Genomic DNA, 72,089 nt, shown 5'->3' on the forward strand with positions numbered 1-72,089 from the left:
AGTAGTGTTAAGCACTGTTTTGTGTAAATGGGTAACCACATTGGCCGCTGTATATTTATGCTTTTCCATAAGTGCCACCTGAAAGAATGAACTTGCATTTTCATTCAGCATGTCTGCCGTTTTTGTTCAGACCAATTATAACTTATGAAATCATTAGGCCAAAATTTGAGGTTTACCATTTAATACAATGTTTTGTTTTTGTCAAAGCTATTAACCTATTTGAACTGTAAAGCTGTTTTTATGGTCGTTTTACAGTTTAGAATGTTACCTAAACAAGACGTACTTCTATTCTAATAGGCCAATCAGAATTTTTCAAAAATATTTCAACTGCTGATTCCAATTATCCCCCACTATGCTTTAATCTGACATGAATTACTATTATATAAAAGCAGAGTGATGTCATAATGATGTCACAGTTTGTCTCTTCCCATTAAAGCACTCGTGACTTTCTTCTGTATTCTTCATTCTGACACTTCTAATCTAGCCTGAGAACTAACATGATTATATTAATACTCTTTACACTGATCATTCTGCATCTACAGCATACTTTAGGTAAAATATCTGTTCCTATATCATTGTTCTGGGTTTAATATTAAACATGAAATATTAAATAATATATTATTTAATGTTAAAATTAATTTTCAATCTTTTCAATTATTTTGCAGAAGCCAGTAGTGTTACACAGAGTCCAATATTATGGGCTCAACAGGGTGAATCTGCACAAATGAACTGCAGTCATACTATGGGTGCAGGCTTTATCTACATGTATTGGTTTAGACAAAAGCAGGGAGAGACAATGCAACTCATTGCATTCATAACGACAAACAACAAGCCAGAATTGGGTGACTTTTCTGATGAGAAATACTCAGCCAGTAAGACTGTAGCTGAAAGTGGAACTTTCACAGTAAAAAAGCTGAAACCTGACGACAGTGGTGTGTATTTCTGTGCAGTGAGTGAGCACAGTGACACAGACTCACTGTGCTGCTGTACAAAAACCTATAAAAATTAGATGACACATCATAACTTCTTTAACTTCATAACAGTCCATAATATGACTTTGCAGTGTATAAACCACAACATACTGTATTATGTATGTGACCAGCCTATACAAACAATGTGACATTTTAGGAAAATAAATATAAGTACATGCATAAATTTGCTTTTATCCAAATATATTTATAAATGAGGAACATCACAAGCAATTTCATAAACTAAGGCGCATCCTTAGTAAGGTCCAAACATTTAATCCCAATATCCCTACCCCTAAACTTAACTCTACCCATAAGTTATCCCTAAAATCAGAGGGAATTGATAGGTGAATAATGATGTAGAAGCACCTAACCCTGGTTCTAAGCCAAAACTTGACATAAACTGTAAACTTGTCCCTCAAATCTGATTGGTTGCTTGCTTGGAATGTTGTTGCTGGATCAACAAAGATGTCAATCCAGGAACATGTTGCACTGGTTCTGTGTCATAAAGCAAGTCAGTGAATTAATTTAAAAAAGAATGGAAATATGATTATAAAATGTAACTGAAAATCATTTGTATGAAGTAACTATTTAGTAATATGAACTAATTATGCATTAAAAAACATGCAAAGTCATTTGGCAGAGTCACTGCCTTTATACATTTGAGCTGCAATAAGACATGAATCCAGCTGATGGCAGTAACATATAACATTACCAATAGTATGGGTGTGGAAGTGGCTCACAGACCTCAAGTTGCTTTAATATCTCGGTCACTTAGAGGAAACATAGTGTCACATGATGTTTCGTAACCTTATGGAACCAGTTCTATCCAGTAACTGCCTTTTCAGGCCACTGATAAAATTAACACTAGCTTTGTGTTCTTTAACTATTTATTATTAGTATAATTAAACATTAATGCTTATTGCTTATATGCTGTTAAGACATCAACATGTATTTGTTGTTTAGTTGTTATAAAACATAGCATAAGTAACAGGAAGTCAGCGCCCATCTTACTAAGGCCAAGTTTTGCTGAGGAGTAGTAGGCGTAGTAGAGTATAGATGTTATGATATAGACACGGAGGCAGAGATAAAAGCAATCCAGGTGAGTTTATTGGAACAATATGTGGAACACAGAGTGGTAATGGCTGTTATCAGGTTCTTGAGAGATGAATATAAAGTAATACTGTCCTTGTGTGGTTTGTGGATCCAGGAGTTGAGCTGAGATGGAGGGAGACGTTGGAGACACTCACACACACAGATGGGTAAGCACACGAAGGGACCAGGAGACGAAGGAGATGAAGGAGATCGCTGGAGCAGGTAAGTATGTTGAAGGGGAGTCCTTAAGGTAAGCATATACATGGCGTAGTGCAAACGAGACCGGACAGTGAGTGTGTGTGAGAGTGGTGGCTTTGTAGTGCTGGTGATTGCAGAGTGAATGAGGTGCAGGTGGCGGTGATTAATAAGCTGGTGATTGGGTGCGTGGGTACTGTGGTGAGGTGGAGCCTGGCGTGTCTGTGACAGTACCCCCCCTCCCACGGCCCGCTCCTGAGGGCCGCGGACCCCGACGTCGTGGTGGTCTTCCCCTGGGTCGTGGGGCAGGTCTGTCTGGATGGTTGGTATGGAAGTTCTGTAACAGAAGAGGATCAAGGATATCGTTCCTGGGAATCCATGAGCGTTCCTCGGGACCATAGTCCTCCCAGTCCACGAGGTATTCGAGTTTACCACCACGGCGCCGGGAATCCAAGATCTCGTGGACCACGTAGGCTGTGCCGTCTTCTAGGAGAAGTGGAAGGGGGCTCGGCGGCTGCCACGTCAGGCTCTGTGGAGGGAACAACAGAAGGGTGGTGAGGTTTAAGTAGAGACACGTGAAATGTAGGATGGATTCTACTATACTGTGCCGGGAGTTGGAGACGATAGGTGACGGGGTTGATCTGCCGAAGGATGGTGAACGGGCCAATGAAGCGGGGACTCAGCTTTTTGCAGGGCAGACGCATCCTGATGTCCCGGGTGGACAGCCAGACCTTCTGCCCCGGCTGGTAGACAGGAGCCTCGGAGCGTCGAAGGTCGGCTGCCATCTTGCGTCTGCGCAGGGCCCTCTGCAGCTGGTGGTGAGCTGAGTCCCACACCCTCTCGCTCTCCCGGAACCAGTAGTCGACTGCCGGAACGTTGGAGGGTTCCCCGTCCCAGGGGAACATCGGGGGTTGGTAGCCGAGTACGCACTGGAAGGGTGTTAGTCCCGTTGAGGCTTGGCGGAGAGAGTTTTGTGCGTACTCGGCCCAACCCAGGTACTGGTTCCAGGAGTTCTGGTGGCCGTGACAGAAGGTACGCAGGAAGCGGCCGATCTCCTGGATCTTCCGTTCCGTCTGCCCGTTCGACTGAGGATGGTATCCAGACGATAGGCTGACGGTCACACCCAGGAGGGAGAAGAAGGCTTTCCAGACGTGTGAGACAAACTGGGGTCCTCTGTCGGAGACGATGTCTTCAGGTAATCCATAATAGCGAAAAACATGATTAAACATTAGTTCTGCGGTGGCCATGGCGGTAGGTAGACCCTCCAGGGGTATCAGACGGCAGGACTTTGAGAAGCGGTCCACCACCACCAGGATGCATGTGTGACCGTCAGACTCGGGGAGATCGGTGACGAAGTCCACTCCCAGGTGTGACCAGGGTCTCTCAGGAACGGGCAGAGGAAAGAGCTTGCCGGTGGGAAGATGGCGTGGGCTCTTGGAGATGGCACACTCCCTGCAGCCCTGCACGTACCTCCTGACGTCGTTGGCCATGTTGGGCCACCAGAAGCGTTGTTTGAGCAACGAGAGGGTCTCCTTGACCCCCGGGTGACCAGTGCCAAGTGAAGAGTGAACGTTGTGCAGGAGTGGAGTGCGACGTGTCCGTGTGATGTACTGCAAGCTCCGGTGGGCAACCCGGCGGAGTGCGTGTGGAGGCATTGGCGGAGGGAATGGTTTCTTCGGACCACTGGATGGGGCTCACGAAGATGGACTCCGGCAGAATAGTATCAGGTTTTTCGGGCTTTTCCTCAGGAGCATAGAGGCGAGATAAGGCGTCAGCCTTCGTATTCTTTGAACCAGGACGATAGGAGATGGAGAAGTTGAATCTAGAGAAGAACATAGCCCAGCGAGCTTGGCGAGGATTGAGTCTCTTTGCGGCCTTCAGATATTCGAGATTCTTGTGATCAGTGAGGACTTGAAATGGGTGAGTAGCTCCCTCCAACCAATGCCTCCACTCCTCAAGGGCAAGCTTGACGGCCAGGAGTTCGCGGTCACCGATGTCGTAGTTGACCTCCGCCGGGTTGAGCTTGCGGGAGAAGAAGGCGCATGGATGGAGTCTACTTGGTGTCCCCTGCTGCTGTGAAAGGACCGCTCCCACTCCGGTGGTAGATGCGTCCACCTCTACTATGAACGGGAGGTCCGGGTTAGGGTGGACGAGGAGGGGAGCGGTGGTGAAGGCCTTCTTCAGGGTCTCAAAGGCGTCGGTGGCTAATGGAGACCAGGACAGAGACTTGGGCTGGTGACGGAGGAGGTTGGTGAGTGGACTGACGATTGTGCTGTAGTTTTTGATGAACCGGCGATAGAAATTGGAGAAACCTAGGAATCTTTGGAGTTCTTTGATGGTGGTAGGAGTGGGCCAGGACTGTATGGCGGAGACCTTCCCCTCGTCCATCCGGATGCCACTGTGATCAATCACGTACCCCAGGAACTGGACGGAGGGTTGGTGGAATGAGCATTTTTCAGCCTTGAGGAAGAGATGGAACTGCCGTAAGCGCTGGAGGACCTCCGCAACGTGGTGGCGATGTTCGGCCAAGCTCCGGGAGTAGATGAGGATGTCATCTATATAAACCAGAACGGACTTATGGAGAAACTCCCGGAGCACCTCGTGGATGAAATCCTGGAATACGGAGGTGGCTTTGACCAGGCCATACGGCATCACGAGGTACTCGTAGTGTCCAGTGGGCGTGACGAAGGCGGTCTTCCACTCGTCCCCCTCACGTATCCGGATGAGGTTATACGCGCTGCGGAGGTCCAACTTGGTGAACACAGTGGCACCGCGGAGATGTTCCAGGGCCGCTGGGACGAGGGGAAGTGGGTATCGGAACTTGATGGTGATCTTGTTGAGTGCACGGTAATCGATGCATGGCCTCAAGCCTCCGTCCTTCTTTGCCACGAAGAAGAAGCTTGAAGCAGCAGGGGAAGTAGACGGGCGGATGTAACCTTGTTCGAGTGCCTCCTTGATGTATTCCTCCATGGCCTTCTCCTCCGGTATGGACAGGGGGTATATGCGTCCCCTGGGCACTGGTTCACCCGGCAGCAGATCGATGGCGCAGTCCCATGGCCGGTGTGGAGGAAGCTTGGAGGCGCGTTGCGGGCAGAAGACGTCGCTGAAGGGGGCGTAGTCAGGGGGAACATCCACCGAGCGCTTCTCAACAGGGCTCTCGATGGACGTGGCATTCACGAGAAGAGACTTGGAGAGTGGAGGTTTAGGAACAGGAAGCGCTGGGAAGCAGTCTGGGAAGCAGTGATCGCCCCACTTCAGGACTTCGCCCGTGCGCCAGGAGATGTTGGGGTTGTGTTGTTCCAGCCACGGGCGCCTAGAACCACGTCAGCGGTGGATTCCTCCAGAACCAGCAAATGGATGTGTTCAGTGTGCAGGATACCGATGCTGAGTTGTAGTGGACCCACGCAGTGACGGATGTGTCTGCGGCTTAGGGGTTTGCCCGTGATGGAGTGGATTTGATAGCTCGTCGGTGAAGGAGAGATCTTAAGGTTGAGTTGTCTACAGAGGGTGCCTGAGATGAAGTTTCCGGCTGACCCTGAATCAAGGAGCGCCACCACTGGAACAGAGATGTTAGCAGCAGTAAGAGTTACAGTTGTAGTGAGTGGTTTCATTTTCTGAATGGAGGGAAATATTGCACTCACCACGGGTCGAGGAGGACGGATTGGGCATGTGGAGAGATTATGCCCCATTGTTCCGCAATAGAGACAGAGATTCAGGGCCAGCCTTCTTTGTCTTTCGTTAGGGGTGAGACGAGAGTGATCAATTTGCATGGGTTCGTTGGCTGGTTCTGGGGAGCTGACGGGTTCGGACCGACGGAGGAGGTTAGTGGTGGATGACTGGCCCTGGTGTTCTTGAATGCACGACTGCATACGGGACCCCACGCGGATGGCGAGTTGGATGAAGCGTTCTAATCCCATGGAGTCCTCGTATGCAGCGAGATGCAGCCGCACGGAGGGTTCCAGCCCCTGACGGAACGTGGTGATGAGGGCTTGCTCGTTCCATCCGCTGGTGGCGGCTAGCGTTCGAAACTGCAAGGCATATTCGTTAACAGATAGGTTTCTTTGCTTTAGATTATAAAGTTTCTCACCAGTCGAGGAATCAGTCAGAGGTTTCCCGAATACTTCCCGGAAGTGGGAGACGAACGCCGAATAGGATTGGACGACTGGGCCTTTCTGGGTCCACAACGAATCTGCCCATTGCAGAGCCTTCCCTTGCAGTTGTGAAATAATGAACGCTATTTTAGCCGTGTCTGTGGTGTAGAGGTGCGGCTGCATCTCCAGGACCAGCTCACATTGGAGAAGAAATCCGCTGCATTCCTCCGCCGATCCAGAGTAGGGCGCCGGTTTGGTGTTCCTTGTAGCAAATTAGTCTAGTATTACAGTATAATATACAGCATAACTTCTTACAATTTCAAGCAGTGATACAAATAATATATTTGTGTACTTGAACTTTGTAATTTCTCCACATTTGTGAAACTGGATACAAAAAAAATAATAATAATAATAAATGGCATCATATTGTAATGTTTAATTAAACTGAATTTTAGAAACTAAATATTTAGACAATATTTAATTAGATGAGGTAAAAGTAGATGCATCAGAACATAGCTCATTGTTACAGTTGCTTATTACAGTACAGCTTATGTCAATAATTGTTTTGTAGTGTTCATTTATCTCTGAATTATTTACCTCATTGAATTAATAACCACATTTCTAAGTTTAGCAAAATGCTGATTTACTAATATTAAAATATTTAATATAGAGCTAATCACCACACATTTTAATATATAAGAATGCTCTGCTGTTATTTCTCAGTCCACATAAGATAAAAAAGTCACTCAAAGTGATAGTAAATTGATTTTCACGTTGTATAAAAAAGGTACATACAAAGTGACTTACAGTATAGTACACTTTATACATGAACATCCCCCTTGACCAACCTGAGGTTAAGTATCTTTCTCAAGTCAAGTATTTATAGTAGATGGATTTCCCCTAGACCAACCTAGATCTTTATCCACTAAACTACAGCACCCAACCCCACCTCTAGAGGCTCACCATGTTTATTTAAGCCTCGAGACTTTGCTAAGTTCAGCTATTCATGATGCATTTGCATTTTGCTATCTTTTTTGTGTCATTACAATGGCCTGCCACTATGTGTAAGCTGTTGATTTGCTCAAAAACAGCTTTAAAATGTTTTAACCCTTAAATCGCTCATTTCAATTCTTTTTACCTCAGGTCTTCAGGTAAACCAAAACCCATTGGAGCTTATTGTTCTACCTGGTGTGCCACTTGAAGTCAACTGCTCCATCACAGGCACTGATAACCCAAACCTGTACTGGTACCGCTGGACCCCAACAGATGGTCTCAAGCTGATGTTCAGTTCTTTAGGTAAAGGAATGGTGGATCCGGAAAGCATGGGAGATTTTTCATCTAAAAGACCAGAGGCTCTTCAGATACTGCTGGAGTCCAAGAGTGTAACTCATATTGGTTCTGCTGTTTGGTATTGTGCAGCCAGTCCCCACAGTATGGCAGACTGCAATGAAGCTGTACAAAAACTAGGCCCTGTTTACACCTGGTATTAAGATATGTTTTGGTCGATCGGATCACAGGTAGATAAGGGAGACACATTCCCTTTTTTACACCTGGTGTTTTAATCCATCTCTTTTGTCCACTTTCAATCACTTCTGTTCTGATTTCTTCGAGGGGAAGGTCTATGGGTGGTAATTGTATGGGTTTTTTTCAAATCTATTGATTAAATTTACGTCACACACAAATAAATGACCAGAAACGACAAAAAAATAATAATAATATGACAAAACACAGAACATGCTCCAATAGCTGCAAGACCACACTGAATACAGATAAGTGCTAGAAATGAGGAATGCTGAGAGAGCATTGTGCTTGGTATACATTTTTTGTCTTCAAACCAAATTTTGGTCTTCAACCAAAAAAGTTTAAATCCCGTCTGGCTAGCATGCTTCTCATAATGTTTACACATTAGGTCAGTAGGCGGGGAATAGATGGTCTTTTGTGGCTGTTCAAACACATTCGACCACGTGAGCATTTCCACTACAAAAACAATCGACTAGTGGTCGAAAGTGGACAAGTTCAAAATGTTTTAGACCATATTTACTTATAAATACAGGAGTATGTCGTCCACTTGTGATCCGATCGACCAAAATGCATCTTAATACCTGTTGTAAACAGGGCCTCAGGGACATTTTTTTTTTTCACCCCCCAAAAAATCATCTAAGAAGTTAACCCTTGTGTTGACATTGACTTTACTGTTTTTGATTTTGAGTCCCAGAGACCCCCATGATTTATGTGTAAAATAACAATCATAATTTACAAAAATAACATATTTTCTCTCCGAATTCTTTAAATATGTTCATCCAACCTAATCAAAACCCATTTGAATTATATCATTGAAGCATTAACCCTCATAAGGTAGCCATATACTTTTCAGAAATGTCATACATTATAGTATTGCTGCTTCAATTTGGGGTCTTTGACACTAAAATAATACAATAGGAAAATACACTAAATAAACACAAATATGCAACTGGCAGCTACTACATTGTGTACATCAATGAAAAAAATCTAGCATATATATATATATATATATATATATATATATATATATATATATATATATATATATATATATATATATATATATATATATATTAGTTAACACAAACTAACAATGAACAATACAGCATTTATTTATATTAGTTAATAGTCTCAGCCTTTATAATATCTTTGTAACATCAAAACATAAGATCAAAAGTTCATAAGATCAAAAGTTGTATGTTTACATTAGTTAATGCACTGTGGAATAACATGACAAAGGCCCTTTTAATCTTAGAAACATACATGGTACAGATTGGTACTTTTATCTCATTTTAATTTTATATTATGACACATATTTTACCTTAATGATTTTTTTTTTAAAAAGTCAATGAATTCCACGAATTATATATATATATATATATATATATATATATATATATATATATATATATATATATATATATATATATATATATAATTCATTCAAAAATAGTTCATTTTTATCATAATGATCAAATAAAAACTTTATTAAAAGACTTTCTAAATCACCAGTTTCTAAAAAACATTTCAATGTGTTGTTGTTTCAAATTACTCAGACCGAGCAACTGATTCATGATGCATGAGTTAAACATGTTCCAGAAAAACAATACAGATGTGGGGGTGTGTGGTGCAGACTGTTGAAACAATAACCTGCAAACATCTCCTCGAATGAATCAGCTCTGCACCAGTTTCCAACAGCTCTTTTCTGTTTTATTTGGTTTAGTCTATAGACGTGTATAAGCTTTGAGGCTTGTGTGCAGCAGCAGGTGTGTGAAAGATGCAGGATTGAGCATGAAAAGCTCTGACCACATCCTCCCCAACACTCTACACTGCTCGCAAAGACCTGACACCACATCCTGCTTTCAACTACAGCAGCCCGATGCTTAAACTCATCTATACATCCTTCAAACTAGAACAATTCATGTTGTATTCACATTCTTAAATGAGAGTAAAAAACACAAATATGGTCCACTTTGAGCACTTTACAACTTAGGCATTTTACAACTGCTGTAACTTTGCAACTACAAGTCAACTAACTCTAATTTGAGTATTAGTAGGCTGTTTGCTTCATATTTGCTAACACTTTATTTTGATGGTTCCCCAACAGACATTCTACTGACATTCTAAGTTTGCTACTGTCACTCTACTAACCCTTACCTAACAGTCTGCTGATACTCTATTGACAGTTAGTTGACATGTAGTTCTAAAGTACTTATTTTGAAGAAAGCATCAAAAGTGGTCCACTGAAATAAAGTGTATGCTGTTATTTTCAGTTGCAGTCATTGTTCTCAGTACTTTTGATATGCTTTGTTCCTGGAATTTTAGAAAAGCTTTAGAGCTCACATTATGAGAAATATAAAGATCACAAGTCATATAAAGTCTTATTTTTCTTATTGCAGTGGAAGATTCTTACATAACTGAGATAACAACCCACACTTTCCAAAAGTGCATATTTTCCACTGCACAAGACATATGCAAATATTCTGTTTCTTGTAATCAAAGGCCTCAAAATAAGAAATACAGGATGTTTTAGTCATAGCAGAAAGTAGACTCCAAAAATTATTTTATATTCTACCGAATTTGTTTCTCATTGCAAGTTGTTCATTCCTGATTAAAGTTTCAGGCTAACTAGTCACTTACATGCATTCAACTTTTTTGATACATGTGCTTAGCAAGCAAAAACGTGTTCAGCTTTTGGGAGGCATTTGTAAAATTTTATTATTCAAAAGGAGAAAATCATATTATGTATAATTTGAAGTCATACAAAACTACACAAATCTACTAAAATATGAAATACACAGAAATCGTACACATTTCGTAAATATATTTTTCAAAAAGACATTTCTGGCCTCTCAAGGAGAACATTTTTGGAAAAGATCATAGTCAGTCCTCGGGAAATGGTTTCATCTTCATTGAAAACTGCAGCGAAATAAATTCATATTAACTTATGTGATCACACTTATCTATCAACGTATGGGGCTGTTTACACGACACTGTTTTCAACTAAAAACTGAACACTTTTTATGTGTTTTGGTCGTTCATTTGCCATTTTGGTCATTTTGGGTGCCTGAAAATGCAAACTCTTGAAAACAGGTTTCAAAGTTTTTAAAAACAATACAATTATTGTCTCTGTAGAAACTACAAAAATGTGAACAGGCTTGGTTTTGACAACTTTTTTGCAAAGGAAAAAACACCATTGTCGTGTAAACGTACCCTAAATCATCTAGATATTCTGTATGCATATTTGATGTGTGATATGTGCATTATGGTTTTCAGGGATTACCTTGAGTTTCCACACAACACCAGACACAATCAGCGCATAGAGCAGGCTCTTGCTGAGGAACAGGATGTAGCCAAAGCCAAGCAGTTTCAATCCCTTTGGCTTCTCTAAAAGCACCAATATAAAAACATGGCTGATACATCACTTTAAAGTCATAAATACAATGACTGTCAAACAATTAAATATCAGCAATCTATGTTGTCTTGTATAGTCTAAACTTTGAATATACAGTGGCCTGAAAAAGCACTTAGGAAACACTATCAATCTCACTGCAATAGATAAAGATATCAAACAATCTGCAAAGGAATTATGCTAGATATTTCACAGAGCTTTCCTTTCCATTTTGCAATTATATCCAAGCATTACAGCCTAATAACCTGTTTACATAGATTTGTTGCATTTTCACAAACCTTTTTGACCCTTTATGGTGTTTGTGACATTGACATAATCTTCTCCGATGTAGAATCGAACGATACAGGTGAATTTATTGCTGGGGTCCAACCACTTTTCTTTAGAAACTTTCATTCTGCTGCTGATATGGTACAGTAATGTCGTATTGTCCTGTTGGGCTGTGGAGTCAGTTGATACACTGTCCGCTCTCTCTTTGCCATTCACATTCCAAGTCAAACTCACATGATCGGGATAAAATCCCGTCGCCACACACACTAAAGTTAGATTAGAATCTCTCTCTTTCTGGGAACATATTTCTCCTGGAGATGGTGGTAGGATCTTGACTTTAGGTAGAGTGATGTTTGTAGCTTGAGAAGGAAAGCACAGTGTTAGGAAGTTTGGTTACACTTTATTTTAAGGTGTCCGTGTTACAGTGTAATTATATATGTAAGTACTGAGTAGTAATTATTACATGTACTTACTATAGGGTTAGGATTAGGGTGTGGTTTAGAGTTAGTTGCATGTAATTGTGTACAGTTTAATTACTACACTCTAAAAAATGCTGGGTTGTTTCAACCCAAATTTGGGTCAAATATGGACAAACCCAACTGTTGGGTTAAAAAAAAATGCATTTAAAAAATTTAACCCAATGGTTGGGTTTGTCCATTTTGGACCCAAACTTGGGTTGAAACAACCCAGCATTTTTTAGAGTGTAGAGTAACTACATGTAACGTGTAACAAGGACACTGTAAAATAAAGCGTTATTGGAAGTTTATTATACAATAATTACTATGTTATTACTACTGTTATTTTTAACCGACTCAGTGAACTCAGTGATTTTCAATTGATCATTCATAGCATGGCCTGGTTACTTTTTTTTTTTTTTTACAGTGATTGCATTTGATTGTTGCCCAAAAGCAACATATGTGATACTGTAGACTCTAAAAAATGCTGGGTTAAAAACAACCCAAGTTGGGTTGAAAATAGACAAACCCAGCGATTGGGTTGTTTTATCCCAGCGTTTGGGTTAAATGTTTGCCCAACCTGCTGGGTAGTTTTATTTAAACCAACTATTATTTAAAAATTGCTATATGGCTAGCTTAAAATGAACCCAAAATAGTTGGGAAATTAAAAACCAGATGCAATTAGAGACAGCAATAATAGACAAAAGGTGAATGATTATTAATAAGCTTTAATATTTTATTAATATAAATTTAATAGTTTATTAATATAAATGTATCAATAAGCAATTTAATAAATGTTTATTGTTTAATAATTATTCATTGAACATTAATAAATGTTTATTTCCAACATAATTTTAATTAAGCAATACAGTAAACACAAACATTTAACCCTACCGCTGGGTTAAAACAACCCAATTGCTGGGTTTGTCCATTTTCAACCCAACTTGGGTTGTTTTTAACCCAGCATTTTTTAGAGTGTTATGTATTTTGTATCATTGTACTAAAGAGTGATTTATGCTAATTTTGTAAAATTAAAAGTAATCTTTCTGTACATTTTGTACAGAATGTGGATTAAATACTGTATCTATTCAAACAAATGCACATAGCAACTTGCGTGATCTTGCTGCTTTGTTTAAACTACATTTAAATGTTTAGATGGTTTTGTTTGTATGCGATTTTAAATAGTTTTTATGCTTTCAACACATATTTTAAATCATTGTTTTTACCTTTATGTATTATTGTAGCTGAAATTTTCACCAGTTTACTTATTGAAAATAGATAAGAAATTAATATATTATTGATAAAAACACTAACAATCCTTAATTATTAAATAAACATTTTAAATATATAAAATAAAATAATTTGTATACGTCTAAATTTTAGTGGCCAATTTGGTCCTTGCGTCTTTTGCCAATCCATTTTTCATTTGCATGCCATGTACAATATAACCCATTTTACTGTATTTCACAAATCAAATAAGTGAATTTATTGAATGATGTTTACTTAAGTATTTCAGAGTTTAAAAATTCAGACTTACCCAGAACCGTCAGTTTAGTCCCTTCTCCAAATTCTAGTTTTGCGTAGCTAGTACACGATGATTTATCTCATTACCTAAACCTCAACAACTAACAGCTAATAATGGGCAATGGTACACTGTTTTTGGGGCCCCTTTTCAGTTTGAGACCATGAAAGCCATAGTGGCCTCCCAGCTGTTACCCAGAGAGGCCTCTTATGAGCACACGGTATAGACTGAAATTTAGTTTGTTTATTGTGCAATTATGTTTTTTTTTTTTTTTAAGTAATTAAAATGAACAAAAAAGTATATACAGTGGCCCCAAGAACACTCAAAACACAGAAAAATGATGAATGTCACTGTATTGGATAAAATATCAAACCAAATACCTTCTGCAGGGAAATGATGCTAGAGATTTTATTAGAACTAACTTCACTGTTCATTGTTTTTGCAATTAATTTTACCAACTGGGCATCCAGTCTGGTGGATATGAAGTAATTTGTACTCAAGTTCACACAGATACACTATGTGTAGTTCATCATATTAACAATGAACATGTTCTATTTATGTTTGATAATCACAGAGTGTTCAAAAACATGGGATGAATAGGATGTACAGTTTGAGAAAAACCTTCATAAAGTGTTCAGGTACAAGTCTGTAGCATTCAGTAAACTGAAAATGTAGAATTTTTTACCCCATTTTTTAAATGGTGGTGGCGTAAACTGGAAATAAATATCGCAATAATACATGCTTAGAGGTTGTCTTCGTTTTCATTCAGATGATAGAAAAATTCACCTGCAACTAGTTACTTAAAGACTCTGGAACATGTTTCTGCAAGAAGAGACAAAGAGTGACCACTAAAAGTAATTTCTTGCTTATAACAATGTTTAGTGCTCAGTAACAGTGTATTCACTAGAGGGTCTCTCAGGGAACATAAAGACCACATACTGTAGGCTACAGGATATAACCAACCACTTACATCATTGTTACCATGTTATGACTTGATTCACAGTAGTTTGGAGATCAGTGTAGTAAGTCCTATAAAGGTTATTAACTACAGATGGACTATAAAAGGTAAACAATTTATTTGTGTTCCCTGGGAATCAAACCAATGACCTTGGCATTACTAGCGCCACATGCTCTACCAGTTTAGCTACAGCAAAAATAAAAGCTGTCAATTAGCTAATAGTCTTGAATTTGTGAACTATGTGCCTATAAAATAAACAAGATGGGATAATATCCATGCGTCATGTATTTTATTTGTGTTATTTATAATACAAAATAAAATAGAAACAAAATACAGTAAATCTCAATGTGTAAAATAATGAATTATATTAACTTCTGTTAAGTCTATTTATAGTAGTATACTATCATTATCAATTCTTACTAAATAGCAAGGAAACAAGAAAAGAAAAAAATAAAGCAGGGTAGTAAACTAGATTTTATGATTAATCTGACCTGAAGCATCACTTTCATTGGGATAAATATTCAGAAAAGAGCAATAAAAGAGAGAAATAAAAACTAGAGAGAATCTTCAGTCATACAGCATCTCTTCTCCTGGATAAAGTAAATGGAGAGAGTCTTCTTGGTAACTTCATCAATCCAGACATGTCCAGTTCATTCACTTTCCTGAACCCTGTAAAACAAATACATAAACATTTACACATTCCGAAAAAAAAAAAATCTATCTATCTACCTATCTATCTATCTATCTATCTATCTATCTATCTATCTATCTATCTATCTATCTATCTATCTATCTATCTATCTATCTATCTATCTATCTATCTATCTATCTATCTATCTATCTATCTATCTGCTGTATAACCACAATTTTAAAATTGTAGTAATATATATGTAACCAAACACAACAAGTTGCTTATGATGTTAATATCCCTCTATACTTATTTATTATTTAAACTAATTAGAAGTTAATCAGCCTTACCTTTCTCCATACATACACAAAGATGACCAGGCCATACAGTGCACTCTTAGCAATGAACACGCCGTATGACAGCTTTATCATCTGTGATGAATTTACATAGTCCTCTGCAGATTAAGAGAACAAATCATATTATTCAAAATAGCATTACTGATCAACCTTTGATTCTAATTCCTAACATTCATCTTTTGGAAAAAGACATTAAAAAAGAAAAGAGGAAATCCTTACCTCGGGTATAACCACTCCCTGCAATTAGATGATAATGAATTAGAAGACCCAAATATTAAAATATGAAAACACATTACATTCAAATTCAGCACTTTCTTTTTTATCTTTCATCTAACTTATCTGTAATGTATACCTGCAATTCCATAGACCGGATTTTCATTCGGAACCTCCAAACTGTGGGTTCCATTGTAGAACGTCAATGTACATTTGAATTCAGTTTTTGGGTTGTTCCATTCTTTTCTAGAGACTTTAAGTCTGCTGGATATGGTGAAAGGTTTTTTTGTTTCGTCTCGGATGGCATTAGGGTCTGTCGCCACACCATCGGTTCTTGGTTCGCCTCCAACCGTCCATTTTATGCTCACATGGTCTGGGTAGAAGTTCTTGGCCACACACACAAGAGTCACCGTCGGCTTACAGCTCTCCTTATCAGAGGGTTTTATAATTGTGACATTTATTTCATCTTGATTACTGACTTTATGATCTGTAAAATAATAGTATAAGCATATGACAGTAAGAAATACATAACTTAATCATATATACATGAACAATTTTGGAGACTGTTTCCTCCCTTGACATTTCAGTCTACTGAAACTTTTTTCAGTATTATGCATTTTAATGAAGTTAACGTTCTTCTTCTTCTTCTCATTATTATTATTATTATTATTATTATAAAAGACATAAAAGCCTGAATTCCAAAAACAAACTCAATTACTGAAAGCAGAGAAAGGCAAATCACAATTAAAAATTCGGTCATTACATTGTACTTACTTAAAAAAATAAATACTTATAGTGTTCATGTTGTATTGTAAAACACTTTTTCTGCTATTGAGGTGGGATATAAGTAAGGTTAGGGACAGGTTTGGTGGTATGGTTAGATTTAAGGGTGGATTAAAAGGTAAGGGAAGTGTCAACAGTGTAATTATACATGTAATTACAGAAATTAATTACAGATGTAATTACCTGCAGATTTTATAATAATTTAAGTACAACAAAAACATGTATGTACATATTAAGTGCATTGTATCAAATGATTAATTTAAATGTTAGTAGTACTTAAAGACACAATATAAAGTGGGACCCAAAATTCTTAAGAACAGTTTGGTCCCTCACTGAAATTGCAGGATATGTGCCAGTGCACAACAAACATTAAGAGTGAAAACACTGTTTATTAACAACTTTTTCTGGATAATGTTACCATATTAAACTAAATTCAGAGTATTTTACTACAAGGAATCTAGTGAATAATGAGGTTGCATTTCTACAGTTTATGTGCTCAATTGCTTCTTCAACAGGAAAACCACAAACAACTTTACATGAAACTGATGTATCTGCTCTCAGCTCACAGTTATATGCAGCTCATAGGAACAATCTTACTTGATAGAGCATACAGAATAGTATCATTATTACAGGCTTATAAATCACTGATTCATATAGTGCAAAACAACAAGAGTTTCCAATGAACTGCTTCAACACTCAGATCTAGAAAAACTACATGTATAACTACACCTATATATTCAACAATTGACATTAGCTATTCTGACCATGCAAAGTACTTCACAGTTATCCCAAACAAACTTAAAAAACAACATTATTTAATCTCTTACCTAGAACAGTGAGTTTGGTCCCCTGGCCAAAGTATGCAGGTCTGTTGTTCACACTGCTCAACAGCTGCAGTAAAACTCTTCCTATCACTTTAACCTGATTGTCTTCTACAACGTTTGAATTAACACTAAGCATATTTTAAACACCGCTGCAGACTAATTGTAGTGGGCCTGATTTTAAATACCATATACAATAAATTTATCAAAACTTTTCAGAAAAACAAAAAGCTTCCATATCGCCAAATTAAACATCATGGATGATTTGAGTGATAGTAAAGCAAATAGCTTGCCTAAAGGCAGTTATTCTGTTATTCTGGTACCTCAGACTCTAATGCCAGTTTTGATTTAGTTGTACTTATTAACTGCAGTATTAAAGAAATACTTTTTTACATTTATTCACAGAACATACCAACAAACTCATAAAATACTAAGAGACAAGCAAACAAAAATATATTTTCTTACCTAAAACTGTAAGTTTGGTGCCACTGCCAAAGTGTGCAGGACTGTTATTGTTCACACTGATTCTAAGCTGCAGTCAAAACCTCAGCTATAGAGATCATGTAACAATGCCACTTCTCCTACTATATATAACTCTGTTCTTTAAGACAAGTTCACTTCTCCAGTTCTAATTAACATTGTCATTTTAGATATACTAAATGAAGTTCTTAAAGATCAGAATGTTCTGTTTACTCACCTAGAACTGTAAGTTTAGTACCACTGCCAAAGTATGCAGGGTTGGCATTGTTCACACTGATTTTATGCTACTGTTAAAACCTCAGCTATGGTGTAGATTTTGTAAACATATCCCACTATTTATTTATTTATTCTTAAAGATGAGTTAACTAGTCCAATTCACCCTCATTTGAGATACCCTAATAAAAATCTTTTAAATAGCAGAATACTCAATTTACTCACCTAGAACTGTTAGTTTAGTGCCTTTGCCAAAGTATGCAGGGCTTTGATTGTTCACAATGATTCCAAGCTACAGTTAAAACCTCAGCTATACTGGAGATCATATGAACATTGACTAACTTATCCCACTATAACTAACTTCATTTTTATAGACTACACCTATTCCAGTTCTTCTGATGCATGCGTATACCAAAATTAGATATTCTATTGAAATATTTGTTTATAAATATCAGATATAATACTGAAATTACTCACCTAGAACTGTTAGTTTAGTGCCATTGCCAAAGTATGCAGGGTATTGATTGTTCACAATGATTCCAAGCTACAGTTAAAACCTCAGCTATACTTGAGATTATATGAACACTGACTAACTTGTCCCATCTAACTTCTATTTTAAAGACTACACCTATTTCAGTTCTTCTGATGCATGTGTATACCAAAATTAGATATTCTATTAAAATATTAGATTATAAATATCAGACATAATACTTAAGTTACTCACCTAGAACTGTTAGTTTAGTGCCTTTGCCAAAGTATGCAGGCTGCGATTGTTCACAATGATTCTAAGCTACAGTTAAAACTTCAAATACACTGCAGAGCATGTTCCTAGTATCATCTAACTACATTTTTAAAGACTATTCTAGTTCTTCTAATTCACGAGAATACCACAATCCTAGGTAACTTATGTGCCTGAATATTAAGCTTTAGAAATCACATATAATACTCAAATTACTCACCTAAAACTGTAAGTTTAGTGCCATCACCAAAGTGTGCAGCATATCCAGAGTTCACACTGATTCTATGCTACAGTTAAAACCTTAGCTACAGTTGGATTCATATAAACAATGCAACCTATCCCACTATATCTAACCTAATTTTAAAGACATAATTAGATTCTCAAGAACTCCCAGTTCACCCAATATCACATCATCAATTTTAGGTGACATATTGCAATTTTACTTTTGTTAATGACCTCCTCTAATGTAAAACAAATCACATTGTGCTTTAAGTCTAACATACAAATGTTATTAATGCCAATCAATTAAATAGCATAGAAGTGTTTGATGTTTCTTACCCAGTACAGTTAACTTTGTTCCAGTGCCGAAATAAGCCTGACCACCACCAGTGTCACAGCACACATGTGCACTAACAAATTTACTCAAGACACCAAATGCTAAAGCCTAGCTTCTGTTTTTGCTTGAATGTACTGTGAATATCATAACAATACCTACAGTACTATAGAACAAGTAATTTGCTATATAATATATACATCCAAGAGATATAAAACAATATAATCTTGAAAGTTCTCAAAAAAATAACATCTTTTCAGACCTGAACATCAAATAGGCAGTGTATGTTTCTAAATATCCTTGTAAGTTCATAAATATTAAGCAAATTACTCACCTAGGACTGTAAGTTTAGTACCTTCGCCAAAGTGTGCTTCACTACCCATGTTCACACTGATTCTATGCAACTGTTAATACCTCAGATAGTCAAAATCATGAACTATGCTACTCACCTCGACACATCTAACTTCATTTTAAAGAATGATTATCTCAAGATTACTGAGAAGTATTCCAATTCAATTAATTTCATTTGAATATTATTTTAGATATCACATAGCAACATGCAAATTATTAACTTCCATTTGCCATAAGTGCATTGTGCTTTACTGTTTAGCATAGACATGCCAATGGCAATCAATGAAGTAGAATGAAAATCTTTTGAATATTCTTACCCAGAACAGTTAGCTTTGTTCCACTGCCGAAGTAAGCTTGATAACCACCAGAGTCACAGCATTCATGTGCGCTAACAAATTCACTCAGTGTGGCAAATGCAAGTTCTGTTTTAACTTAAATGCCTCATGAATGCTGCTAGACTATATCCATCAAATTAACTTCAATTACTTATGGCCACTGTGCTCATTTAAGTCATTTCATAAGTATAAAATACAAACGACATAACTTAGAAGCTTCATTGCATATCAAAGTCGATAAATACCTAAACATCACACAGCTACATTTCTGTAATATCTTGATAAGGATTTATATATCATGCAGAATACTGAAATTACTCACCTAGGACTGTAAGTTTAGTGCCATCGCCAAAATATGCAGGATCGCCAGTGTTCACACTGATACTAAGCTACAGTTAAAACCTCAGCTATAGCCGAGATCATGCAGACTTGCTGCTCAAATTATCTGACATAATTTTAAAAAAAATATATATATATGATTTTTCTTACCTAATACAGTTAACTTTGTCCCACTGCCAAAGTATGCTGGATAACTACCAGTGTCACAGCACTCATGTGCGCTAGCAAATTCACTCAGAGCAGCAAACTGCAATTTCTTTTTTAACTTAAATGCCTCATGAATGCTGCTCAACTCCATCAACATCACCTAAACATCACACAGCTACATTTCTATAATATATTGATAAGGTTTTATATATCACACAGAATGCTGAAATTACTCACCTAGGACTGTAAGTTTAGTGCCTTTGCCAAAGTATGCAGGATCAGTGTTCACACTGATACTAAGCTACAATTAAAACCTCAGCTATAGTCAAGATCATGTAGACTTTGCCACTCAGATTATCTGACATAATTTAAAAAAAAAGGGGTTTTCTTACCTAATACAGTTAACTTTGTTCCGCTGCCAAAGTAAGCTGGATAAGTACCAGAGTCACAGCACTCATGTGTGCTAACAAATTCACTCAGGGTGGCAAATGCCATTTCTGTTTTAACTTAAATGCCTCAGAAATGCTGCTCAACTATATCAATCAAATTTACTTCAATTACTTATTGCCAGTGTGCTCATTGAAGTCATTTCATAAATATAATACAAAGACAGCATAACTTAGAAGATTCATTGCATATTAAAGTTAGTAAAAACCTAAACAATACATAGCTACATATATCGATAAGGTTTTATATATCACACAGAATACTGAAATTACTCACCTAGGACTGTAAGTTTAGTGCCTTTGCCAAAGTATGCAGGAGTGCCAGTGTTCACACTGATACTAAGCTACAGTTAAAACCTCAGCTATATAGTTGAGATCATGTAGACTTTGCCACTTATATTATCTGACATAATTATAAAAAATTGATTTTTCTTACCTAATACAGTTAACTTTGTTCCACTGCCAAAGTAAGCTTGCAAACCACCAGAGTCACAGTGCACATGTGCACTAACAAATTTACCCAAGATGCCAAAGCAAATGCTATGTCTATGTGATACACACAATATTTTTTGGAAGATTCTACATAGTCTACTCAATAAATAACATTTCTTTAGGCCTGAACATCAAGATACTTGATTTACTCATCTAGAACTGTAAGTTTAGTGTCGTTTCCCTGTATGCTTGGTTGAAATGATCATGTAGACTTTGCCACTCATATTATCTGACTTAATTGTAAAAACAGATTTTTCTTACCTAATACAGTTAACTTTGTTCCACTGCCAAAGTAAGCCTGAGAAGCACCAGTGTCACAGCACTCATGTGCACTAACAAATTTACCCAAGACGCCAAAGCAAATGCTATGTCTATGTCATACACACAGATTATTATTTTGAAGATTCTACATAGTCTACTCAATAAATAACATATCATTAGGCCTGAGCATCAAGATTTTTGACTTACTCACCTAGAACTGTAAGTTTAGTGCCGCTTCCAAAGTATGCTGGGTCGTACTGATCACACTGATTCTATGCTACAGATGAAACCTCCTCAAGCCATTTCTTATATATTGAACTTTAAGGTATTTCTAATATTTACAACATGTTTGTAAATGTCAGCTTATTAATAGAACTTTAGTTTTATGTCTTACCAAGAACTGTTAATTTTGTTCCATCGCCGAAGAAAGCTTGTCCACCTCCACCAGAGTCACAGCACACATGTGCACTAATAAAATTACTCAGACTCTGTGGACTTAAGTCATGTGATTTTTCTAAACATTGAGGCTTCAGAAATGTTACTTAGCCATTTTATCTAAAACAAGGAAGATGATTTTTACTAATTTGACTTATTTTTGCTACTGATAAAATTACACAATGTTTCTTGAAGCCTAATATCAAATAATATCAGTGAAGGAGTCATCAGAGACATTTTTTCTTAGTTTTCATGCAATGATGCAGCAAGTTATGAAAAGTTAAGGCAAAATATTTCTTACCTAGAACTGTGAGTTTGGTTCCAATACCAAAGTATGCAGGGTTGTAGTTGTTCACACTGATTCTACGCTACAGATAAAACCTCCTCTACTCTTAAAACTATCCATATGCCATCACTAATTCCACAATATAGAGTAATTTTTCAATGCAAATAAAACAAAGCGTTTTGGGTCAGAAAAAACTCAAAATGCATTAACTCTAATATAAAGTTTGACCAACATGTACACACACTAACTGTTATCAGAAATTTTGAATAGAACCCTTACTATTTGATTAAGCATTGCCATTTTAATAGTATGAAGTGTGTTTCTTACCAAGTACAGTTAACTTTGTTCCTTCACCAAAATGAGCCTGTCCAGTAGTAGACACAGCATATGAATGCACTAATAAAATGTCTATGATATGTGCCAGGTCTGGACACTAATCAACAGCTGGTTACAGACTTGTTTCCAAAAAAATTATCCACAAATTTCAGCACCTAATAATATCAATCCAACAAATTTAGTCAAAATGTCTCACCTGTTACTGTAAGTTTAGTTCCACTGCCAAAGTGTGCAGGACTGTACTGATTACACTGATGTCGATTGACGGTAAAAAACTCCACTAAAGATTTTCTACTAATTGACACTGGCTATAACAACTTCAATAAGGAACAACTTAAACAATAGAACATGATACAAAGACACTATCTAATAATACTTTGCAAATCTTTGATGTTTTAAAACCTAGTCACGAACAAACTCAATCATTAGACACAATGAAGATATTACTTTGGCAACTATTTTTGAAGTTTTGATACTTTTTGTGTCATTCCACTTAGTATTTCTAGAAGATTTAAAATTGTTTTTCTTACCTAAAACAGTAAGTTTGGTGCCGCTTCCAAAGTATGCTTGCGTGTTTGAGCACAGAGTATCAAGACCGTATCACTAACTTCTAGCTTACAAAAATGTACTCCACTATATTATGCAATTCCCATTGGTATTCCCATTATTTGAATTGTCTTTTACATTTACATTTTACTTACCTAGAACAGTCAATCTTGTCCCTTCACCAAAGAAAGCCTGGCTAGTTCCAAAGCACAGCATGCAGCTCACTGATAAAATGACTTCGACTGCATAACCCTTACATTTACTAAACTTGTATATGGTTCTTTTTATAGTGTTGGGATATCTTTTCCCTCATTGTTCTCCCAAAATACACATTTTATATTTTCAAACATGTTACGTTAAATTATCAACTCAAAAGACAAGAAAGTAAATGCGTAAAAGCTTCCAACTGAAGTTGAAGTAGTACTTACCAAGAACAGTTAATTTGGTGCCGCTACCAAAATAGGCCTCATAATTGGCACAGCATACAACAGTCATGTCAAAAAGGGTCTCAAATTGAATACTATATTTTACTTTAATGGACAATCATCAGCCACTTGAGGTCAACAAATATTTTTGTCGCATAGGCCTACATTTTAGCATAGTCAAAAGTGTTTCTTACCTACAACTGTTAATTTTGTTCCAGCTCCGAAGTATGCTTGATACGCATTGTCACAGTGAGATTGTATGCACAAATTTATGACACAAGTGTCAGATGTTACAAATAGTTAAAAGCTTTTTTTGAATGGGCCCCTTCCCTACTGCTTTCATAGTCGAGTCATAATAAATGGAAGGACAATATTCGAACACTACACAGTAAGAGCATTTAACCAATTAAATCAAGTAAACTTACCTAAAACTGTCAGTTTTGTTCCACTTCCAAAGTACGCTTGTGAGCCAGAGGCACATCGTTAATGAGTGCTCCGAAATTTGCATTAGAATCCTCTTTTTCCATGGTCATATAAAAGTCCATTCATTCCATAACAGTTTGTCTCCCAGGAGGTTGTTTGATGTAAAAGCATGTAAATGTGAAATATACATTTATTTGCCACAAGGAAAAAATATCCAATAATCCAATCAAGTCCGACTTCAAATACACATACTTGTATTTACCGCCAATAAAATGTGTTCAAATTCATTAAAATGTGGGAATTACTTAAAATATTATTGCTCCTTCTGTCCTAGATATCTGTTATATTTAATATTGAAATCCATGAGAAATCTTTGCAGTGTTATTATTTGTCGCCATCTAATAATTGACTGTACATTGAGGGAGGTTTTTGTACAGCGGCTCTATGGGATTGTATCACCGTGGCCCCCTGTCCCCACGGTGCTAAAACATTATACAAAAACAAAAAATTCTCTTGCTCTCTTTCCCCCCACTCTCCCCCCCAACCCCCATTTTATCTTTATTTTTCATCATTCTCTTGCACATGTTCTTTTTTTATGTCTATCTGTATAAACTCTATGTTGCTATTTCTGTGATTACTGAGAATTTGGGCAGGTGCAGATGTCTCCACCTAAAAATGTCTCTATGACAGTTTGCCGACCCCTCCCACATCCATATGTTACAATCATCAGAGGTACTGTATCTGCTCTATGTTTTAAGTCTGTAAAGCACTTCTGTAACACTTTACCACTTTAACACTTTATTGTAAGTGGTAACCTGCAAGTATTACCTTAAAGAGCTATTTTTAACTTGTTTCAACCGCCCAAAAATCTTTTTTTTTTAGCACATATTAATGCATTTTGGTTGATATTAAATACTATTTTTGACTTGAATAAAAACTGTTAATTTAGATGTTATTTTTTTTTCAGGGAAGGTTCCATTGGTTAACATAACTTAAATACATTTGTTAACAATGTTAATCTTATTAATCTTAATTAATGTTAATTTTAACATTTACTAATACATTACTAAAGTAAAAAATTGTATCTGTTAATAGTTTTTATTGGACCTGAATTAACAATGAACTGCTGTGTTTATACAATGTTAATATTAAAATATAAAATAATAATAAATATTAATTTAAAATACGGTTACAAATGTATTACTCATTGTTAGTAAATGCATTAATGAGACCTTATTCTTAAGTGTTACTGATTGTTGTTTTAGTAACACTTTTAGTGTTTGTTTGTTTGTTTGTTTGTTTGTTTGTTTTCTATGCATTACATGTACTTACTATAGTAATCATATGTAGTAATATATAGTAGTCATTATGGCCACTGCTATTGGGTTTGTGTTGGCTGAGCACATATGAGTCTGCTCCAGAGCCTGCTCCAGTCCTTTGAATATGCTCCAGAGCCTGCTTAAATCTATGAGTCCAGTCCAGTGTTTGGTCCAGTCCTAGAATCCAGCCTCGTGGTTGTCCCAGAGTTTCCTGTCCATCTTAACATGACCAAAAAGAACATTCCAGTCAGCGCCCTGGAGGGCTTTTCTGAGCTCCTGTCTAAGCAAATCTTCCAGAGTCTCACTTCATCAGATCTTCCAGAGCCTCATCTCATCATATCTTCCAGAGCTTCGTCTCGTCTCATCAGATCTTCCAGAGCTTCGTCTCGTCTCATCAGATCTTCCAGAGCCTCGTCTCGTCTCATCATATCTTCCAGAGCCTCGTCTCGTCTCATCATATCTTCCAGAGCCTCGTCTCATCTCATCATATCTTCCAGAGCCTCGTCTCATCTCATCATATCTTCCAGAGCCTCGTCTCGTCTCATCATATCTTCCAGAGCCTCGTCTCGTCTCATCAGATCTTCCAGAGCTTCGTCTCATCAGATCTTCCAGAGCCTTGTCTCATCTCATCATATCTTCCAGAGCCTTGTCTCGTCTCATCAGATCTTCCAGAGCCTCGTCTCGTCTCATCATATCTTCCAGAGCCTTGTCTCGTCTTATCATATCTTCCAGAGCCTCGTCTCGTCTCATCAGATCTTCCAGAGCCTCGTCTCGTCTCATCATATCTTCCAGAGCCTCGTTTCGTCTCATCAGATCTTCCAGAGCTTCGTCTCGTCTCATCATATCTTCCAGAGCCTCGTCTCGCCTCATCAGATCTTCCAGAGCTTCTTCTCGTCTCATCATATCTTCCAGAGCCTCGTCTCATCTCATCATATCTTCCAGAGCCTCGTCTCGTCTCATCAGATCTTCCAGAGCTTCTTCTCGTCTCATCATATCTTCCAGAGCCTCGTCTCGTCTCATCATATCTTCCAGAGCCTCGTCTCGTCTCGTCAGATCTTCCAGAGCCTCGTCTCGTCACGTCAGATCTTCCAGAGCCTCGTCTCGTCTCGTCAGATCTTCCAGAGCTTCGTCTCGTCTCATCATATCTTCCAGAGCCTAGTCTCGTCTCATCAGATCTTCCAGAGCCTCGTCTCGTCTCATCATATCTTCCAGAGCCTAGTCTCGTCTCATCAGATCTTCCAGAGCCTCGTCTCGTCTCATCAGATCTTCCAGAGCCTCGTCTCGTCTCATCATATCTTCCAGAGCCTAGTCTCGTCTCATCATATCTTCCAGAGCCTAGTCTCGTCTCATCAGATCTTCCAGAGCTTCGTCTCGTCTCATCATATCTTCCAGAGCCTCGTCTCGTCTCATCAGATCTTCCAGAGCTTCGTCTCGTCTCATCATATCTTCCAGAGCCTCGTCTCGTCTCATCAGATCTTCCAGAGCCTCGTCTCGTCTCATCATATCTTCCAGAGCCTCGTCTCGTCTCATCATATCTTCCAGAGCCTCGTCTCGTCTCATCATATCTTCCAGAGCCTCGTCTCGTCTCATCATATCTTCCAGAGCCTCGTCTCGTCTCATCAGATCTTCCAGAGCCTCGTCTCGTCTCATCATATCTTCCAGAGCCTCGTCTCGTCTCATCATATCTTCCAGAGCCTCGTCTCGTCTCATCATATCTTCCAGAGCCTCGTCTCGTCTCATCATATCTTCCAGAGCCTTGTCTCGTCTCTTCAGATCTCCCAGAGCCTCGTCTCATCTCATCATATCTTCCAGAGCCTCGTCTCATCTCATCATATCTTCCAGAGCCTCGTCTCGTCTCATCAGATCTTCCAGAGCCTCGTCTCATCTCATCATATCTTCCAGAGCCTCGTCTCGTCTCATCATATCTTCCAGAGCCTCGTCTCGCCTCATCATATCTTCCAGAGCCTCGTCTCGTCTCATCATATCTTCCAGAGCCTCGTCTCGTCTCATCATATCTTCCAGAGCCTCGTCTCGTCTCATCAGATCTTCCAGAGTTTCGTCTCGTCAGATCTTCCAGAGCCTTGTCTCATCTCATCATATCTTCCAGAGCCTCGTCTCGTCTCATCATATCTTCCAGAGCCTTGTCTCGTCTTATCATATCTTCCAGAGCCTTGTCTCGTCTTATCATATCTTCCAGAGCCTCGTCCCGTCTCATCAGATCTTCCAGAGCCTCGTCTCGTCTCATCATATCTTCCAGAGCCTCGTCTCGTCTCATCATATCTTCCAGAGCCTCGTCTCGTCTCATCAGATCTTCCAGAGCTTCGTCTCGTCTCATCATATCTTCCAGAGCCTCGTCTCGTCAGATCTTCCAGAGCTTCGTCTCGTCTCATCATATCTTTCAGAGCCTCGTCTCGTCTCATCATATCTTCCAGAGCCTCGTCTCGTCTCATCATATCTTCCAGAGCCTCGTCTTATCTCATCATATCTTTCAGAGCCTCGTCTCGTCTCATCAGATCTTCCAGAGCCTCGTCTCGTCTCATCATATCTTCCAGAGCCTCGTCTCGTCTCATCATATCTTTCAGAGCCTCGTCTCGTCTCATCAGATCTTCCAGAGCCTCATCTCGTCTCATCAGATCATCCAGAGCTTCGTCTCGTCTCATCAGATCTTCCAGAGCCTCGTCTCGTCTCATCATATCTTCCAGAGCCTCGTCTTGTCTCATCAGATCTTCCAGAGCCTCGTCTCGTCTCATCATATCTTCCAGAGCTTCGTCTCGTCTCATCAGATCTTCCAGAGCCTCGTCTCGTCTCATCAGATCTTCCAGAGCCTCATCTCGTCTCATCATATCTTCCAGAGCCTCGTCTCGTCTCATCAGATCTTCCAGAGCTTTGTCTCGTCTCATCAGATCTTCCAGAGCCTCGTCTCGTCTCATCAGATCTTCCAGAACTTCGTCCCGTCTCATCAGATCTTCCAGAGCCTCGTCTCGTCTCATCAGATCTTCCAGAGCCTCGTCTCGTCTCATCATATCTTCCAGAGCCTCGTCTCGTCTCATCATATCTTCCAGAGCTTCGTCTCGTCTCATCAGATCTTCCAGAGCCTCGTCTCGTCTCATCAGATCTTCCAGAGCCTCATCTCGTCTCATCATATCTTCCAGAGCCTCGTCTCGTCTCATCAGATCTTCCAGAGCTTTGTCTCGTCTCATCAGATCTTCCAGAGCCTCGTCTCGTCTCATCAGATCTTCCAGAACTTCGTCCCGTCTCATCAGATCTTCCAGAGCCTCGTCTCGTCTCATCAGATCTTCCAGAGCCTCGTCTCGTCTCATCATATCTTCCAGAGCCTCGTCTCGTCTCATCAGATCTTCCAGAGCTTCGTCTCGTCAGATCTTCCAGAGCCTCGTCTCATCTCATCATATCTTCCAGAGCCTTGTCTCATCTCATATCTTCCAGAGCCTCGTCTCGTCTCATCATATCTTCCAGAGCCTCGTCTCATCTCATCATATCTTCCAGAGCCTCGACTCATCTCATCAGATCTTCCAGAGCTTCGTCTCGTCTCATCATATCTTCCAGAGCCTCGTCTCATCTCATCATATCTTCCAGAGCCTCGTCTCATCTCATCATATCTTCCAGAGCCTCGACTCGTCTCATCAGATCTTCCAGAGCCTCGTCTCGTCTCATCATATCTTTCAGAGCCTCGTCTCGTCTCATCATATCTTCCAGAGCCTCGTCTCGTCTCATCAGATCTTCCAGAGCTTCGTCTCGTCAGATCTTCCAGAGCCTCGTCTCGTCTCATCAGATCTTCCAGAACTTAGTCTCGTCTCATCAGATCTTCCAGAGCCTCGTCACGTTTCAGCAGACCTTCCAGTAGTGATGGGATGGTTGATAACGAGGCTCCGATGCTCCGACGATGCTCCGAAAATAAGTCTAGCCACCAGATGTCGCTAATACGCACTGTGTTAAAAGTATCGAGTAATAAACCGTTTTTCGGCACAATTTGATGAAAGCCTCAAACGCTTCATAAAGCCTCGGTTTCCCATCACTACCTTCCAGAGCCCCGTCACGTCTCAGCATACCTTCCTGAGCCTCGTCTCGTCTCATCAGATCTTCCAGAGCCTCGTCTCGTCTCATCATATCTTCCAGAGCCTCGTCTCGTCTCATCAGATCTTCCAGAGCTTCGTCTCGTCTTATCATATCTTCCAGAGCCTCGTCTTGTCAGATCTTCCAGAGCTTCGTCTCGTCTCATCATATCTTCCAGAGCCTCGTCTCATCTCATCATATCTTCCAGAGCCTCGTCTCATCTCATCAGATCTTCCAGAGCCTCGTCTCGTCTAATCATATCTTCCAGAGCCTCGTCTCGTCTCATCAGATCTTCCAGAGCCTCGTCTCGTCTCGTCAGATCTCCCAGAGCCTCGTCTCGTCTCATCAGATCTTCCAGAGCCTCGTCTCGTCAGATCTTCCAGAGCTTCGTCTCATCTCATCATATCTTCCAGAGCCTCGTCTCATCTCATCAGATCTTCCAGAGCCTCGTCTCGTCTCATCAGATCTTCCAGAGCCTCGTCTCGTCTAATCATATCTTCCAGAGCCTCGTCTCGTCTCATCAGATCTTCCAGAGCCTTGTCTCGTCTCTTCAGATCTCCCAGAGCCTCGTCTCGTCTCATCAGATCTCCCAGAGCCTCGTCTCATCTCATCAGATCTTCCAGAGCTTCGTCTCGTCTCATCATATCTTCCAGAGCCTCGTCTCATCTCATCATATCTTCCAGAGCCTCGTCTCGTCTCATCAGATCTTCCAGAGCCTCGTCTCATCTAATCATATCTTCCAGAGCCTCGTCTCGTCTCATCAGATCTTCCAGAGCCTCGTCTCGTCTCATCAGATCTTCCAGAGCTTCGTCTCGTCAGATCTTCCAGAGCCTCGTCTCGTCTCATCATATCTTCCAGAGCCTCGTCTCATCTCATCATATCTTCCAGAGCCTCGTCTCATCTCATCATATCTTCCAGAGCCTCGACTCATCTCATCAGATCTTCCAGAGCAGTGTTAATTTCGTTGACGAATAATTTTCGTCATAATTTTCGTCAACGACATTTTTTCACGGACGAAAACGAGACGATGACTAAATAAAAATGCGTTTTGAATGACTAAAACTATGACTAAAATCTACTCTAATTTTCGTCAACGAATAAAAACGAGACGAAAATGAAAGAGAGGGACGATTTGGGAAGATATCCAGTCAGGACTGCTTTCCTGTGTGGAAGATGCGCACATTTGAACTGTAATGTGCTGATCTAACCGCGGGAAACGCGGCGCTGTTGCGCGCTCTACAGGCTCGTGCAGCAGCACATCTGACTGCTGCGCAATTAATGAATAGCGCACATTTATGCCATCCGATTGCTTATAAGCTAATGTTGATGAATTATGACAATGTTTACTACACGATGTTTATATGGTAGCATGTTTTAGACGGTTGAAAGAATGCATATTTATCTCCCTCATGAGCAGCCTGCTACAGTGCAGACTGCAGACATTTCAGAATAAGAGTCACGGTGTATTTCGGGATGGTTTATAATTATTATTTTTTTCCTGGTCATTATTGTTATTTTGTTTAAACAATAAACTGTATTTAATTTATTTTCTGTTTAATTCATAGTAAACTACTGTATCTTCTGTCACAGGAAGGAAAGACTAAGAACATTATTTGACACATTATTCAATATATTTTACAAGTATTATAGTTATTAAAGTAGTTATTATAGTTAACTAAACCTAAAACCAAAGAAATCTTCATTACTTTAAATAAACATTAACTGAAATAAAAGATAAATATATAAAAATGTAAACTTATAAAAATGTAAACTTAATAGTTTCTAAGCTTTAGCTTAACCTGAGGTATTAAAATAAACAAAAAATAAAAAGTTATAGACATTTAAAAGCAAAATCTAAAAGACATAAACAAAAAATTACTAAAACTTTTAACTAAAATTACAATGAAAGCAGGAAAAACTAAAAATCAAATCTAATTTTTTTTTAAAAATGAAATCTATAATAGTAGCCTACCTCAATGATAAGTGTGTCAATCCCTGAAAAGTACTGAATTTTGCTCTTTCACGTGTTTTGCACTTGAACGGTCAAAAACCGTCCGCTTTGGTGAGCAAAGTACAGTTGGGTGAACATAAACAGTTTGGGGAATATCAGATGTACCTATATCAGTGTATTGGATCTGTGGAAGCATTTTTATTGGAAATGCTTAATGCTTACAATTTAACTAAATTAGATTTTAGTCGACTAATTCTACTGTAGATTTAGTCGACTAAAATCTTATGATATTTAGTCGACTAAAACTAGACTAAAACTAAAACAATTTCCAATGACTAAAATATGACTAAAACTAAATGGCATTTTAGTCAAAAGACTATGACTAAAACTAAATCAAAATTTGCTGTCAAAATTAACACTGTTCCAGAGCTTCGTCTCGTCTCATCATATCTTCCAGAGCCTCGTCTCATCTCATCATATCTTCCAGAGCCTCGTCTCATCTCATCATATCTTCCAGAGCCTCGACTCGTCTCATCAGATCTTCCAGAGCCTCGTCTCGTCTCATCATATCTTTCAGAGCCTCGTCTCGTCTCATCATATCTTCCAGAGCCTCGTCTCGTCTCATCAGATCTTCCAGAGCTTCGTCTCGTCAGATCTTCCAGAGCCTCGTCTCGTCTCATCAGATCTTCCAGAACTTAGTCTCGTCTCATCAGATCTTCCAGAGCCCCGTCACGTTTCAGCAGACCTTCCAGTAGTGATGGGATGGTTGATACCGAGGCTCCGATGCTCCGACGATGCTCCGAAAATAAGTCTGGCCACCAGATGTCGCTAATACGCACTGTGTTAAAAGTATCGAGTAATAAACCGTTTTTCGGCACAATTTGATGAAAGCCTCAAACGCTTCATAAAGCCTCAGTTTCCCATCACTACCTTCCAGAGCCCCGTCACATCTCAGCATACCTTCCTGAGCCTCGTCTCGTCTCATCAGATCTTCCAGAGCCTCGTCTCGTCTCATCATATCTTCCAGAGCCTCGTCTCGTCTCATCAGATCTTCCAGAGCTTCGTCTCGTCTTATCATATCTTCCAGAGCCTCGTCTTGTCAGATCTTCCAGAGCTTCGTCTCGTCTCATCATATCTTCCAGAGCCTCGTCTCATCTCATCATATCTTCCAGAGCCTCGTCTCATCTCATCAGATCTTCCAGAGCCTCGTCTCGTCTAATCATATCTTCCAGAGCCACGTCTCGTCTCATCAGATCTTCCAGAGCCTCGTCTCGTCAGATCTCCCAGAGCCTCGTCTCGTCTCATCAGATCTTCCAGAGCCTCATCTCGTCAGATCTTCCAGAGCTTCGTCTCGTCTCATCATATCTTCCAGAGCCTCGTCTCATCTCATCATATCTTCCAGAGCCTCGTCTCGTCTCATCAGATCTTCCAGAGCCTCGTCTCGTCTAATCATATCTTCCAGAGCCTCGTCTCGTCTCATCAGATCTTCCAGAGCCTTGTCTCGTCTCTTCAGATCTCCCAGAGCCTCGTCTCGTCTCATCAGATCTCCCAGAGCCTCGTCTCATCTCATCAGATCTTCCAGAGCCTCGTCTCATCTAATCATATCTTCCAGAGCCTCGTCTCGTCTCATCAGATCTTCCAGAGCCTCGTCTCGTCTCATCATATCTTCCAGAGCCTCGTCTCGTCTCATCATATCTTCCAGAGCCTCGTCTCATCTCATCATATCTTCCAGAGCCTCGTCTCATCTCATCAGATCTTCCAGAGCCTCGTCTCATCTCATCATATCTTCCAGAGCCTCGTCTCATCTCATCAGATCTTCCAGAGCCTCGTCTCATCTCATCAGATCTTCCAGAGCCTCGTCTCATCTCATCAGATCTTCCAGAGCCTCGTCACGTCTCATCAGATCTTCCAGAGCCTCGTCTCATCTCATCAGATCTTCCAGAGCCTCGTCTCATCTCATCATATCTTCCAGAGCCTCGTCTCATCTCGTCAGATCTTCCAGAGCTTCGTCTCGTCTCATCATATCTTCCAGAGCCTCGTCTCATCTCATCATATCTTCCAGAGCCTCGTCTCGTCTCATCATATCTTCCAGAGCCTCGTCTCGTCTCATCATATCTTCCAGAGCCTCGTCTCATCTCATCATATCTTCCAGAGCCTCGTCTCATCTCATCAGATCTTCCAGAGCCTCGTCTCGTCTCATCAGATCTTCCAGAGCCTCGTCTCGTCTCATCATATCTTCCAGAGCCTCGTCTCATCTCATCATATCTTCCAGAGCCTCGTCTCATCTCATCATATCTTCCAGAGCCTCGTCTCGTCTCATCATATCTTCCAGAGCCTCGTCTCGTCTCATCATATCTTCCAGAGCCTCGTCTCATCTCATCATATCTTCCAGAGCCTCGTCTCGTCTCATCAGATCTTCCAGAGCCTCGTCTCATCTCATCATATCTTCCAGAGCCTCGTCTCATCTCATCATATCTTCCAGAGCCTCGTCTCGTCTCATCAGATCTTCCAGAGCCTCGTCTCGTCTCATCATATCTTCCAGAGCCTCGTCTCGTCTCATCAGATCTTCCAGAGCCTCGTCTCGTCTCATCATATCTTCCAGAGCCTCGTCTCGTCTCATCAGATCTTCCAGAGCCTCGTCTCGTCTCATCAGATCTTCCAGAGCCTCGTCTCGTCTCATCATATCTTCCAGAGCCTCGTCTCGTCTCATCATATCTTCCAGAGCTTCGTCTCGTCTCATCAGATCTTCCAGAGCCTCGTCTCGTCTCATCATATCTTCCAGAGCCTCGTCTCGTCTCATCATATCTTCCAGAGCCTCGTCTCATCTCATCAGATCTTCCAGAGCCTCGTCTCGTCTCATCATATCTTCCAGAGCCTCGTCTCGTCTCATCAGATCTTCCAGAGCTTCGTCTCGTCAGATCTTCCAGAGCCTTGTCTCATCTCATCAGATCTTCCAGAGCCTCGTCTCGTCCCATCATATCTTTCAGAGCCTCATCTCGTCTCATCATATCTTCCAGAGCCTCGTCTCGTCTCATCATATCTTCCAGAGCCCTCAGCCGAGATGGCTACCACGCCTGAGCCCTCAGAGAGTGCAGCTTATAAAGGGAACCTGATGGGAATCAGGTGTGAGTGTGATCAGTGCCTAGCTGGGGAATTGTGGGAAATATAGTCCAGAGTGTGCAATGAAAAAGTCTTAATGGTGAAACGAAGACCTCTGGTGGGGACTGGAAGGAAGCAGCAGTTGGCGGAAACATGACAGAATGAATGTTGCATTTATATAGCGCTTTCATATCGTTAATTATGCATAATTACATGCAACTAACCCTAAACCAAACCTAATCCTAACCCTAACCCTAGAGTAAGTATATGTTATAAATTAATACCTGAAAAAACATGAATCAAAATTGCTACAAGTACATAAATACACTTGTATTTTTATAAACATTTCCAAATAAATGAATGTCTGCACTTGCAAGTTTCTAAAAGCTGAAGAAATGCAGTACCGCAATTCCATTATATTATGAATTAGCAAAATATATTTTTGCAATATTGTGTAAATGTATGTAACATAAATATAACTCTAATTAACAAGATCTATTTAAATTAAAGACAAAAAAAAAAAAAAAAAATACAGAAATGCATGTGCTCTCTCTGTGATAAAACAACTGCCATATGTGACCCTGGACCACAAAACCAGTCAAAAGGGTCAATATTTTGAATAAATAAGCTTTCCATTGATGTTTGGTTTGTTAGGATAGGACAATATTTGGAAAATTGAAAAACTATTTGAAAATCTTGAATCTGAGGGTGCCAAAAAAAAAAAAAATCGAAATATTGAGAAAATCGCCTTTAAAGTTGTCCAAATGAAGAATGCATATCCACTCACAAAAATACATTGATACATTTATGGTAGGAAATTAAAAAAATATCTTCATAGACCATGATCTTTACTTAGATCCTAATGATTTTTGGCATAAAAGAAAAATTGAGCATTTTGACCCATGCAATGTATTGTTGGCTATTGCTAAAAATATACCCGTGTGACTTTGTTTTTGTGGTCCAGGGTCACATATGGTAACAATTGGTACCACAGAGGGATCAATAAAGCAGTTAATAGCTCTTTATTAACTGCTCTTTAATAATTAATTTCAGTCATAGCACAGTTTTAAAAAATCTCAATCTTTCTTAACATTACAGCATCCTTTAAAATTAAAATCCTGAAAATTGTGTTTTAGTGACTTTTACTTACAGTATTCTTATAGCATACTATATAATATGATAAAATAATGCTTACTTTATCCCATCTGGCAATAGAAAATGCTAAACAAATCAGAAACAAAGATAGAGCAACATTTAAACATTTTTATTGCTCATAATAATCAAAGATTACAGTGGAGAAGTGTGGAAATATATCAAGATATCATTTCATCTGCTGCTTTAAAATACAGTAAAGAAAGAGCACTAAAGTTACTCATATCATCCTGCAGAGGTCAGCATATGATCTTTAATCCAGAGGATGATTAATTCATATTAAACTGTACTGCTCTTCTGAAAGTTGTCTGTATTATTGTCATATACTGTATAAAGAGCACACTGATATAGATTAAAAAACAAGAACATTTAATAAATTATAATTATATGCATCTGTTTTATGTGGGTTATGAACACATGTCTGAGTGCAGATGTAGAGATAAGATTGCAAATGATTTCCAAAGCCAAGCTGTTAGTGTTGGGGGCTTTTGTGATCAAGAGTCCTCCTGTTTGACATTTTATCAATGGGTAATTTTTTTTTTTTTTTTATGAAAATATAATTCTTAATCTGAATAGATATTTGTGATTATATTAAGAATCTGAACAGCTTTCCGAGAGAACAGATATTTGGTCCACTTGGATAAGCACAGGGATTTTTTATTATTATTGTTTAGACTGTCTGAGGGCATCAAATGTCTGTCTTTTTTGAGGAACTCATTGAATTCACTTGGACATCAAAAACACAGACTCGTTCTGTTTACTGAAGCATTAAGCAACTAATGCAGTGCCATAATTTTATCTCATATGTCATATAGTTAGAAGAAAAAAGAGGAAAACAGAGAGATGGATTACAGCAGTCAGGAGATGTAATCAAGATTCAGTTTAATGCCAAATGTTATAAATGTACATTTCATTAGCAATAAAAATATTAAAATAATAACAGATTAAAGATAGGCCTACTCAAAATTAACAACCTTTACATAATTAGTCAATACATCACCAGTTCTTCTTCCGAAACGTGTTATTGTTTTATTCTGCTTCACTAAACCTATGCTAAGTGTTTATTTTAGAAAGGGCGGGACGGTTTTCGCGGGGATTATAGGCTACGTCACTCGCCCGTGCGTGTCTCGTCATATCTGTAAATAGAAAATAGATGCTCCGGCTACTTTGACACATAGGTTAGTAGTCACAACAACTAGTAGAAAGGTTGACATGGAGCAGCTATTATGAACCTCCGGGTAATCACCCGTTTTAAACAAACGCCGAGCAGAGGAGAGTCTGCGGGCAAAAACGAGAATCAACGTCGGCTTGGCTTTCCGGAGATGGCGAGAACTGAGGGATTTTATATGTTGTGAAAGCGACGCGGAGATGGAGTTTTAGCAGGTAAGTAAGCTTTTTTACTTACCTTACAGTTTATATATAATAAACTGCCATATGTATCTCTCTAACAGAGGTCATTGTAAAGCAATAGCATAACTATTGTGGAAGGTCTTGTCATTATGGTTGTTGTAGCGCTGTGCTGGCATTTATTTTCAAGTATCGTGTCTTCAGCTAGTCCGCTTGAGATCCTGAGATCCTTTCCATCTAACGTTAAACTGGTTATATCTCTTAAGCCTAGTAGTGAATGTATTATGAGAAGTAAAATCATCTTTCTTTCTTTCTTTCTTTCTTTCTTTCTTTCTTTCTTTCTTTCTTTCTTTCTTTCTTTCTTTCTTTCTTTCTTTCTTTCTTTCTTTCTTTCTTTCTTTCTTTCTTATTACTTTTGTTAATAACCACATTCATCCGCACAGTCATGCAGAGCCGAAGCACAACCAAAATAATGATCCTCCGCAAAATGCATGCATACAGTTTTGTTTTTAACCGCTAGAGGGCCAAAAGTTACATAGTGTATCTAAGGTAAATACCATAGACTGTAAAAGGTAAATACAGTGTTAACTGTTGATATTGCATATTAAGCAGTGCAACCGACATTTATAACTCAATTTAGTACTTTAAATTTAACTTAAATTCATAAGAAATATATTATATTAACACACATGCATTTAAATAAAAGTATGGTAATTTATATATTTATTTTCTGAAGTATATTATGTCATTATTCCTTAAAGTCCTCTATTTGAAAGAGCTAAGCATAAATTTCCAAATGAAGTGACATACAGATTTGTATGTGTTCCAAATGAGACAGTAAAAGTATATTTACCTTTATATATTTCGATTTATAATATGCATGAATACATTTAAGTGTAGATATTAAAATTTACAACTACTTTTCAGGATTTACAAATATATACTGTTTAACTAATATATTCATTATTTTCATGCATATATATTTTTAGATTTTATGTAATTATTTCCCTTTGTCTTATGACTGGAGAGATCAAAAATAGGATATACCACAACCACATTTATTATGTATTTTTTTCTTATCATTGTGGCTCAGATTGGGGTTATTGTTCAGGTGTTTGACTAAGTTAAGGTACTGTGTAATGCTAGAGGCACAGAAATAAATGCCTGAGTCTTCCTCTACTAGATCCTTGATCTCCATCGAAGATTCTTCAATCTTAGGTCGCTTCATTATGTGTTTGGTGTCTGTGAATGGGGCAACTGTTTCTACTGTATCTTTTCCCAAAGAAATAGCAACAAGGGTCATTTCACCTTGACTTCTCTGTCTGTACCAGTACATATAATAATAGCTGCTATCGTCATGGTTACATTTTAGAGTAACTGTTTCATCCCGTTGAGTGATCAGTTGAGTTTTACTAACTTGATCATTCTGAGTGATGATTATTCCATCTAATGTTCCTGTTGGGTAGAAAACAATTGATTATATCAACTTAAGATAAGATTTCTTCATAAATGTTTGACTTCAAAGAACAGTCTGGATAAACTTACTAATAACTAGCAGGAAAATAAACCCCAAACACAGCAGTCCCATGACATTAAAGAGGACAGTCAACACCTTTCTGTCTCTTACCCCTTCTAGATATATTTTGACTGCCCTATTTAGTGAGTCTCTGGAAGGAACAGGAAATGACATCTTAAATGACAGATTGAAGCCTTGTGGTACACATACAGTGAGCGACGCAGTGCAATTTGTAACTGATCTAAACTTTTTAATCATTTCCCTTTTTTCTAACCTAGAATGAAAACTATGTTTTGACTTGAATTATTTGAACTTTAACAAAAATACCAATTATTAATATTAAAAATATTAGATTTTATACCACCTTGCAAAATGGTAAAACAATTGTTTTTCATGTATCAACCTTTGAAAGTAATTACAATATTCACAATTCACATTATTATTCTAACTGATAATGATGAATGTCTACGTTTTCCATCCTCCTGTTCTCAGCACAGTGTTAGAGTTGTGGTTGTTGTTTAGCAGTGCAGCTGTAATATGATACTGTGTGCTTGTGGCACAATAATACAGAGCTGAGTCTTTAGTCTCTAGTTTCGTAATCTGCAGCGTGGACATCTTTATTTCTGTACGGGTTGCATTATATTTGGAATCAGGAGTATTAAATGGTGCTTCAATTTCCACCATATTTTGGCCAGCAGAAAATATCAGTAAAGTCAAACCAACATCCACCTTTGCTTGCTTGTACCAGAACAATCTGTAGTGATCGAGATTATCATGTTCACATGTTAATGTCACAGTAGAACTGCTTTTGGCAAAGATGACTGGCAGTTGATGAATTTCTCCATTGGATTTATCTGGAAAACAGGACAGTTGATAAAGATAAAGATAACTGCTATAATGTTGTTGGTAAACCAGTGCACATTATTGTACAGAATGATCTTAAAAGTATTTTTTTAAAATGTATTTCTAGATAATATCATATATATTAATGAATTTAAAAACCACTTAAATGTATTTAAAGAGAGTATACTTTAATGACTATATTTCCTAACACACTAAAGTAGTTTTGAAAAACACACTTTTTTTTAATAATCTGCTTTAAAGAAGTATACTTATTCTGATGTGACTATACTAGAGCCCTGCGTGTAAAATACTTGATTATGGTTTTAACTGTGGTTTGTTATTCAATATTCCGTTTAAAGTTAATATATTTAAGTGTACCAACTTTATCATTACACATGTAATTACAAATATATTAATTAAATATAAGGCATACAAGTTTCAATGGAAATTACATTCCAGTTTATTCTAATTTACCATAAAATACTTGTTAGTATTTTTTACATTATACTTTATATCAAAGACAATAAAAGTAAATATGAAATTACATACAGATATGTACTTTCATCCTACTTATGTATAAAAAAAAAAACACTCTAAAGTTCAGCTAATTGCATCTAATATAAATTTAAACTATAACACGCAATTAAATGTGTGGAAACATTAAATTATCTTCACAAAAATAAATTATTTTAAAGTATATTATTTCTGTAATTGCTCTTTTTAAAAGTATGCACCTTTTAAAAGGTGTACTTCTTTACAAGGAAATGTATAAATGTAATAAAAGTTTGAAGAAAAAAAAACAAAAAACAATCAAAATCCAGTAGCCTTACAGACAGTCAGCAGTAAAGTGAATATGAGCCGGCTGAGCTCCATTCTGTCCCATTAATGAATGAGGTGCTCTCAGCAATGCTGTGACTGACGTCCTATACAGTTATGGGTCTGCAGTATGGCAGATAGTGTCAACTTCCTGTGAAAAGAAAAGCACAAGCCCCAATAACACGCCTCTTTAGCACAGATGAGCTACTCAAGCTATTCATAATTTTGAGTAAAAAAACAATACAAAAAGGTACAATAAAGTTAAAGTACAATCACTCTATACCATTTTCAGAGAAGTACACTGCAAGTTACTAAAAAAAGTTTATAAATAATTAATTAATTGGCTAATCAATGAAGATCTCAGTGTGAGTATCCTATGATTGAATCTGGAAATAAACCAAAATTAAAAGAGAATTAGTCATCAGATGCCATGTCCATAATTTGTCCAATAAATTGGAATAGAGGATTTGGGCTCGAAGAGGAATGGTGGAAGAAGTATATGAGCTTGCTTATATGAGCTTGTGATTATGATTGACAGGACTGAATGATCAGCCTCCTTCCAAACTTATGTTTGGAACTTTATTATATGATGGACAACTCAAAGTAGCTTGTTACTCCAATGCAATTTTTGACTAAAAAATAATATCTACATTTTCCATCCTCCTGTTCTCGGCACAGTGTTAGAGTTGTGGTTGTTGTTTAGCAGTGCAGCTGTAATATGATACTGTGTGCTCGTGGCACAATAATACAGAGCCGAGTCTCCAGTCTCTAGTTTCGTAATCTGCAGTGTGGACTTTATTTCTGTACGGGTTGCATTATATTTGGAATCAGGAGTATTAAATGGTGCTTCAATTTCCACCATATTTTGGCCAGCAGAAAATATCAGTAAAGTCAAACCAACATCCACCTTTGCTTGCTTGTACCAGAACAATCTGTAGCGAGTATCATGGTCACATGTTAATGTCACAGTAGAACCACTTTTGGCAAAGATGACTGGCAGTTGACGAATTTCTCCATTGGATTTATCTGGAAAACAGGACAGTTGATAAAGATAAAGATAACTGCTATAATGTTGTTGGTAACCCAGTGCATCTTAAAAGTATATTTAAAAAATGTACTTCTAGATAATATCATATATATTATCTATAATATCATATATATTATCTATATTATCACCTTGTGAAGAAGGTGTACTTCTTCACAAGGAAATTCATAAATATATAAAAGTTTGAAGAAAAAAAAAACAAAAAAACAATCAAAATCCAGTAGCCTTACAGACAGTCAGCAGTAAAGTGAATATGAGCCGGCTGAGCTCCATTCTGTCCCATTAATGAATGAGGTGCTCTCAGCAATGCTGTGACTGACGTCCTATACAGTTATGGGTCTGCAGTATGGCAGATAGTGTCAACTTCCTGTGAAAAGAAAAGCACAAGCCCCAATAACACGCCTCTTTAGCACAGATGAGCTACTCAAGCTACTCATAATTTTGAGTAAAAAAAAACAAAAAGGTACAATAAAGTAAAAGTACAATCACCCTATAACATTTTCAGAGAAGTACACTGCAAGTTACTAAAAAAAGTGGCTACTTAATTGTAGCTATTAAGGGATAAAATCAATGAAGATCTCAGTGTGAGTACTGAACTGAGGTGGGTTTCCCAAAAGTATTGTTGGCCAATTCCGTCATTATTACCATAGCTCAGTGAGTCAGTGTTTTTACCGAAACCATAGTTCAAATGAACGTTCACAAACAGCATTGCGAAGTTGTGTGGTTGTATTGACAGCTCTCGACCTGTGGTTATTGTTTGTATGACGTGAACTTTATAAATCCTTATCTTAAGCAAAACAAGTAAGCTTACATTCATCTATATCTTTCATTTGGAATATATACACAAATGTCATTTACGTCTTTTAATTTGTCGAGAGATTTAAAGCACCATTTTTGAATGGTGTGCATGTACAGTACGAATGTGCTCTAGAATGTAAGAACGATCCTATGATTAAATCTGGAAATAAACCAAAATACTGAGAAGAAATGAATTAGTCCTCAGATGCCATGTCCATAATTTGTATCAAAAAATCTAGCATTAAATCGATCTCAAACAAATTAATTAAAAGAAGTTATTTCTCCACCATTACTGCATGACTTCATTAACCAATGTGGTTAAAAGACAAATTTGTGACAATGCGGTTTTTGGAAACGGTCATGACTAGTTGATTTCTTCAATGATGCATCATACTATGGTAGTTAAGCAGTGAGTTACTGTACGTCGTTGTACAGGAAACACACCCCTGAGCAGATATTTTTATACTAAATTCTAATTAATCTTGAGTTGAAAACATGATGAAAAGCTGCATTTAAGTAAATGTTCATCATCAAAAACAAAGATGCAGGGAATTTAAAATGATGTATTTACATGTATTTACCATTCACATGAATGAACTCACTAAAATGACTTTAATGAGTTCACTGCCCGTCCAGTTCAAAATAGAATTAAAGGTAAACAAATTTGACTCGTCATCCTTAGAAGGAAGTAGACTCAAGCTCAGAGCTGATCTGCAGACTATGGAATTTGATAAAATGATGTAAATTGGAATAGAGGATTTGGGCTTGAAGAGGAATGGTGGAAGAATTGTCACTGGATAGGTGGCTGCTTATATGAGCTTGTGATTATGATTGACAGGACTGAATGATCAGCCTCCTTCCAAATGTATGTTCTTATGTTTGGAACTTTATTATATGATGGACAACTCAAAGTAGCTTGTTACTCCAATGAAAATTTTGACTAAAAAATTGTGAGTGAAAAGGTTGTTAGCATTTCTTTTATTTAGTAGCACTGCAGCCAATGGATTACAGAATTGTCCATGTCTTGTAACCACAACAGCTTTTAACCAGGATATCCTTAGAGCAAAGTTTATCATAAACCAGGTGTCAGTTATATCAAGCTTCTTGTTAGAGTGTGCACAGTTCTGGCTTCACTGTGCCTTGCAGCACAGTAATATGTGCCACTGTCCTTCTGCACAGTGAGGTTTGAGAGAATCAGGCTGAACAAGTTGTCCTTTGTGTTTAGAATGGCTTCAAAGTTCTGTGTTGGTTTGTCATACTCTTTTATAATAAATTCTACAGGCTGTCCATAATGGACTTGCCTGTACCAAAACATAGTGTAACTACTCATGCTAACTCCTGCTGCCATGCTGCAGTCTAAAGTCACTTTATCTCCTGGTACTGCTGTCATGAAACGTGTCGACTGAAGCACGACATGAGCTGATGTCTGACCTACAGAAATAAAAATGTTAGATAATTAACACTGAACCAGTACTTTGAGGAATAAAATCATGCATTTTTGACTAGCATGTGATTGTCTTGAATAAGTTGTTTGTCTTCAATAAATAAAGAAGTGGTTCTAAATTTGACAAGCTTCTGTTGTTCATAATATGTAAACATCCATATTACAGATATGATACTCACTTTGACAGATAATAAGGACCCATTTGAGTAGAAGTATGGAGATGCAGTTCATCATCTCTCTGTAGATTGAGCCAAGTTCAAGTCAAAATGTAAGTAGCAAAAAGTAACAGACTCTAAGAGGAGGGGCTGTGCATTGCAGATGATGATTGGTGGCCATTGCTCAAACAAAACTGAATGGTTCTTTTAACCCTTAAAGATGGAGTGTGTAGATTTTCATTTCTTAAACAACCATGTAGGAAGACACATCATGGCCATATTCCAGGATGACAATGTCAAGATTCACCAGGGTTAAAATTGTAAAAGAATGGTTTAGAGAGCATGAAGAATCATTCTCACACATGAATTGGCACCTCTGAGTTCAAACCTTAATTTCATTAAAAGTCTTTGGAATGTGCTGGAGTAGACTTTACAGAGTACTCAACTCTTGCATTGTCAATACAAGATCTTGACCAAAAATTGATGCACCTCTTGATGGAAATAACATCACAAGATTTATTTCCATCGAGAGGTGCATGTATCGAGAGGTCTTTCTTTCTAACGTTGTTTCTTTTTTTTCTCCATTTTGTTAACTTATAAAATACAGAATATTCAAATTCTGTTTCTGTGTGCAACATTTAATGCATATTTCATCTAGACGTAATATAAATGACATAGCAAAATTCGGTAACACTTTACAATAAGGTTTCTTTAGTTAACATAAACAATTAACAATACTTCTACATTTATTAATCTTATTGTTAATTTCAACATCTACTAATACATTATTAAAATCAAATGTTGTATTTATGTTAGTTAATGTACCATGAAGTAACATGAACAAACAACTGTATTTTTATTAACTAACATTAACAAAGATTAATAAATATTGGGTAACACTTTACAGTAAGGTTCATTAGGTAACAATAGTTAACTGCATTAGTTAACATGAACTAATAATGAACTGCACTTATACAGCATTTATTAATCTTTGTTAATGTTAATTTCATCATTTACTAATACATTATTAAAATCTTGTTATTCCTCTGTGTTATGCTAACTGGATTTAATTCAGGAGAAGTGTGGGTCCCACTGGTGCCTTGCCTTTTAAATAAAGCCATACAAAGCTTAGCTACTGACAAATTTGCTCTTTAGTGTGTTGTTTAGTGTGAAGCCTGCCTCAATCACAAAGGGTTTCAAAGGACCTTAAAAAATGCATTTCAGAGATACAGAAAGTTGGCAGTGAAAGCATTGCTAAATACCTGAATGAATACATAGTAAGATACCCTGTCTACAAATGTAGAAAATCCTCTCTTTAGGAGTGGGCATCCTGCAAAGTTTACTCGAAAAAACACAACAGGCAAAGAGGTGAGAAAGAACCTCAAGGTCAACAGCAAAAGACCTCCAGAAAACTACAAACTGTGAAAGTCTTTGTTCCTGTGTCCATTACCAAAAAACAATGAATAAGAATAGTGTTGATGAAAGGACAACACATAACCACTGAAGCAACATTGAATTCAATAGTGTATTTTTACAGGATAACTGTCAGGACAGTAGTTCATGACTTCATGCTTTAGAGAGGTTGGGCAATTCAACAAGACAATGAACTAAACCAACCAACTAAAGAATGGTTGAAAAAAATATGTTTTCCTGACTTTAAGCCAACTGAGATGCTGTGGCATAACCTAAAGAGGACTGTGCTATCAAGACGATCCAGAAATTTTGATAAACTGAAACAAGTTTGTAGGGAGGGATGGTCCAAAATTGGTCAATAACACAGTGCAGTCATCTGCTGCATCCTCCACAATCTAGCACTCAGATCTGACTACAAGGTCAAAAACTGTGCCTTGCTAATTGTGGTTAGCACATATGGTTACATGATTTGTGTAATTTCTTCAATAAATCAGACACTAAAATGGAAGGCATATGCATGGGCAAATAAACAGCACTAACAGCAGATGCAATTCATTCTTAGTGAATTTTCCATCGCTTTTTGATTACTTCTCACCTGAAAGGAAGCTCATTTAGTACTGGCAGTTTGTGTATCATGGTTTGTGTAACACACCTGATAGTGGTTCACCACATGAGTTAGAATCAAATCTAAATCTTTTACAGTAACATGAAGCTGAGGGGAAAACTTATCTTAGAAGTAGAGGGTTTTTCTGTTAGAAAAAATTGATTTTGCAGCACCGTGTACTAGCAGCACAAAAATAAAGAGCCGAGTCTGACAGAGTGAGGTCTGAGATCGTTAGAGATCCTGTCATTGTGTTCTGTCTAGTTTGTGTAAATCGCTCTGTGAATCCAGGCTCAGGGTTTGGTGGAGATCCTGTGTAGCCATAGCCGATTAGATCTAGAGGCATGCCTGTTCTCTGTTGTCGATACCATAACATGACAACTAAGTTATTGTCATCATGCTTGCAGTTGATCTCTGCCTTGTCATTTTGATTGGCAATCAAATTTGGAAACTTTTCAAACTGTACACAATTTGCAGTCCCTGTGGAGAAAATATTATTCAAATATTAGAAAAGTATCCATCAAAATTCATTAAATAAATAGAATTATTTATATAACTTTGTTAGCTTACTTAAAAATATGATGAGAAAAATGCCCAGCCTAAAAGCAACCTGACACATCTCTGAAGTACAGCGCTATAAGGATTGAAACAGATGTTTAGAGTCATTAGAGAGAGGGATGCTTGTAATATCCTGTATTCTGTCACTTGCCAGTGCTTAAATACACAAGTTACATCTCCCCCTGTTGGTTCATTGTTCAAATGTTTCTGTTCTCCAATAATTTTCATGTTTCTTCTCAGCATTATTAAATATGTATATATTTTTCTGTACAAGTTTATTATGGCATAATATACTGTATGTTAGATAACCCCACCCCAGAGGAATAAAACAAATTGTGAATGATCACCTGTTATCATTAAAATGTAGTGCATGAATTAAAAGAGCCACTTTTGTAAATGTTGACAGCAGAATAACTTAGCTATAATCTGTGACTATAACATTAAAGTTGGACCACTGTAATCATCTGGACTATTTGTCACAGTGCTCTGAGACTTGGAGGTGAAATCCAATTGCAGCTTTTATTTAGGGATAACTGAAGAATAGTACAATGCCAGGCAAAGGGTAAAAATCCATGAAAAACAGTCCACAAGAAACCAAACCAGAGAAAGTGCTCAGACATACAGGTAACATTCACAAAAACTCAATGAAACTGACAGAAACAAACCAGGTTTAAATAGGCAGAAACTAATGACATAAGTGAAGACAGCTGTGTGCAATGATCAGTGATGAGTCCGGAACAAAGGGTTATGGGAGATGGAGTCCTAAGAGTGATACAATATTTTGGGGTGGAGTGCCCTCTAGTGGGTAACCAGGGCACTCCAAACTGGTGATCATGACACTATTTTATCGATGTCTTTAATACCTTTATGGACCTCGAAAGGTGCAATAACATTGCTGCCTATATGTGGTTCCGAAACCCTCGGATGTCATCAAAAATATCTTTATTTGTGTTCCGAAGATGAAAGGTTTTAGGACAACATGAGCGTGAGTACTTAATGACATAAATTTAATGTCATTACATTTATAAAAAGTGTAAACTAACCCTTTAAATGTTTGTCTAGTTTGAACTTGTTCAGACTAAAAGTTGCTTGATGGCAACTCACAGAAGATTTGCATTGAGCTACAAAAATGAATACTTTGTGTCCAATTATTTACTTATGTGGGAAGTAGCCATGTAATCAGTAGGACAATCAGCATCCAGCTGGATGTTATGGCAAAATAAACCCCTTCAGGGTGATACAAGATCTCTGATTACCCTGAAACGGTTTATTCTGCGATAATAACTGGCTGGATGTACATTATACCTTAATTCGATCACCAATGTTTTGGTTTCCTGTGTGCTTGAGTTTTAGTTGAGCAGTCATTTTAGCTTGTGGCACTGTGCATACTGACAGCACAGTAATAAACAGCAGAGTCTGATGAACTGAGATTGGAGATTTCTAGAGCTCCAATCAGTGTACTTGTTTTTATAAATGTAAAACGTTGGTCAAATCCATCCTCATTGGTGGGTTTACTTGTACCATAGCTGTAACTGATAAGAAGCATTGCTGCATTCTTCTGCTGATACCATAGCATGGTTAGCATGGTACTGTCATCATGACTACACTTCATCTCTGTTTTGTCATTTTTGTTGGCAAATAAGGACGTCACCTTCTGTTGAACATTTACACATCTCACCATCCCTATGAAAAAAAGTCAGGCTTTAACAAACATTCCACTTCAAATTAATCATATTACACTTAAAACATCTATTAAGCATTGATAAAAAATAATAATTGTTATTTCAAATGAATTTTTACCTATGTAAAAGACGAAAAATATGCACAGTCCATATGTAGCTGCAAACATCCTCCTGAACTAGGGTTACAAAAACTCTGGTAATGCACGCAGCAAAAATAATCTGACAAGACAGAGAGTGAGACTTTAGTGAAGATAGAAAGAAAGGAAAACCTCTATATTAAAATAAACAGTAACATCTCCCCCTACTGACTGTATTACATCAATGAGACCTTGGAGTGAACTGTGAAGGTGTTTTTGGTGGAAGGAGGAGTATAACGTCATTAATGAGAATGAGATCTGTATGTGTGAGTTCTCAGGTTCTACTGACTTAAAGATAAGGGTTCATTTATTTGTGGTTGAGTCAGGTGTGATTGCAGGTTTCCATCAAAAAAGATTTTGTCACATAGTTTATGGTCTTTTATTCACTGTGTAAAACTAGCAGCACACAGATACACAGCATCAATCCCCTCCTTAACATCCACAGTCAGGGTCCATTCCTTTGTTTCTGTACCTGACATTGTAAAGCCACTCTCAAAATCCTTCTCACTGGAAGGAGAGTTAAAATTGTAGCTTCCGATAAGCACTGGCCCTTCACCATTTATTTGCCTGTACCAGTATTTGTAGTTATAGTCTGTGTCATTCTGGTAACAGTGCATTTGAACTGGAGAGCCTGGGAGACTGGATATGTACTTCGGCCATTGAGTGATCAGAACACTGTCACAGAAATCTGCTGTAAATACAAATTTATACTATTAAAATCAGGAAATGTTATTCATTAGAAATCTACATTTTGTTAAAACCAAGGGAATCACTGCCAGCTCTTATCTAAATTAAAATAATACCTTTAAAGCAAAGCAATGTGAATAGGAGAAGAAAAGAGTCCATTTAGAGATGTTTTTCCTGAAATATTCTCTGATGTACAGTTAACTACACAAAGACAAAAAAGTGTTTTTTTATTTAAGACACACCCCTTTGTTGCTCAGTCATTGGTGGAAAAAAGGATGACACTTGTTCTGTTCCAAAAGCTCTTGCCTACATAGTCAGCTGTTTTCTGAACCAGCAACCAATGGAACTTTACAAGTGACTGATTTCTCTACAACTCAACGTCAACACCACCAAAATTAGTCCTCGATTCACATTGAACAACAGTGTAGTTTGACATTAGCATGTTTCAAATGTTATACTGTACTAAAATGAAATAATACATGTAGCAAACACAAATATGGAATCATTTCAGATTTAAAGGTTTGGAATCTTACAGTAAACCCCATTTAATCTCTGTGTAATTTAGCACATAGCACAAACTAATGTATTACAAATGTACAGTATTTTTTTCATTAATATATAAATAAAGCTAAGTTAGAAGTATTGTGAAAATATGTCATCACGGGTTCCTCCTGTTCCAAGAATTCTGACATGACATGGTGCAATTTTTAGTTTTTATAACTGGGAATTTTCCGTTACTGTCACTCTGTATGTCTTGTCGAAAGCCTGTCTTTCTAATTTTTTAATGACTCTTTGTGCAAGTTGTTGATATGTGAGTAGTAACGTCAAGTGTCTGTCATTGAGTGAGTCAAGTGAGTCATTGAATCATTCAAATCATTGTGTTAATGAGTGAATTACTGAATCATTCAATCAACTGTTTCTTTGGGGGTTTTTTTTAATTCAGGGACACTAACACTTTGTGTTGCTCACAATGGAATGTTTAACTGTTGCTTTGTTTGTAACTACTTTTTGGCAGAGCAAAAATTGTCTAATGCCAAATTTACACTGCAAAGTTTGCACAGAAATGCTTCTGAAGTGCCAGTTAGGTGTCTTTACACAGACTGTTCAATGCTGCTCAGAGGAGGCATAAATGCATTTACACAACAATTGTTATACTAGGGGCTGAGGTGAGTCAGAGAAGACATTATTTAGTCTGGGTTTTATGCAGCATTGTGTCATTACACAGAATCTTGAGCAGGCACAGAGCAGCCTTTACTTCAACTGTGTAAAGATGCCTTGAAGTTACTCAATATTAACTTCATGTTAATTGAATTGTTGTATAAAAGCAATATCATACTCACAAATTGTGGCATTTTTCCCAAAAACCAATAAGGCTGTGATTAACTGCAGCATGAGGCTGCAAGGTTACTCTTGCTTGTGTGAAATTGGTTACCTATTCGTATCAATATGTTTATCTTCAGGGACCAGTTGTTCATGAAGTTTAATCTGGATCAGAATAATATGGATTGTGAAATCCCATGTTTCGCTATCCAGGATCAGATAAGCCATCTTACTTGTGTGCTGTTTTTTCAAAGCAAAATTGGATTGGATCACCCTGATCCAGATACACACCTTTTCAGATTACCAAATCTGGATTACTAGTGCTCTACGGAGCACCTAAAGGGATGTGGTGATAGAAAGAATATGAGATGGGGGAGAAAAAACCTTTTCATTGCTTTTGTGTTCTCTCTTTTGTGTTCTGCATAGGGTTCACCCAAGATATTTTGCGTTCACTCGCAAATAACTTTTGAATGGTTCATCTCTTATGATTGTGCCAATGTAGTTTACAGTGATAGAAAAACATATTGAATTAAATGTAATAATTTGTCTGATATTTACAGCTGTTTGGGGATAGTTTTTTGTCACCAAAATCTTTTTTTACTTTACTGTAGGTTACCAAAAGGCTTATTAGGTAGCCTAATGTCTACTTCTAATTTATTATTTTTAACAGTTAAACTAAACAACAGCAAAATAAAATGTGTGTGTGTGTTATTACATGATACAAATGTTGTATTTTTTGACTAGTTTTAAATTTTAATTGAAGTTTTGTTCCTGAAATCCACCCTTCTCCTGGGATCAGTATAATCCTGATTTTTTTTTTTTTTTTTTGGATCAAAGGTTGCCCAATCTTACTAAAAAGTTTGGAAAAACACATACTGATGATTTGATCTACATCAAAATAAAGATTACATTTTGTGATCTAATCTGATTTCAGAACCCCTTTTTTTTCTTTTGAACAACCTATTTTCAAGATTTGATCCAGTCTGATCAAAACCAATTACTTTTGAACAACTGAGCCCTGATTGTGACCTCTATTATGTTAAAAAAAATTATATTTTTTATATAGAAATTAAACTTTGCAACAAGTCTTTTGCATAGAAACCCATACGTAATTTTCCTGAGTCCCACAGATGTTGAATGTCACTTTTTGTGTATTTCCTGTAAGTTTAGTGGTTTGGTTTTAGGTCAGGCAGGTAATAAAGACTACAGCACTGTGCATACTGACAGCACAGTAATAAACGGCAGAGTCTGATACATTGAGATTAGAGATTTTAAGAGTTGCATTCAGTGCACCTGTTCTTTTCAATTCAAACCGCTTTTCAAATTCATCCTCATAGGTTGGGTCACTTGCAAGACCGTAGCTGAACACGATTAAGACCATGGCTGTATCCTTTTGTTGATACCAATACATATATGTCATGCTACTGTCATCATAAATACACTTTATCTCTGTTACTTTGTTCTTGTTGGCTAATATTGGAGTCAGGTTCTGTTGAACATTCACACATCTCGCATTCCCTGTGGGGGAAAAAATACACATTTAGAGATGTTCTACTTTAATGTAAAGGATAATGACAAACATAATAAAGAGTACTAATTACTTATGGTTTTGCTAACAAAGAACATCTTACCTATATACAATAAAAAAAATATGCACAGTCCATATGCAGCTTCAGACATCCTTCTAAAACAGGGTTAGAAAACTAGTCATGCGCACAGCAGAGATAATGTGACAAGAAAGACAGTGTATGAGACTCAACTAAAAGAGAGGAAAAACTCTACAGTAAATAAACAGTCACATCTCCCTCTACTGACTGTATCACATCAATGATGTGGAAGTGTTTTGGGTGAAAGAGGAGGAGTAAACCTCCATTAATTCAACTGTATGTGTGAGTTCTCAGGTTCTACTGACTGTAAAGATAAGGTTCATTTATTTGTGGTTGAGGCAGGTGTGATTGCAAGTTGCCATCCAAAAAGATTTTTGTCACATAGTTTATTGTCTTTTATTCACTGTGTAAAACTAGCAGCACACAGATACACAGCATCAATCCCCTCCTTAACATCCACAGTCAGGGTCCATTCCTTTGTTTCTGTACCTGATATTGTAAAGCCACTCTCAAAATCCTTCTCACTGGAAGGAGAGTTAAAATTGTAGCTTCCGATAAGCACTGGCCCTTCACCATTTATTTGCCTGTACCAGTATTTGTAGTCATACTCTGTGTCATTCTGGTAACAGTGCATTTGAACTGGAGAGCCTGGGAGTTTGGATATGTACTTCGGCCATTGAGTGATCAGAACACTGTCACAGAAATCTGCTGTAAATACAAATTTATTCTATTAAAATCAGGAAATGTTGTTCATTAGAAATCTACATTTTGTTAAAACCAAGGGAATCACTGTCAGCTCTTATTCTAAATTAAAATAATACCTTTAAAGCAAAGCAATGTGAACAGGAGAAGAAAAGAGTCCATTTAGAGATGTTTTTCCTGAAATATTCTCTGATGTACAGTTAACTACACAAAGACAAAAAAAAAGTGTTTTTTTTTATTTAAGACACACCCCTTTGTTGCTCAGTCATTGGTGGAAAAAAGGATGACACTTGTTCTGTTCCAAAAGCTCTTGCGTACATAGTCAGCTGTTTTCTGGACCAGCAACCAATGGAACTTTCCAAGTGACTGATTTCTCTACAACTCGACACCACCAAAATAGTCCTCAATTCACATTGAACAACAGTGTAGTTTGACATTACCATGTTGCAAAGATAATACTGTTCTAGATTAATTAATACATATAGCACACACAAATAAGGACCCATTTCAGATTTACGGTTTTGGAATCTTACAGTAAACCCTATTTAATCTATTTAAGTTAATTTAGCACATAGCACAAACTAATGTATTACAAATGTGCAGTATTTTTTCATTAATATATAAATAAAGCTAAGTTAGAAGTATTGTGAAAATATGTCATCACTGTGTTTGAAAAGGGTTCCTCCTGTTCCAAGAATTCTGACATAACGGTGCAATTTTCAGTTCCCTTTCGTGGGAACTATCGACGCTACGTCGGATGACGTGATGGGAACCCTCTGTATTTTTGTGTTCGTGAAGCACCTCTGTATCCAACCAATGAAAAGACGCGACGTCAGAGGCGGGTGACGTCACGGATCAGGAAGCTATAAAGCACACCTGAACACAAAGCACGCCAGCTTCTGTTGTCTTCAGCAAGCGTTCTCTGTATCTTGTCTGTCTTATTTATTGTTGTCTGTCTGATATATATATATATACATATTCACACAGTGATCTCTTCGTCCGAGGACAAGAGTTTCAAAGCACAAAAATAAGACAAAAAGCATTATGGCGGAAAAGCAGCAACAGTTTAAAAAGTGTACTCCTCCTTGTCCACGCTACATAGTGACAGGAGATTCACACGACATGTGTGTGAAATGCCTGGGGGTTGAGCATGCACAGGCGGCTCTCGAGGGAGCCGTCTGTGTACACTGCGATCAGCTCACCCTCAGAGTGCTGCGATCTCGCCGGGCGCTCTTTGAGGAGGGCGCCGAGGCGAGTGTTCCCCGCGGGTCTGGTCCCGCTGTTGCCGAGGCACAGCGAAGGCTGCACTCGTGGGGTTCACAGATGGATCTAGCAGAGGGGGAAGAGACGGGCACTGCCCTATCGCTTCCCTTACCTGCTAGACCCAGTGTCTCTTCTTTGGTGGCGGAAGCACGCGTAGCGGTTTCTTCCCCCCGAAGAGAGGCACCGATGCTTAACATATCTTCCTCCGAGGAGGTTGATGTGGAGAGCGTCGATGAGGAACCGCCATCCTCATCCCCTGATTATGAGGAGCTATTAGAGGTAGTGACCAGGGCAGTAGAAAAGTTAAAAATCGACTGGCCCGCGGAAAAAGCTGAAAATAAACCAAAAAGTAAGCTTAATGAAAGGTTTCTTCCCGCGCGGTCACTACCTCAGCGCCGGGGTCTGCCGTTTTTTCCGAGGTGTCGAGGTCGTGGAAGAGGCCAGTACAATACAGACTGTACAGCCCGCAGACGTCACTATATAGCAATATAGTTGGGCTGAAACGTCACGGCTATGGGGCGATGCCTCGGGTCGAGGAGACGCTCGCGAGCCATCTCTCACCCGAGCCCACATCGTCCCTTAAGACCCCGACGCTGCCCACCAAGCCCCTAAAGACAACTTCCAGCTTGGTGGGCAAGGCTTATTCGGCGGCAGGTCAGGCGGCGGCATGCCTTCATACCATGTCTATCTTACAGGCATACCAAGCCGACCTGCTGGGGGAAATTGATGACACTGGGGAAGCGTCCTTTGAGGCTATTCACGAGCTCAGAAAGGCAACAGATTTAGCTCTCCGGGCCACCAAGGAGACGGCCAAATCCATCGGCCGCTCTATGGCAGCCCTGGTGGCCACGGAGAGGCATCTCTGGCTCAACCTCTCAGACATCAAGGAGAGAGATAAAAATGTTCTCATGGACGCGCCGCTGTCTCCTGATGGCCTGTTCGGCGACGCAGTGTCAACTGTCGTCGACAGGTTTCAGGAGACACGAAAGCAGACAGCGGCATTTTCTAAAATTATTCCCCGCCGCTCTCATCCCCCCGAGGCTGCTGGGCGGGAGCAGCCTCGGCCGACAGCCAGCTCCTCAGCACACAGGGTGCAACAAAGAGCCAGTGTCGCCTCCCGCGCTCCCCCACAAAGATTTGGGGGGCCGGGGCGGGTGGCACAGGCGAAGCCTTCCGGAGGTAGGACGGATCTGAGGACCGTCATTATCTCCCGGAAGGCTTCAAAGAAGAGGTCCTGACCTTTATAGTGCAGGATCTCTCGAGGGCAGCCCCTCCGGGGGGATTCGGATATCGGGTCCCTCCCGGTGCCCTCAGGGGACCGTCCTGTCAACCCTGCCACCCAGCGTGCGTCAGGGCACAGCGGTCTCCGCCGATCCTCCGAGGAGGGTTGGCCAGCACGTGATTCGCCTGTCTGCCGGTGCGCCGCGTCAGATGGACGAGCCAAGTGCTCAAAAAACACCAGAGACCAGTCTCGAGAGACTGGTTCCCTTAGTAGAATATTTGGAAGAGTGGAAAAATCTCCCGAATGTTTCGAAGTGGGTGCTGCTCATGGTAGAACAGGGCTACAGAATTCAGTTCGGTTCACGACCGCCCAAGTTCAATGGGGTGCTTCCTACGGTGGTAACCCCAGAGCAGTCTCTGGTGATGGAGCAAGAAGTAACGACGCTTTTGCAAAAAGGGGCTATAGAAAGGGTTTCTCCTCCCAGCAAAATGTCGGGCTTTTACAGCCGCTACTTCATTGTTCCGAAGAAGGATGGAGGGTTGCGTCCGATCATAGATTTACGTGTGTTAAATCGATCAGTAAGGAAGTTGAAGTTCAAAATGCTTACACTCAGACAGATCATCCCTCAGATCAGGTCCGAGGACTGGTTTGTAGCGATAGATCTGAAAGACGCATACTTTCATGTATCCATCCATCCTTCACACAGGAAGTTCCTCAGGTTTGCTTTCGGGGGCGAAGCTTACCAATACAGGGTTCTTCCGTTCGGCCTATCCCTCTCACCCCGCACGTTCACGAAGTGCGTGGATGCAGCGCTGGCTCCGCTGAGACTCCAGGGCATCCGCGTGCTGAACTATATCGACGATTGGTTGATACTAGCTCAAACAGAACAATTGGCAGTTCAACATCGAGATGTTGTTCTGTCGCACATGAAAAGGCTTGGGCTGAGGCTCAACGCCAAAAAGAGTGTGCTGGTCCCAAGTCAGGTTGCAAACTATTTAGGTGTAATCTGGGATTCCACAACGATGCAGGCGCAGTTGTCCCCTGCTCGTGTGAGTTCCATTCTCGGGGCCGTGAAAGGGGTGAAGTTAGGCCAGTCACTCACTGTAAAACAGTTTCAGAGACTGGTGGGTCTGATGGCAGCCGCGTCCAACGTCATTACTTTTGGCCTCCTGCACATGAGACCCTTACAGTGGTGGCTCAGGACCAAGGGGTTTTCCCCGAGGGGAAATCCTTTTCGCATGATCAAAGTCACGCGGCGATGCCTTCGTGCTCTGGTCATGTGGAAGAAGCCTTGGTTCCTAACCCAGGGACCCGTGCTGGGGACTTCTGGTCGTCGTGTAATGCTTACGACAGATGCTTCCCTCACGGGCTGGGGGGCGATCATGAGTGGTCGCTCGGCTCAGGGTCTTTGGGAGGACCATCAGCTCTCCTGGCACATAAATCGGCTGGAGATGATGGCGGTGCTTCTTGCACTGAAACACTTCCTCCCCGACCTGAGAGACCATCATGTGCTGGTCCGAACGGACAACACTACGGTGGTCTCGTATATCAACCATCAGGGGGGTTTGCGGTCTCGCCCATTATCAAAGTTGGCCAGTCGCATCCTCCTCTGGTCCCAGGGAAAGCTCCTCTCGCTGAGAGCAGCCTACATCCCCGGGCGGTTGAATGTGGGAGCGGACGCCCTGTCGAGGCAGGGCGCGAGATCGGGGGAATGGAAACTCCACACCAAGGTGGTGGAGTTAATATGGAAAACTTTCGGTCGAGCTCAAGTCGATCTTTTTGCCACAGAGGAGTCAGCTCAGTGTCCTCTGTGGTACTCACTTCAGCACCCAGCACCTCTAGGGCTGGATGCCATGCTACAGACGTGGCCGAGGCTACGTCTGTATGCATTTCCCCCAGTCTCAATGCTCCCGGGAGTTCTGGAAAAGGTTCGCCAGGAGAAGGTCGACCTAATATTGGTGGCCCCTTACTGGCCGACCAGAATATGGTTTTCGGACATAATGTCTCTTCTGCACGGCTCTCCCTTAGAGCTTCCCCTCAGGCAGGATCTCCTGTCTCAAGTGGGCGGCACGATTCTCCATCCCCGCCCAGAAATGTGGAAACTGTGGGCCTGGCCCCTGAGGGGGCAAGGCTCATAGGATCTGGTCTCCCAACTGAGGTTGTGGAGACCATCCTTCATTCCAGAGCTCCCTCCACGAGGAAGTTGTACTTATACAAATGGAAATTGTTCTCTGTGTGGTGTGAACAACATAATTTGGACCCGGTCCATTCTTCAGTCTCAGACGTGCTTCGGTTCCTTCAGGAAAAGTTCTCGGAAGGTTTAACCCCTTCCACGCTGAAAGTATATGTGGCCGCTATTTCGGCTCATCATATTCCTGTAGGGGGCTCCTCGCTGGGTCAAGACCCTCTAGTAGTACGCTTCCTCCGTGGTGCACTCAGGTTGAGGCCTGTGGTGCGCACAAAGACCCCGACCTGGGACCTCACTATTGTGCTCCAAGGGCTGGCTGAGGCTCCCTTCGAGCCAATAGAGGAGGTGTCAGACAAATTCCTGACACTTAAAACTATCTTTCTCTTGGCCGTCTCTTCTTTGAAGAGAATTGGTGATTTACAAGCGCTGTCAATAGCTCCATCTTGTCTTGAGTTTGCGCCTGGTATGGTGAAAGCCTTTTTGCATACCAGGCCGGGCTATGTTCCAAAGGTTCCGACGAGGGTCCCAGGCCCCATTGTACTTGAGGCTTTCTGCCCGCCTCCTTTTGCAAACTTGGATCAGGAAAGGAAGAATCTGCTTTGCCCTGTAAGAGCATTAGATGCGTATGTCCACAGAGCTGCCCTGTGGAGAAAAACAGAACAATTGTTTGTGTGTTATGGGTCCCCTAAGAAGGGGGGCCCAGCATCTAAACAGCGGATGAGCAAGTGGGTGGTCGAGGCCATCTCACTTGCATATGAGACGGTGGGGCGCCCGTGTCCTTTGATGGTGCGGGCTCACTCCACGAGAGGTATGGCCGCGTCCAGAACTCTTCTATCTGGTGTCTCTATGGACGACATTTGTGGTGCGGCTGGATGGTCATCCCAGCACACCTTTATCAGATTTTACAATCTTCACCTTAATATCACTCCGGGGGCCAGGGTGCTACAAGATAGCAGCCAGACACTTGGAGAGACGGCGTAGTTGGGATTGCGTTCCCATCACGTCATCCGACGTAGCGTCGATAGTTCCCACGAAAGGGAACGTCTCGGGTTACGAGTGTAACCCTTGTTCCCTGAGTAAGGGAACGAGACGCTACGTCACGTGGCCGTATCTCCTGCATACCTGGTGCGCTTGCTTCAGACAACCTACAGAAGCTGGCGTGCTTTGTGTTCAGGTGTGCTTTATAGCTTCCTGATCCGTGACGTCACCCGCCTCTGACGTCGCGTCTTTTCATTGGTTGGATACAGAGGTGCTTCACGAACACAAAAATACAGAGGGTTCCCATCACGTCATCCGACGTAGCGTCTCGTTCCCTTACTCAGGGAACAAGGGTTACACTCGTAACCCGAGACGTTTTTATAACTGGGAATTTTCCGTTAATGTCACTCTGCATGTCTTGTCGAAAGCTTGTCTTTCTAATTTTTTAATGACTCTTTGTGCAAGTTGTTGATATGTGAGTAGTAACGTCAAGTGTCTGTCATTGAGTGAGTCAAGTGAGTCATTGAATCATTCAGATCATTGTGTTAATGAGTGAATTACTGAATCATTCACTCAACTGTTTTGTTTGTTTGTTTGTTTGTTTGTTTTGATTCCGGAACACTAACACTTTGCATTGCTCAGAATGGAATGTTTAACTGTTGCTTTGATTGGAACTATTTTTGTTGGCAGAGCAAAAAATGTGTCTAATGCCAAATTTACACTGCAAAGGTGGCACAGAAATGCTTCTGAAGTGCCACTTAGGTGTCTTTACACAGACTGTTCAATGCTGCTCAGAGGTGGCATAAATGCGTTTACACAACAATTGTTATACTAGGGGCTGAGGTGAGTCAGAGAAGGCATTATTTTAGTCTGGCTTTTATGCTGCATTGTGTCATTACACAGAATCTTGAGCAGCCTTTACTTCAACTGTGTAAAGATGCCTTGAAGTTACTCAACATTAACTTGATGTTCATTGAACTGTTGTATAAAAGCAATATCATATACACACATTTTTTCAGATGACCAAATCTTTTTAATATAGAAATTAAACTTTGTAACAAGTCATTTGTCCCACAGATGTTGAATGTCACTTTTTGTGTATTTCCTGTAAGTTTAGTGGTTTGGTTTTAGGTCAGGCAGGTAATAAAGACTACAGCACTGTGCATACTGACAGCACAGTAATAAACAGCAGAGTCTGATACATTGAGATTAGAGATTTTAAGAGTTGCATTCAGTGCACCTGTTCTTTTCAATTCAAACCGCTTTTCAAATTCATCCTCATAGGTTGGGTCACTTGCAGGACCGTAGCTGAACACGATTAAGACCATGGCTGTATCCTTTTGTTGATACCATAACATATTTGGCATGCTACTGTCATCATAACTACACTTTATCTCTGTTACTTTGTTCTTGTTGGCTAATATTGGAGTCAGGTTCTGTTGAACATTCACACATCTCGCATTCCCTGTGGGGGAAAAAATACACATTTAGAGATGTTCTACTTTAATGTAAAGGATAATGACAAACATAATAAAGAGTACTAATTACTTATGGTTTTGCTAACAAAGAACATCTTACCTATATACAATAAAAAAAATATGCACAGTCCATATGCTGCTTCAGACATCCTTCTAAAACAGGGTTAGAAAACTCTAGTCATGCGCACAGCAGAGATAATGTGACAAGAAAGACAGTGTATGAGACTCAACTAAAAGAGAGGAAAAACTCTACAGTAAATAAACAGTCACATCTCCCTCTACTGACTGTATCACATCAATGATGTGGAAGTGTTTTTGGGGAAGGAGGAGTATAACGTCATTAATACAACTATATGTGTGATTTCTCAGGTGCTGACTTGTCTGTAAAGATAAGGTTCATTTATTTGTGGTTGAGGCAGGTGTGATTGCCGGTTTCCATCCAAAAAGTTTTTTGTCACATAGTTTATTGTCTTTTATTCACTGTGCAAACTAGCAGCACACAGATACACAGCATCAATCCCCTCCTTAACTTCCACAGTCAGGGTCCATTTCTTTGTCTCTATACCTGACACTTTAAAGCCATTCTCAAAACCCTTCTCATAAGAGTCAGAGCTGACAATGTAGCTTCCGATAAGCACTGGCCCTTCACCTTTTATTTGCCTGTACCATTATTTGTAGTCATAGTTTGTGTCATTCTGGTAACAGTGCATTTCAACTGAAGAGCCTGGGAGACTGGATATGTACTTCGGCCATTGAGTGATCAAAACACTGTCACTGAAGTCAGATGGAAAATATATGTTAACAATGGAAAATATATGTTAACAAATCAAGTTCTGTTGATCATTAGAAACTTGCATTTGAAGCATGAGCATCACAGTTCATAGTTATGTAGTTTAATACCTTTAAGACAAAGCAATGTCAATAGAAGTAGAAAGGAGTCCATTTAGAGTTGCTTTTCGTGAAATATGATGTTCTCTGATGCTCTTTTAATGTAACAAATACAAAAAAAAACCTAGTGTCCTTTCATAAGACACACCCCTTTGTCGCTTAGTCATTGGTGGAATGAAATGACACATTTATTCTGTTCCATAACCTATTGCCTATGCAGCTGCCTTCTTTAAAGTTACTGATTTCAGATGCACTAAATATGCGCAACTCAGCCCACAACAGAAACAGCAGATACCAGTGGAGTTCAACATTAGCATGTTGCAAAGCTAATACAAATTGCAAAGACACAAATATGGACCATATATATATTAAAATTGACAAAAGTTTGAAATTAAGATGTTTTAATGTTTTGAGGGAAAATCTCTGCCCAAAAGGCTGCCATTATTTTACTGTAAAAACAGTATGTGTAGAGATAAGATGCAGTTTATCTTTGCAGTATTCAAAACTAAATTAATTTGTCATTATAAGCTACAGAATATGAACCCATGCAAGACTTTAAACCAGGGTTATCCAAAACCAAAACCGCTCTTCAAGGTCAATTGTCTTGCATAGTTTAGCTCCGACCCTGATTAAACACACTTAAAGCAGCTAATCAAGGTCTTCACACTCACTAGAAACTTACAGGCAAGTGTGTTGGAGCTGGTTGGAGCTAAACGCTGCAGGACATTGGCCCTCCAGGAGCAGGATTGGGCACCCCTGCTTTAAAAGTTCTGAAACTGTGACATTAAAGGCTTTAATAATATATGAGCTTGTGTCAGTACATAATAGGGATGGACATTTTTGTCAATTTTTCGTTTCCAGTGATAGATCTCAAAAACGAGTGCTCAGGGATAGGCCTTGTGTGGGGGGTGAGGCGTGTCCGTCATGGCGATAAAATATTTTAATTAAATCATGTTTACAAATACAAATATGAAAAAATGACAAGAAAAATAACACTGCTAGATTATGAATAATGCATGTTTTTGAAAAAGCAGAGCAGCGGAACATTGTCCTCTGGCTTTCGTTGAAACTTTTTGAGAAAAAAAAATGTAAGTAGTCATAAACACATTGTGTCAAAAATGTAAGTTACTCATTTATGACTTAAGTGTTGTAAAAAAAAAAAAGCAATATTACACTGGCAATCATATTTTTTCTCTGAAAATCAACAAGGCAGTAGCTAATTACCCAGATGTAGTGTTGTCAAAAGTACCGACTTCGGTACCTATCGGTACTGAAATTTTAAAAACGTGACGCTTTGAGCGCTGTTGAGCGGATTCATAAACATCTCCGATTGGCCGTTGTGTTGGGTCGCTCATCGGATATGCCTGTGATTGGCTAAAACGATCAACGCGTGGGAACATTTGAAAGCACACAGAAGTGTTTGAATTTGAAAGCGTTTTGAAAGTGGGAGCGCGAGCGATTGAAAGCAGGCGTCTAACAGTGGACCGATCCGCGAAAGACGCCTGCTTTCAAACGCTCCCGTGTGTATCTGTGTAAGCGCTTAGTGAAGAGATTAATTGATGACTATTTACAACGTTTTTACAGCGTTGATCATTGAAGCCTATCACAGACATATCCGATGAGCCATGAAAACAACGGCCAATCAGAGATGTTTACGAATCCACTCAACAGCGCTCAAACTACTATGGAAGTCAATGGTACCCCAAAGTGGTCTGGTTGCTTTCTACAAAATATCTTCTTTTGTACATACACAAGTCAATACATTTATACAGGTTCGGAACAACTTGAGGTGAATTAAATGATAAATACTGAAAGTTCACTCATCTTTTTAATGTGAAAATTAAACCCTGCAACAAATCTTTTGAATAGAAACCCAGAAGTACTTTGTATGAACCCTACTGATGTTATATTGCTTTAGTATGTATGTATTTCCTGTAAGTTTAGTGGTTTGGTTTTTAGTCAGGCAGGTAATAAAGACTACAGCACTGTGCATACTGACAGCACAGTAATAAACAGCAGAGTCTGATACATTGAGATTAGAGATTTCCAATACTCCATACAGTGTATCTATTCTTTTCAATTTAAACTGCTTTTCAAATTCATCCTCATAGGTTGGTTCACCTGAAGAACCATAGCTTAACGCTATCAAGACCATGGCTGTATCCTTTTGCTGATACCAATACATGTATAACATGCCACTGTCATCATGACTACACTTCATCTCTGCTGTATTGTTCTTGTTGGCTAATATTGGAGTCAGGTTCTGTTGAACGTTCACACATCTCGCCTTCCCTGTGAAAAAAAAGACATTTCTATTTCAAAGCAAAAATTAACCAAAATGATTAAAAAAGAATAGTACTTGATTTTACTGCTATCATAAAACATTTACCTATATACAAGAAGAAAAAAATGCACCATCTATAGACAGCTCTAAACATTCTTCTTATTTAAAGCAGGGTTAGAAAAACTCAAGCACACATGGACGGGTCAAGCACACAGCCAAAATAATGTGATGAGAGAATGTGTGAGACTTTACTAAAGAGGAGAGGAATCTTCTACATTTATATAAACAACGCCCATCTCCCCCTGCTGACTGTATCAAAGATGTCTTATTGTGAAGGTGTTTTTTTGGGGAGGGAGGAGTATAACATCATTAATGGGTTCTGTATGTGTTCTGAGGTTCTACTCACTTGTCTGTGAAATATTTATTTGTGGTTGAGGCAGGTGTGATTGCAGGTGCCATCCAAAGAGTTTTTTGTCATATAGTTTGTTGTCATTCATTCACTGTGTAAACTAGCAGCACACAGATACACAGCATCAATCCCCTCCTTAATATCCACAGTCAGGGTCCATTTCTTTGTCCCTGTACCTGACACTTTAAAGCCAGTTTCAAAGTCCTTCTCAACAGTATCAGAAGTCCCGACAATGCTCCCGATAAGCACTGGCCCTTCATCTTTTATTTGCCTGTACCAGTATTTGTAGTCATACTCTGTGTCATTCTGGTAACAGTGCATTTCAGCTGAAGAGCCTGTGAGATTGGATATGTACTTCGGCCATTGAGTGATCAAAACACTGTCACTGAAATCTGCTGGAAATACAATGATAGATCAGATTTGTCACCCCATAAAAGTCTACATCAGGAAAACCATACACATCTTGTCTTGATATTACAATTTAATACCTTTGAGAAAAAGCAGTGACATGGATAGAAGAAGAAACATTGCCATTGAAATTTCTCTCTGCAATCTGTGTTCTGATCCTTTGTTCATTACGCACTACTTGACAAACTAGAGATTTAGAAGCCACGCCCCTTTGTTACATCATGCTTGGGGCAAAATGGAATATAATTGGGTGAATCTAATGTGTAATAAAAAAAGATTTAAATAATTAAAATAAAATCACTACTTAAATTCGGCATCAGTTATGTCCAGTTTAACAGATACTATTTTATTTACTATTTTTCATACTACAGTATGTAATGTTTATTTTCATATTATAGTATATGGGGAGTCCAACAAGAAGTAATATAATAATAAAATAATTTCTTTGACTTTTCTTCATAGTTTTTGTGAGAATGTTTTGTGAGAATAACTCAATAATAGCTGCCAATAATCACCCTCTTTTAGAATTTCAGCTCTGCTATAATCAGATTATGAACTACACTGTCATTTTAAAACCAAATACCACAGATATGGTTCCATTTCCTGTTTTAATGCTTAGGTTTTTAGTCAGGCAAATGATTGAGAATATAACACTGTGCCTTTTAGCAGCACAGTAATAGACACCAGAATCTGAAAAACTCAGGTTAGTGATTATCAAAGCTCCAGTCTCGGTGTTGTTTCTGGTAAGACTGAATTTCTTTTGTAATCCGGGTTCATAGCTTGGTTCAGCTGTGCCGTAGCCATAGCCAATGAGGGCTAGCGATTTGCTGTTATGGAGTTGTTGATACCATAACATGACATCTAAGTTGTTGTCGTCGTGTCTACAGGAGATCTCTGCCTTCTCATCTTGCTTTCTGAATAGAGACAAAGGCTGATCAAACTGAACACAGTCTGACAGACCTGTATGAAGAAAATTAAATTAAGTTATCTTTTTCTTAAAACATGAGTTTTTCAAAAGAGAATAAAAAATGTAATATAAATCAAGAACATCATACGTGTAAATAAGATGCTAAAAATGGCTAGTCCATAAGCAGCACGGCACATCCTGTTATCACGAAGTTGTAGAGTGAGTAAGATTTAGCACCTTAGCAGCAAGTAAATTAGCAGCACCTCTGCTGTAATTTTATTCACTAGAATTACACCTCCCCCTATCGTCTGATACATGCCAAATCTAGTTTTGGATAAGCAGATGTACAATACCATATAAATGCTAACCACAGATTAAACTTACAAAAATATAATATATTATAAAATCTATTTTGTGCTCTCTAAATGTTTGAATTTAACCTTATTTTTAGTTTATCTATGTTTTTATTAAAAGTTAACATGAATGGTGGATGCTTATCCTTAATTTTATTGAATGTGCACTTGTACTTCAAATCCTTATTTTTTTTTTTTTTTAATAAAAACTGTACTTTTACATAATATTTATATGTATTTATGTGTGTGTGTGTGTGTGTGTGTGTGTGTGTGTGTGTGTGTATTAAATAATTTAATATATTTAATATTTAATATAGCAAGTAACATATAATGGCAAGATCTTTTAAATTATTTTAAAGTCATTAAAACAATGATATCATTACTTTGAATTGTTAGAATTATCATGATTACAAAAGAGAAACCTTAAGCCACTAACAGTTTGTATCATTCCTATATTGCTAAAAATCTATATAGATAGATAGCCTTTGTTAATGTTAATTTCAACATTTACTAATACATTATTAAAATCAAGAGTTGTATTTGTTAACATGGTTAATGCACTTTGAAGTAACATGGGCAAACAATGAACTGCTGTATTTTTATTAACTAACGTTAACAAAGATTAACAGATAACAAAGGTATTGCTCATGGTTAGTTCATGTTAGTTAATACATTAACTAATGCTAACAAATGAACCTTATTGTAAAGTGTTACCAATATAATTTCTAAAAGGATCAGCTACTTTAAACCGAATACTTATAAATACAGTTCATTTGGAACTGCTATGAGCCTCTATGAGAAGGAGAGGCTTTTTGTTGTACACAGCAGAGTCCTGTCAAACTGTGTCACTCACAGCACAGAAATACACTGCACTGTCTCCTGAAATAACACTGGAGAGCTGAAGTGTTGCTTGGGTTTGTGAGTCTCCATAAATATGACAGCGATCATAGCCCTCCTCGGGATTGAATTTTGTTAGGTAAAGGTGCCCAAGAAGTTTGAAGGATTTTTCTTGTGTTGTTTGTTGGTACCAGTAAAGGTAGTAATAGTTGCTGTAAGTGTGAGTGCAGCTGATGTTCACGGCGTCTCCCAGATTAGTTATCATGACAGCAGGTTGATTAATGGATGCACTAAGAGAAATGTCTTAAAAGAGAAAAACACACGTTGATGCCATCAAATGTAAAATTCATCATTACTATTTTAATTAATTTGTATTTATAAACATTCTTCATTAAGAAGAGTACAAACATTACCTGTAAAGCAGAACAGCACATAGAAGAAAATTAAGTTAAGCGGCATCATTCTTGCTTGAAATAAACATCTGATTCTGATGCAGACTCTGCAGCTACAGCATTTAGGAAACATGTGACTTGTTCTGGTCTGTGATTGGACTTTCGTTGCTCAAGTCCTAGTACCCTGTCAGCGAGATTCTCTTAGGATTTAAGATGATTTTTTTATATACTTATTCTTAAGGTCAAGATGTACTGTAGATTAGTTAGAATTACAAATCATCTTTAAAAAAGTATTCTTCAACCTTAGCAATGCTTCTGGATTGATGCCCTTTCCAATTCTTTTTTGTTCCTCAGAAGATAAAAGTCATGCATGTTTGGAATGACATGTATGTGAATAAAGTATGACAGAATTTTTATTATTATGAACTATCTGTTGAAGATTGGGTGATTAAGTGCATTCAAGATACTTGCACACTGAAACATCACACCATTTTATATTAGTGCCCTCTATTTGTAAACTTTTTTACTACCAGTTTTGCCATGGAGATAAAAGACACCGGGTGGATTTTTTTTATTATTATTCAAACAGGTGCAAAGTGTACAGTTATACAGTTTTTTGTCAGCAGTTATAAGGAGTTGTACGGCTGTGCACACTAGCTGCACAGAAATACACTGCACTGTCTTCAGTAGATATGTTGGAGATGATCAGGAATGCATCCTTTTTTGCATGCCCTGTGATGTTAAATCGGAGTTTGAATTTATCCTCTGGAGAAGCTGATTCATAACTGAGCATTCCAATAAGTTCTAAAGAACCACTATTGCTTTTCTGCTGATACCAGTACAGGTATGGATAGCTGTTGTCACCGTGACGACAAGAAAGCTTTGCCTGTTTCTTCTTCACAGTCTGTAGAAGATGTTTGGGAGACTGCTGAATGACAGGAGAACAGACCACACAAACTACAACAGGGTGAGGAGAGCATTCAGTGCATATGAAATAAAGAACATAGACTGCATTGCACTAGAAATGCTTACCTGTTAACCATAAAGTAGTGATTATGGCTAAAGTGATTGCTCTGATCATGCTGTTGACATTCAAGAAAGGCAACAAAAGAAATAACATTAAATTCACAAATGCAGTGTTTGCCTCTCTAAAATGTTCTGCAGGCATAAATGTAACAGCTATCACATATCTTGAGGCTGAGACTGAGACCTCAGAAACCAATCGCCTAGATGTTAAATGTTAGGTGTTTCCTTATTTGTCAAAAGAGCCCACCCACAACTGTCTGTAATATTGTAGTCATTATAGCTGTGGATCCTCCTTCAGTGCAACTGTGATTTCTTTTCATCTTGCTTCATCTTCTGTATGCAATAATTCTAAGTTTGATCATTTAAGAAAAGTATTAGGGCACCTCTACACAGAAAGCTCCACAGTTTGAGGTGTCATCTTGTCTGCAGCACAAACAGGTTCACCCAAAAATGAAAATGACTCAAAAATGATCATTCCACATCCGTAAGATGTTTGTTCATCTTCAGAACACACATTAAGATCTTTTTATGAAGTCTGAGAGGTTTCTGTCCCTTCATAGAGATCCAACGCAACTACCACTCCAAGGTCCAGAAAGGTAGGAAATACATTATTAAAGTACTCAAAATAATATTAGTTAATAAAAGTACAAAATAATATTATTTAAAGTGTTCACGCAACAATGTCATCTCTCGCTTGAACACAAAACGTATGCGTCGTATGCTCTTGTGAACACTCACCCATGTGCATTGAGTTGATGCACGAGTCTGAACACAACACTCATGCATCTGGAAGCTCTCGTGAACGCACGTTGCAGATCAATATTTAAGTAAAGTGGTAAATTATGTTGTTTTTTTCTGCAAACAAAGCACTCGCGTCACTTCATAAAATTGAGGTTAAACAACTGGAGTCGCATGGAGTATACTTTAATGATCTCATTCCTACCTTTCTGGACCTTGAAAGTGATCTTAATTTGTGTTCCGAAGATGAACAAAGGTCTTATGGATGTGGAACGACATGAGGGTGAATAATAAATGACAGAATTCTCATTTTTGGGTGAATTAACCTTTAAACAGTGCATTTAAATACTTAGAATTAGGGTTTTGCTCAAATTCAGGTGCATTAGTTAGTATTAATTCAATTCTGTTTCATTTTTTACAAACAAAGGTCAATCCAGATGTAAACTATGTGGAATGTGTATGATTAGTGCAGATAGGAATTGGCTACTAACATGACTGGTCTTCAGATAAACAACAAACTTTACTATAAATTGGGTCCCACATTTTTAACATTATTAAACATTATTAAATTATTAAACATTATTAAACATTATTAAAGTACTCAAAATAATATTAGTTAATAAAAGTACAAAATAATATTATTTAAAGTGTTCACGCAACAATGTCATCTCTCGCTTGAACACAAAACGTATGCGTCGTATGCTCTCGTGAACACTCACCCATGAAAGACATCATTAAAGTACTCCATGTGACTTAATTTACCACTTAAACAACATAAACAACATAATGTACCACTTTATTTACAAAATAATATTATTTAAAGTGTTCACGTAACAATGTCAGCTCTCGCTTGAACACAAAACGTATGCGTCGTATGCTCTCGTGAACACGCACGCATGTGCATTGAGTTGACGCACGAGTCTGAACACAACACTCATGCATCTGGAAGCTCTCGTGAACCCGTGTTGCAGATCAATATTTTTGTAAGTAAAGTAGTAAATTATGGTTTTTGTTCTGCAAACAAAGCACTCGCGTCACTTCATAAAATTGAGGTTAAACAACTGGAGTTGCAAGGAGTATACTTTAATAATGTCATTCCTACCTTTCTGGACCTTGAAAGTGATAGTCAAAAATGTCTTAGACTTCATCAAAAAGATCTTAATTTTTGTTCCAAAGAAGAATGAAGGTCTTATGGATGTGGACTGACATAAGGGTGAGTAATAAATGACAGAATTTTCTTTTTTGGATGAAGTAAACTTTAAAACACTGCTTTTTAATCCTTAGAATTAGGGGTTTGCTCAAATTCAAGTGCATTAGTTATTTGTGCAGTTTAAAGATACATTTGGAGAAGTATTAATGCAATTCTGTTTCATTTCACAAACAAACTTAATCCTTTTTTGTTCCTCAGAAGATAAAAGTCATGCATGTTTGGAATGACATGTATGTGAGTAAATTATGACAGAATGTTTATTTTTGGTGAACTATCTGTTTAAGATTGTGTGATTAAGTGCATTCAATATACTTGCACTCTGAAACATCACACCATTTTTTATTAGTGCCCTCTATTTGCCATTTAGATCAAAGACACTCTGTGGCTTTTTTTATAATTCAAACAGGTGCAAAATGTACAGTTACAGTTTTTTGTCAGCAGTTATAAGGAGTTGTACGGCTGTGCACACTAGCTGCACAGAAATACAATGCGCTGTCTTCAGCAGATATGTTGGAGATGATCAGGAATGCATCCTTTGTAGCATGTCCTGTGATGTTAAATCTGAGTTTGAATTTATCCTCTGGAGAAGCTGATTCATAACTGAGCATTCCAATAAGTTCTAAAGAACCACTATTGCTTTTCTGCTGATACCAGTACAGGTATGGATAGCTGTTGTCACCGTGACGACAAGAAAGCTTTGCCTGTTTCTTCTTCTCAGTCTGTAGAAGATGTTTGGGAGACTGCTGAATGACAGGAGAACAGACCACACAAACTACAACAGGGTGAGGAGAGCATTCAGTGCATATGAAATAAAGAACATATACTGCATTGCATTAGAAATGCTTACCTGTTAACCATAAAGTAGTGATTATGGCTAAAGTGATTGCTCTGATCATGCTGTTGACATTCAAGAAAGGCAACAAAAGAAATAACATTAAATTCACTGTGCAGTGTTTGCCTCTCTAAAATGTTCTGCAGGCATAAATGTAACAGCTATCACATATCTTGAGGCTGAGACTGAGACCTCAGAAACCAATCGCCTAGATGTTAAATGTTAGGTGTTTCCTTATTTGTCAAAAGAGCCCACCCACAACTGTCTGTAATATTGTAGTCATTATAGCTGTGGATCCTCCTTCAGTGCAACTGTGATTTCTTTTCATCTTGCTTCATCTTCTGTATGCAATAATTCTAAGTTTGATCATTTAAGAAAAGTATTAGGGCACCTCTACACAGAAAGCTCCACAGTTTGAGGTGTCATCTTGTCTGCAGCACAAACAGGTTCACCCAAAAATGAAAATGACTCAAAAATGATCATTCCACATCCGTAAGATGTTTGTTCATCTTCAGAACACACATTAAGATCTTTTTATGAAGTCTGAGAGGTTTCTGTCCCTTCATAGAGATCCAACGCAACTACCACTCCAAGGTCCAGAAAGGTAGGAAAGACATTATTAAAGTACTCAAAATAATATTATTTAAAGTGTTCACGCAACAATGTCATCTCTCGCTTGAACACAAAACGTATGCGTCGTATGCTCTTGTGAACACTCACCCATGTGCATTGAGTTGATGCACGAGTCTGAACACAACACTCATGCATCTGGAAGCTCTCGTGAACGCACGTTGCAGATCAATATTTAAGTAAAGTGGTAAATTATGTTGTTTTTTTCTGCAAACAAAGCACTCGCGTCACTTCATAAAATTGAGGTTAAACAACTGGAGTCGCATGGAGTATACTTTAATGATCTCATTCCTACCTTTCTGGACCTTGAAAGTGATCTTAATTTGTGTTCCGAAGATGAACAAAGGTCTTATGGATGTGGAACGACATGAGGGTGAATAATAAATGACAGAATTCTAATTTTTGGGTGAATTAACCCTTTAAACAGTGCATTTAAATACTTAGAATTAGGGTTTTGCTCAAATTCAGGTGCATTAGTTAGTATTAATTCAATTCTGTTTCATTTTTTACAAACAAAGGTCAATCCAGATGTAAACTATGTGGAATATGTATGATTAGTGCAGATAGGAATTGGCTACTAACATGACTGGTCTTCAGATAAACAACAAACTTTACTATAAATTGGGTCCCACATTTTTAATAATATTAGGAGTCTTTAACTGCAATGTACTGACATTTAAATGAATAATTTGATACACTGCACTAGTGTACTGTACATACATGTTTTTACATTACAGCTGTAATTAATTTCTGTATTCACGTCTATCATTACACTGTTGACCCTTCCTTTACATTTTAACTTATCCTTAAACCTACATGCACCATTAAACCTGTCCCTAACCTTACCCGTATCCCACCTCAATAGCAGTAAAAGAGTTTTGCTATACAGCATGAACACAATAAGTATATTGTACCTATTTTTTAATGTGAGTAGTAGTTAAAGACACATAAAGTGTGACCGTAAATTGCAATGTGATTTTCAAGCAGGGAGGAAATATGATAAATTCCTATGCATTATTTTCTTTCTTTGTTTATTGGCCTTTTGCTCTCCTTTGATAGCACAGTGTAGAAGTGGCAGGAAAGTATGAGAAAAAAAGAGATGGAACTGGACTGGAACATGTCCAAGTTTGGTCTTGAACCTCGGTCCCCATGAGCAAAACTTCTCATCATACAGTGTATCGTGAGCAATGCAAGTCTGTGAAGAAAGCCATTATGCTGCTGTTCTACATTAAACCCCACATTTAAACAGATGCATACTGAAACATCCCAGTTTCATTAGTGCCCTCTATTTGTAAATGTTCTTATTACCATTTTTGGCATGAGATGCAAGAAACCTTGTGGCTTTTATTTTATTTTTCTATTCAGACAGGTGCAAGTCAGTTTTTTGCCAGTGATTATAACAAATTGTATGGCTGTGCATACTAGCTGCGCAGAAATACACTGCGTTGTCTTCAGCAGATATTTTGGAGATGATCAGGAATGCATCTTTTGTAGCATCCCCTGTGATGTTAAATCGGGGTTTGAATTTATCCTCTGGAAAAGCTGCTCCGAAATTGAGCACTCCAATAAGTTCTAAAGAACCACCATTGCTTTTCTGCTGATACCAATACAGGTATGTGTAGCTGTTGTCACCGTGACGACAAGAAAGGTTTGCCTGTTTCTCCTTCTCAGTCTGTAGAAGATGTTTGGGA

At 38.6% G+C, this 72,089-nt stretch overlaps 2 gene segments (V, D, J or C); both read right to left on the reverse strand.

Annotated features, from left to right (window-relative positions):
- Positions 1–10,456: 10,456 nt before the first annotated feature.
- LOC137007055 (T-cell receptor beta-2 chain C region-like) lies at positions 10,457–14,602 on the reverse strand. The segment is given in 4 exon segments: positions 10,457–10,789; positions 11,154–11,257; positions 11,561–11,908; positions 14,212–14,602. Coding segments are annotated over 4 exon segments (543 nt in total).
- A 147-nt stretch (positions 14,603–14,749) lies between these two features.
- LOC137007054 (T cell receptor beta chain MC.7.G5-like) lies at positions 14,750–23,562 on the reverse strand. The segment is given in 5 exon segments: positions 14,750–15,153; positions 15,463–15,566; positions 15,688–15,705; positions 15,821–16,168; positions 23,400–23,562. Coding segments are annotated over 5 exon segments (546 nt in total).
- Between the last annotated feature and the right edge of the window lie 48,527 nt (positions 23,563–72,089).

This window comes from Chanodichthys erythropterus, chromosome 18 (assembly GCF_024489055.1).
Source record: "Chanodichthys erythropterus isolate Z2021 chromosome 18, ASM2448905v1, whole genome shotgun sequence".
Lineage (NCBI taxonomy): Eukaryota > Metazoa > Chordata > Actinopteri > Cypriniformes > Xenocyprididae > Chanodichthys > Chanodichthys erythropterus.